This window comes from Barbatula barbatula (genome assembly GCF_947034865.1).
Source record: "Barbatula barbatula genome assembly, chromosome: 10".
NCBI lineage: Eukaryota > Metazoa > Chordata > Actinopteri > Cypriniformes > Nemacheilidae > Barbatula > Barbatula barbatula.
In genome coordinates, this window is record NC_136773.1 from 8,366,908 (window position 1) to 8,438,996 (window position 72,089).

A 72,089-nucleotide genomic window follows, 5' to 3' on the forward strand; every position below is an offset into this window, starting at 1 on the left:
CTGCGGATTGGGCTACGCCCAGTACCTTCACGAGGTTTTACAATCTCCACGTGGAACCAGTTGCAGCACATGCCCTTAAACGCCGCCAACGTTTAGGGTGGGCTCCTGGTTTGGGCGTACGCCTGCGAAAGCGCTTTCTCCCCTCACCAGGTGAGACTAGTGCGCAATTGTAGCCTCCCTACTTTCCCCTCTCGGGTGAAGTATAGGCATTCCATCCATCACTAAGCATTGCACTTGGTAACAGACTGAGCGGAGCCGTCTGTTAGAACCAGGTCCGTTATAGGTAGAGTCATCCCTGCTCAGGCAGACCCCTGTATTAGGACTAGAGCCCCATACGTAGTGACTCCCCTCTGGGTCGTCCCGGGTGTGGAATTCCTCACTTAGGATTTCCCAATTGGTGAATCTGTGACCTCCCCGCCGGTGGTAATCCCACCTGGATTGTCCCCCTATTCGGGCTAACACCTTTCCGCATGTTGTTCTCCCCGCCGGGGAGACCATGTTATGTCTCCACATGTAACCTCCCCCTCCGGGTAGGATGTGGCCTCCGTAACACACTCTTCTAAGAGGAGAGCAGTGTTTCCCCAGTGTTCGGCTCCGGACAGCTCCTCGCTACTAGAGTCGTACGCCACTGTCCGTGAGGCCGTCAGTAAAGGCTTCTCAGTATGACCAATACTATATGACTGGAAGATTATGTCTCGCGGTAGCACTCTTGTGACTCGCTAGCCCAGTCAGGGCCGCTCCGCTAGAGGTCGTGATATCGGTGCAAGCGCTGTGGCGTTTAAGATTGATCCCCAGTCAGTCTCTCACAACGTCTCGGTTACGTCTGTAACCTCGGTTCCCTGATGGAGGGAACGAGACGTTGTGACTTCATGCCACAACGCTGCACCGAATCACTGCAGTGAACGGGAGTGCCCTCTCAGGTTCCTCAGTACAAAGGGTGAGTGAATGACCGCCGCCATCTTCCTTTATACCCGTATGCACGGGGCGGAGACTGGTGTGCGCGTGCCATTCGCCAAGCCCTTTGCCGTTTTATAATTAATTATCTCGGAGAAGGTAGGTTCTCAAGATCAAACCCCAGTCAGTCTCTCACAACGTCTCGTTCCCTCCATCAGGGAACCGAGGTTACAGACGTAACCGAGACGTTAATTATATACTGACTTCACCATGTGCTGCAATATATATTTAGTTTTACATTAATTTACAGAAATCAGCTGCTTGAATGAAAATTGCTGATGTTATTGGATTTTCAGGTGATATTCTCAATTCATTCAGTTAACGGACGCTCTGAGGTAAAGTGTTCAGACTGAAGACTCAGCAACGGTTGTATTTAATTATACAGTACAATCATAACATAGTACTGACATTATCTTAATTCCATGCTGGCCATAAACGGAGAAAGTACGCGATACCTTGAGTTGTCCTAGACGCGGCGCAGTGCGGAGCTTCTCGTCTGGTGTGCGACCCCATGAAGTCGCCACTAGCTGCACTGTACTTATCGTATTATTACCAGTATTATAACAATGAGATATATACAGCTCAGTTTTTGAAATATAGAATTTAAAGACTTTTCTTCTACATTAAATAGGCCATACATGTAACGTATTTTTCAACAATGTGTAAAAAGCATTTCAACCATTTTGACACCTAATTTCATGAATTTATCGTTATTTTAGCTGGGTGGTTAATAACAGTTTGTTCTTTAGTGTGACAAACTCAAAACACATATTTATTTTGACTTTACACGGACTTTAAACTAGTTAGATGTTGTCGCGATATCCGCGGGCGGCTACATGCCATCCAATGTAAGTCATGGTCATTTATTCAGCAAATGATGCTAAACTGGCAACGGGGACATGGACACAGAAAAGTAGAAAAATACTTGCTTACCTTGAATACTCAACGAAGTTGCACCGAAGAAGCCCAGGCTAAAACGAATCAAGCGCGAAGTGACGGTTATTTCAAACGACTGTTGTGAGAAAATTCCAGAACAACAGGGGGGGCGGGAACCCAGAACATGGGTTACTCTTTGAGAAATAACCCGGAAACCTAAACACACCAGGAATTGGGTCAAAATATTAGCCCTATAACCCAGAAAATGGTTACTCTCTGAAAAAATAACCCATCATTTTAACCCAAAACAAATAACCCAGAAAATGGGTTAAAGAAATAACCCAGGAGTTTTTCGAGTGTGTATTTCCCGAAAATTCAATTTACATAATCATGCACAGTATTGCTATCAAGGCAGAATGCATGATGTCTTTAGGTGCTAACTTTAGCCTGCTAGCACTGAAATCATGACCCCCCTCCATGCGAATCACAATTCAAAGCCACGCCTCCTCCAAAACACCAATACATTCTTATCGAAGCATTTTCATACCTGTCCAAAAGTAACCATGGTATCGTCGTTCATATCCTTTTCCTCCCGGAGCTGTGTCCATCGCGTAAAAGCTTCACCAATGTTAATTCAAATGTTTCCTCTTTCATGGTCCAGATGTTTTCGTCACTGATTTTTCAAATAATGTCTTTCGTTTTTTATATTCACTAGTTGAGGGTTCCTCCGGCAAGTCTTGGTTTTGCTGCTTCTCGGCCATTCTCTCTATATTGAAACAGCGGACATGAGCGTGCTGATGACATATGATGTCTGCGTGAACTGGGTGTGCAGTGGGATGCAAATTACGTTGGATGAATGAGTAAACATGACCAGCCTAAACCAATGACTCTTCAAAACGTTCGGCCAGAATGTTTTTATTGGTGGAACATTCTTTGGTTCTACGCATTTCACAGAAGACATATAAATACAAAAAAATATATTTTTACCATAATACTTCTTAATTGCTATCAGGATGCGAAGAAATTTCCACCAGCATGACAAAACAAGTGTCTGAACTGAATCATGCATTCTGCCTTTAAGTGATACTGTACTTATGAGTCGCTATTCGTTTGTCACATGATGAAATGTTACCTTACACAATGACTTTTTATGTTAAGGCCAATTAATTTTACATGATGGGCATTTGGTAGGATAATATTTATGATGATGTTCAATAATGACAGGTTTTATTTTATTTTTTATTATACTTTTTCAGCATGTAATGCTTTTTACCATGTGTAGATACGATTCCAATTGTACAATGTCTTATGTCTGGAAAAAATATTCATAATCCAAAAACTTTCAGATTTTATGTTTTTAATGTCTGTGGGTTTGTTCCTTTAAAGGCCTAACATCCTATGCAATACTAAAGTATGAGTTTTCTTATTAGTGTTTGGCTAATATTGGATGTTTTCAAAAACAAGCATAGAAGCCCTATACTGTAGCCTACATGTTATTACACACATTTGGGTGGCAAGAGGTGCCTGTGGCCATTTTAAATTAAGTTTAAATATTGTTGCACACATAATTGCCTTAGTTAAAATCATTTAGTTTATTAATGTATGTTCAGTCATTGTTTTTTATTGCACTGTATTATTGTTTTTAATGAGATGACTAAAATAAATAGAGAAAAATATATAAAATTATATTAATTTCCCAGTAGTGATTCTTAATTAATTTTAGGTGTAATGCTCTGGTTGTCCTACAGGTGACCTCATAGCTCTGGCTCTTTATGGCGTACTATTGCGATTTACGATTACTCCAGAGCACTTGTAGATCTGCACTGAAAAAATAACCTTGGACCAACTTTACCTTTGGAAAAACTTTTATTGGCGTGGTTCAAATAAAAATGTATACATTTCAACAAAGCACCATTAATGTGATCAGTGTTTGCTTTAGTTGGGTTCTTGACTCCTCTCTTTCTTCTTTAAGTGCTTACTGCAGTACTTCAAAAAGGTTAAAGAGCCGCTATCCCAGAAAATGCACTTTTTCAAATGTTTGTCTACCAGAAATTGAGTAAATAAAACACCCTTTAATTATACAAATCCATCTATTCTTCATTTTGTAATTTCCTTTAAACCACAACAGTGGCACAAACAGTGACCTTTCACAGACTCCGCATTATGACGGTGTAGTTCCACCTTCCGCCAGAGACACGCTGTCAGCCATTTTCAGGCAAGAGCAAATATAGCCAGCGACAAAAATGTTTAAGAAACAACAAAGGTGTGCTGTTGTTGGATGTAAAATGGAACATAGTTTTTTGTCTTTACGTTCCATCAACCCGGGAGCCAGAAAATTCGACGGGTTCAGAGGCCGGTAGCTCTGGACCCCGGGGACGTGGAAGGTCGAGCATGTGCTCAGGGGCTGGAGTTAACAATCGGGCAGGACGATGATGACTTACGGTTCGGGAAGAATTAACTTTTTACGGATCGACAAACCAATATTCACCGGTACGTATGGTGCATCCAGAAAGACTTAGCAAAACGAGGTCCCGGTGCCTAAAGCCTGGGCTCGTTGAAAAGGTATCTGCCTTTCCGTTGGAAACGAAGCCGAATGCTCCCGGTAGCCGGAAAGGTTAAAAAATGTAAGCTCCGGGACCCGGTGGCCCAGCGGCTCGAGCCCCGGCTTGTTCAAAAGGCACAGACGAGACCTTTCCAACGAGGCTCGATGCACTTCAAACAAGGCTTGTTGGCCGGAAGACCAGGCGCCGGCCAGTTGCCTTCCACTGAACATATCTCTGGCTCCCGGGGTCATAGCGAGTCAACGTGGACCAGTATGTTATGTCCTCTGATTAGACAAGCTCTGGTTAGAAGCAATGGAACTACTAGAGTTATTTTAATTCACGCATGTGGTAACTCTGCCAGAACACTTTCTTCCTCGTTAATTCTTCCTTTTTCTTTCAACATGAACACTTAACACTACTGCCCCCTTGTGGTTCAATTGCAAAACACCACATTTCCCCCTTTAAGTGAAGATTCCTTCATAGCAAAGATATGTTGATTCTACTATGTATGTACATACACCCACGATTAAAGTCTTAATTCAGGTAGATGAACATCATAATACAAAAAAGATTCAGAAGAATAAGTCAATCATGAACACAGTTAAAATACAGCTAACAACATATATGTCATGCATGTACCCAGTTCCACCTTTTTACTCCAATTCAAAGTCCTTCAACCACTCAGGTGGTCAACTCACTACTCTTTCTGATATCAAATGTCCCCTGTGACTGTGAGTTATCATGGTGACTGACAGCAGGGCCTGTGAAACGTGTCAGTTTGGAAACAACACTCGACACAAAAGTGTTGTTTCCAATTTGTCTCTCGATTTCCGGGGGTGGCGAGAACTTGGGAACTTATTTTGTCACATGAGTGACATTTTAACTCTCACCTGGTCTTCTGTTTTGAAAGTGTGTCACTAACTCCCCGTTTCCCATCTGTGTACATTTTCCTTTTAACTTGTTTGGTACCACAGCTTTTACCTGAGCACACTTGTCACTCTTGGGGCCCACCGGAAAGACATTCGGCTTTGTATGCATCTTGCGATGGTGCAGGAGCTCAGCAAAAACTCAGTCACTACCTGTTTCCATGGTAGCCATCTTTGTTCAACAGAAAGGATGCATTTTTTCAAAACTCGGTTCCAAGGCCCCACAGCACCGTTCCCTTGGGGGTAGTACAAAGAACTACGCATGTGACTTATACCCCACTCTTTCAAAAAGTCCCCACAGACCGTTGTCGGTCACAACACACTGCGGATTTCCCTCCCTGCTGATGAACTGAATGAAGGAAGGATGTAACTACCTCTTCAATAACATTTGGAGTAAATTCTACTTCTGGCCACTTACTATGGTAATCCACTAGAGAGATGGCAAAACGGCAGTCAGAAGGTCCACACTCAAGAGGTCCCACAATATCAATTCCCAGTTTCTGCCACGGCGCCTATGGAAATCTGACAGACTGAAGAGGTGCAGGAGCTGGTTTAGCTGATTTGTCATTTAGTTGACATGTTAGACTCTATTTGAGCATCCGTTTGATGCCAGAAGAAAAATTCACGCAACCTTTGCTTGGTTCGAACGATCTCTTGGTGCATCTCATGCGACAAATGTACCAGTTTTGTGCGTAATGTAGAAGGAACGATGACACAATGTTCCCGGCCCATAATCAGAGGTGTCTGTTCACACTATAGTGGGAAGGAATGGATCGAACAGCGTGAGCACTGTACTTTCAGAAAGCAGATCTTTCAGTTCTTTAAAACTGAGATCAGCAGACACAGTCCATGTAAATGTAGTTTATGATGCATGCCGCAACAACGCACGCAATAGTTCAGCAGTCGAAGCAAAATTAGGCAGGAATGTAGTCAATGTGTGGCAGAGGATGACTGTCCACAATGAGTGCCTTATTCGGTTTACGCAGATCCACACAAAAACATATTTCCCGTCTTGGTGGTTATGACAATAAGGGAGATTCACAGGGATGAATAAATTTCTTCGATAATGCCTTTGTCTAATAGTAAGTCCAATTCCATAGAAACAGCTTGGCGTACTGAGACTGGAAGCTGACGTAACTTCTGACGTACCGGTGTAGCATTTGGTTTGACTGTAGGTTTATAAACAAAGCCTTTCACACAACCCGCGGAAACATCTGGGGTTGGAGAGGTCACAGCACAACTGAATGTAATTCGTCTGATTAAGGTGCAGCACCGAAAGGGAAAGAGAAGTTCAGAGCTCGAATTAAATCCATACCCATTAGGGCAGAGCCACCTTTGACAACATAGAAGCAAGCAGAAGTTACAGCATCATTCAGTGAAACGTCCGCACATAAACATCCGAGGACCGGAATGGCCTCTTTCAAGTATGTACCAGTATCACTTTAGGATCAGTAAGCGAACAGTCCTTAATGTATCTGTTGTAAAGTATCAGAATTGCCACACACGAAAATGCTGCGTTTTCCATTGCAATGTTCAACATATTGTAATGACTAACATGTGGTGTATTTTTAGCTGAAACTTTACAGACATATTCTGGGGATACCACTGACTATTTTTACATTGCAGAAAACACCTGTATTTAGCGGCCCATTAAGACATGTCTCAAGCTGTATCAAAGATGAGAAATTACAGTAAATAATATTGAAGCTGATCTTTCATGACTGTTTTGAATGTTCTTGTTGACAAATGTAAAAATACTGAAAGAATTACTGACATCAAGACTTATCATACAAACCTTAACTATGATGACAATCAACAAATTATTTCAGATAAACTGATCAACAGCAAGGCATGCTGGGAATCATGAATGAGTTTTGTACTATGGTTTTACCCAGCATGCATTGCAGCTTTCTTTTGTTGATTGTAACCATTGTTGAGTTTCATACTCTGATTCTTGATGTGTATTTGATTCAGCGAATAATTATGATAGCTGTACCACCGCTTTAATCTCACACTGTACAACACATACTCAATACAAAACTTTCCTGTAGCTAAGTGGTGAGAGCATGTTGTTAGCAATACCAAGGTTGTGGGTTTGATCCCAGGGGAGTGCACATACTCAGAAACAAAATGTATAGGATAATGCAATGTAAGATGAAATGTATAAAACAATTACAATTTCAAACAGCAATGATCATTTAAAAAAAATATTAAATGTATTTTATGCTTAGCCTATATCCACATTCAAGTACTGATTTTAACGTTGAGAATACTAAATAAAGTAGAAGCTCTTTCTTTGATATATTAAATGTTTCTGTATTTATAGAATACTTATACAATAACTGGCTGGTAACTTTGGCTGTGGATGGTGGCACTGAGGAACATTGGTTCATTCGTTATTTAGAATTACAGTTACTGAAGCTCTGTCAAAAGTACACATTTAAATAGATTAAGAGGGTAAACAATTTCCAATGTACTATTCCAAGACATTTTTATCCGTCATAAAGTATGAGACTGGAATCCCAAATGTTATATCAAAATTAATGCAGATTGTCTGATGCTTGAAGTGTCCCTTTCTCTCAAATCTCTCCTTTATGTTTGTTATGTTTATGTACTTTTTCCCCAGGGGATATGTTTCTGGTTGGGCTGGATATTCTAATAGTCCAACTGAGAAATTGAGACCTACCAGACTGGTGTGGCTGAAATATATGTTTTGTTTCGGATCATTATGTAAAGGTTTGGCTGCATCAGTCCATAAGCCTCGATGCTGCCTTTAAGCGAGTTACTTAACGCAAAGTGCTACTTTCAGCCGGAAGAGCTTTTGCAACTGTAATGGAAATTTTCTAGTCTAGCTTCTTGATGTGTCTATCTATATGTTTATGAAGTTTTTATCTATGTTTTCTTCTCTATGTTATCATGTTTTTCTCTATACGCGTCATACCACTCTGCCTTTGCCCTCGAGCAGAGGCCAAGATGTTCTGTTTGGAATAACGGGCATCACTTCTCGGAAACCAGCTCGGGATTCTGGCTAGGGGGCAAAGGGAGGGGGTTTTCACGTTTTAATCATATATATACTCTGGGTGCAGAAGGAAAGAGTGCCTTTGCTCTGCACCATGCTCATTGCTTATGATGCAGATTAAACGACAATAAAATACTTTGCAAAGTACCTGATGTCTCTGTATATTGCGTTTGTCAAAATTGACTCACCTTGATTAAGGAATAAGAAAATTCCACCACAATTTGGCGACGAGGTATGGGATCACAAGGCTGACGGAGAACGGACTAGAGTTGACTGATCATCCTGGACATAGCAAATCCAGCTCTAACCCCATACAGGGACGAGAGAACTCTACTCCGGACTCCAAGCTGACGTGATCCCAAAAGAACTCAGTGCAAGGCACAAAAAGGAAAAGTGGTGAGTCAGATAGATTTCTGAACAGTCTGGAACAAAAGGGGAGACTACTTAGCGCTAAACAGTCTGGGGGACTGCTTAAAACAGTCTGGTTAAAGAGGGGATACTACTCAGAATCGAGAGATTCTAAACAGTATGGGGGACTGCTTAAAACAGTCTGGTTAAAGAGGGGAGACTACTCAGAATCGAGAGAGATTCTAAACAGTCTGGGGGACTATTAAGAAATGATATGGATAAACCAACATACAGAGAAATGAGGAAAAGGTGGGGAACGGGAAGTTTACAAGGTGTACCCTATTTAAAAGAAAAAGGTAACTTTCCAGGAAACGGTACATTTAGTACCACAAAATTAGAGAAAATAAGAGAACACATGGGGAAAAAGGACATATTTAAAATGTCCAAAAAAGAAAGAGAAAAATATGACGAAGCGTGTAAATGTTTAGAATTATGGGAAAAGGAAGCAAATAGACGTGACTATGTTTTTAAAGAAATGGCATTTGAAGAACTGCCACCACCGAAAACTCCATTGTACCCTGTTTTGCTTGAATATAATGATTTAACCCCTCTGTCTTCTTTACCCCCATCTATGATTGAGTACAAACACCAACCGGAGGATGATTGTGTCCCTCCTCACCGACATCTGAACCCGATCGAGGCAGCTCCAGTGCCCCCACCAGTGTCTCCACCAGCACAAGTGCCGTCTCCACCACAGCCCGTGGTGCGTCAAAAGCAAGAAAGAGCGCAACCAGCACCGACAGATAAAGAACTTTTGACATTTTGCAAAGAATTCTCACCCTCAATGAAAGAATTAGAGAGACTGTTGAAAGTCAAACTGAAACCATCTGACCTGAGAAAGTTACAGAGTAAATGGCCTGTGGAGGAAGTATTTAAAGAACATTCTGAACTTCAACCTGATGCAGACGGACCAGACATTGGTCCCTTCGAAGGACATTTCAGATCCGCTTTTCTGCGAAACCTAAGGGGAGAGCTGAGACGAGAAGTGGAAAAATCGTGCATCGAGCCAGATCGTGAGATCATCCGTCATGCTGTACACGCCGAAAGACAAACAGGCAAGAAAGAGCTTCAGAAGAAAAACACCCAAGATAAAGAACTCCACATGGCTCTAATGAATATCGGAGGAGAACACGGAAGAATAGGAAGATGGCGAGGGAGAGGAGGTTTTAAACCCTCTAGCACCTATGATCCAGAGAAATGTTTCAATTGTGGAAGAACGGGGCACTGGCGGAACGACTGTCCGAAGCCTCTGAGACCAATGGGGTCAAAGAAAAGGTAGATGGAAGTGAGGAGGTGAGGCATCATTCCGAGGGTGGTGAGTATGATTTCCCTTAGAATATGCAATGAAGAAATGCTTTTTCCTACTGTATGCAATGAAGATCTGCTTAGCTCACATTCCATGATGAATGAAAACGCTTTCTGAACTTTGCTAAAATGCACAATGCTCGTGTGCAACAAACTGCTCGAATTTTTGATAGATTCAGGGGCAACAAATAGCCTACTGTGATTCACAAGAAGTGTTTAAATTTACCAGAGTCTAAACTAGCTGTGTTTTCCCTAAATGCTAGTGGCTCTAATGTAAAATAATTGATGTCAAAAGGGTGCAATGTGAGTTGGGGAGTGTCAAATTTCAACACAGGTTTCTCATGTCTGACTGCTGCCCGATTCATTTGCTGGGCAGAGTCATAATGTGTATGATGACAGATTGAGCATGATACCAACACGACCCGAGTGCAGCGCTCGTACAGCTGTACGATGTAATATTGAATTATGTAAGTATGATGTAGAAAGTATTGCCTCACAGAGCCTCATGACGTTGATTACAATGGTGTGGGGAGCTGTGGGTGTTTTGCTGACAAATATGCGCACGCCATAGAATGGGTTAAAAGGGATGACGTGCAATATTCAAATTTGTTGCACGCCCATCGTGAGAATCATGCCTGTCTGTCAGCAACAAGGGGACTTGAAGTGTTTTCACACACAAAAAAGATTAATGATGAGTATTGACATACCAGAAATTTTGGTAAAGGTGCCCGTACGACTTTGGGTAACAGGAAAATATTTTGTTGGGTTGATTAGGAACTGTGAGCCTGTTGTGATAACGCCCAAGGGTAATTTTCGTCCACGCAAACAGCAATACCCCCTCAAAACAGAAGCCTCAAACCAGAAGCCCTCAATGGCATAAGGCCAATATTTAATCAGTTTAAAAAGATTAAAACATAAAAGGCATAGTTGTGCCATGCCCAAATTTACCGGTGCGCAGGCCTTTGTGTTCTTTTCTCTTATCTTTTAAACTGGAAGCAAAGTAAATGTCTCCAAAGTCCAGCTGGCAAAACGATTTGTTCATTTTTGGGTCACGAAATTACTGACCGTGGCAGACAGCTGTCCGCAAAGCGTGTCTGCAATTACAGACATCGCAAGTCCAAAAGCAAAGAAGCAATTGATATCATTTTTAGGGACCATTTCTCTGCTCAGACAGCAGAGCTCATTGCACTCACACACGCATGCAAATTAGCAAAGAATAAAAATGTAGACATTCACACAGATAGTAGAAATGCATTTGTTGTAACTCATGATTTTGGCACACTGTGTAAACACAGAAACTTTGTAAAAGCTGATGGTAAAAACATTCTTAATCACACACCGGTTGCTGATATGCTATCTGCCATTCTTATCCCATCAGCCATTGTTGTGTGTGACTGCCACACACACTTTTGTATCTGAAACTTTTTTTGCAGGAAGCCGACAAGCTGACCTTGCAGCAAAGCAAGCAACATCAGAGACAGACAGATTGTCTCCAGAAATCACTAACAGAACTCTTTCTCTTGCAGAGATGCAAACATTTTGCAGAACCAGCTGAGCGTGCACTCTGGAAGGAGTGCTCATGTAAATACACAGACAATGTTTGGGGGGGGCCCAAATGTCCTCACCTGTTTGCCAAAACATTTTTTCTCTGCTTTTGCGATTTTGACGCATGGCCTAGACCACGCGTCAAAAGGGGGGATGTTACAAGGCAATGTGTTTTTGTGTTTTTTGTTCTCAAAATGTTTGTGCAGGTCAAAAGAGCAGGAGCAAATGGAGCTGACAAATCATTACACAGCTCCCAGGAAGTCGTAGGAAAGACACACCTCCCACAGCAAAAAGGTGTCCAAGGAGGGGCAACTCCAACCGTATGGCTCTTCGCAATGGTCGTGCAGACAAAGGGAATCAACTGTTCGAAGTCGGGGATGCATCGAACCCCGAGAAATTCGAGATTATAGAATTTTTTTTGTGCAACACTAAATTCCAAGTTTAATAAAATGGTATGGGGAGGGACAGTGTTACCCTAATTCTGCTAGGTACTGGGGAACAAATATGTATTTGTGTAGAGGTACGTGTACCTCAGTTGATGTTCTGGATAAGGCAACAAAATTTGAAAATGTGGGCCATTATGTCCCCTGGGACGGCCAAATAAAAAGGAAAAAGACTAGCTCTTACTCAGAAAAATTTGAGTTATGAGGGAACGGGAGCAACTTCCCAAATAAGAGTGGAAATATGGAAAGTGACGAAGGTTAAGCAGTGTGTGTGTAAAATGCTCAGGGTCAGTTGTTGTTTCTACATTCAGGAAGCCGGATGATATGACTAAACAGCCTGTTGAAGTGGTGGAATTGCTAAAGTTGGGGAGTGGGGCTGAAGCAGGTGGTGTTACCAATTCTAGTGGGATTTTAAGAACTGTTTAGATAGAAGAATGAAACCTGTAAGAGAAAGGGCGTTGCTCATCTTACGGGTCAAAGTATAAAGATTTTGGTTATCATATATGATAAAAGGGGGGAATGTAATGGAAATTTTCTAGTCTAGCTTCTTGATGTGTCTATCTATATGTTTATGAAGTTTTTATCTATGTTTTCTTCTCTATGTTATCATGTTTTTCTCTATACGCGTCATACCACTCTGCCTTTGCCCTCGAGCAGAGGCCAAGATGTTCTGTTTGGAATAACGGGCATCACTTCTCGGAAACCAGCTCGGGATTCTGGCTAGGGGGCAAAGGGAGGGGGTTTTCACGTTTTAATCATATATATACTCTGGGTGCAGAAGGAAAGAGTGCCTTTGCTCTGCACCATGCTCATTGCTTATGATGCAGATTAAACGACAATAAAATACTTTGCAAAGTACCTGATGTCTCTGTATATTGCGTTTGTCAAAATTGACTCACCTTGATTAAGGAATAAGAAAATTCCACAACACAACACACATGAGATACAGTAGGTCTATTCACCTTTAAATATTTTATTCCCATACAAACGTTTTTTCTGACAGTGTATGTACAGTCAATAGTTCAAATATGGTATATTTTCTGATGTTATAGATGTAGTAACTACATTTACTGATTCTAACAAAAGCCCAGGATGTTAGGAAGCTTTTCTTCGATTTCTGTAAAGTTGTGTGCAAAAGTAATTGATGGTATAACCAGTTTCAATAGTATTAATGATGACATATTATGATGTAATCACTTATTAGCTTTGCATAAAGGCTAGGAGTGGTTTGTATTGTGTGTTTTCAAAGCCACCTGCAATAATAGTGTGGAGAGCAGGGCGGGACGAGAGCCGGGGGAACGGTGTGAGGCAGGTGACGTGAGTGATAACAAGCCCTGCTCGCCACAAATAGATTAGCCTCTGATTCATATTTTCACCATCAGATGGCAGTAAACCCCCACCTGACCACATAGAAAATCTTAATAGTTTCAGAAAGCCGCATTTCAATGTCACTTGCATAAGAAAAAAGACCACTAGATACAATAATAAACACTATAGGGTTTATGAGAACTTTTATGATTGTTACTAACCACAACAGTTATCTTCAATGTAACCATCAACTGACGGATCTGTTTAAATGCATGAATAAACACATCTTAATAAAATAAGAGAATACATTCTTCAAAATAATCATAACCCCAATAATATTGATTCAAATGCTGTCAAATTGTGCAACAGTGCACTGCACTTTTTTTAAATAGCATGCAAGCCCTATTACTTAGACTATAAAATAATGACATAAATGAAATAAATAATATATAGTCAAAATGCATTAAACGTGTTTTATATATAGCCTTTATACAAGGAGCATAGGTTTTCAATGGGCCAACTTAATCGACAAAATGTTGATTTATAATTGGGGTTAGTAAACTATGAAAGAATTTACTTTTTTTAATATACTATAAGCTAGCAAGTACGGTACTTCAATGGTATTATACCAAACCTTTCAGCAGACATGTTGGATCTCCTTTTGCTGTTGATTCTAGAGTCAACTACACCATCTTTATCAAACTGATATTTTGCAGACATTGATCTTGGATCTCATATCAGAAACAACTGATTCCACCACTGCACAGAGGCTTTGGCCTCTCATTCTCAAATATGAAATGAATAATAATAACTGTTCAAGTTAAGGTAAAGAAGATTTTATGTTCTACTGTAAATTCACTTAAGCTGTGGTATAATGAGATATTTTCCTTCAATGGATCACTTGAGCTTTTACTGTATTTCTTTTTGGTGTGTATACAATTAGTTTGCTCTGTTGGTCTGCAAATGTCACACTCATGTGCTTATGGTCTATAATCACAAACACAAAAGGAGTGTATTTAATAAGCGTGTGGCACTGTTTGACCCCGCAGTTAAAAGCAGGTAGGCTATTCCCTTTCTGTGGAAGGTGCAAGACCATAAAATGCTCACCCAATTATTGCATTTGGTACGAATGTAATGATAGGATGTCCCGCTTGTCTGTCGAACTAGTTTTTTTTCCTGTCATCATTGTGTGTGTGTATTTGGAGGAGGCTTGGCTTTAGAGAGCACTCTGGTGGGATCTTTTGCTCAATGCTAGCTTTCTATATTGTAAGCCTCTCCAAATGTGCCCTCCTTGGTCCCATTACACTTCTTTAGTTTTGTCAAACTGGAATCCCAGGCTTCGCTTACTGGAGGCAAGGAACGAATCATCCCTTGAAGAAATATGTATTGCATAATGAATCAGGAAGATCAGTAGTTCTGTTTCTAATTTCCATAGTAACAAGGATTTCTCTGAACTGTGGGCACTGTAGTCCTTCTTCGTTAATGCAGCGATCCAATTAAAAAATATATATATCACACTTCATCTGCAAATGTGGTCTTAACAACAACGGAGCTCATTTAATTTCTTTATTGTTTTTGTGTTTTTTCCAGTATAAATTGAAACATTCTAAATATGATTCAATAATTTGAGAGTAGCATAACAAGGCTAAGCCCTTTATTTTGTACCATCTTTATCAGTATTTAGGTACAAAATTACACCAGTGTTCCCTCCCCCAATGTCTGGCAGAATCAGGTTTTAGTTTCCTGGCAACAGAGAAGCTGAACATGTAATGCCTCACACAATAAATATGATAGCTGTGAGTCAAAGCAAGACAAGAAATGTGCCTCCATTACAGCTGTGTCAACAGCAGGGCAAATAACATGTAGACTCTCAAACATTCCTATACAATTTAATACAGATTATTTTTTTTCCATAAAGAGCTACTAGCTTTTTATGAAAGGATATATTTGTAAAGAATAAAATGGTCATTAAATAGTTAACCAATATATGTATTGAACTCATTGATATATTCTCATATACTCATATAGTTGTGACTTGAAGCAATAGCCAACAAAACATTTTATGGGTCCAAAATATTATGCAAAAATCATTAGGATATTAAATAAATATCAGGTTCCATGAAGATATTTTGCAAATTTCTTACTGTAAATATATCAAAACTATTTTTGTGAGTGGACACAGTAAAATCACAAAAGGCACAACTTTTTTCCCTGTCAGCCACACTGTAAAAAGTGACACAGATATTTACTTAAATAATTATGGTAACAATATTACACAAAATGTTTTTTAGTAGTTTAAAGCATATTTACACAACATTCCATGAATAAATCACGGAGCATTGGAGAAACGTCTTGATCTTTTTTCAACTTCAGTATGATGTGCAAGTAAACTGAGAGTTTTAGCAGCATTACTGTTAATTGAGTGAAAAGGACAGCATGATCTCTCCAATGATCTAAGCACAAGCACCACTCTTCTGAACAATGATAACCCTTGAACTCAAAAATACAAACAGAATCTCTTCAAAATCAAAGACAACTGAACAATAAACACTACTAAGTCTTTCATTTTATTATAAACAGTGGCGGTTCTACACGGAGGCCTAGGGAGGCCCGTGCCTCTGTAGACGTGTCCCTGGCCACCCCTGTGGCCTCCCCGTGCTGACCAAAAAAAAAGTAACAATTAATTAGGATTTTACACGCGAGCGCCAAAAGCGGAACTAATACGACTCAACGTTCTACACGGGTAAATTAAAGCGGCGCACCCAAACACTGTGTTCGCCAACGGTGCTGCTCGGCTCAGCAACTACGGAGCTACAATTTCTCCTGGTGCAAGGTAAGAAAAAACGATTTGATCTCATAAGTGACTTGTTGTTCTTGCACATACCCATGTTACTTTTGTTCCGTACATTGATAATAAAATCAAGTTTGTAAATGTCTGGTTTCGATATGTTTAGAAACTATTCATATCTAAGCAAACTTATTGAAGCAGAAGCGAATATCTAAATGTCAGTATCCTTGCTACTAGGTCTACACAATGCCCTCACGGAACAAAAATATATGGGAATGTACTTCAAAATGTAATGCGACATATTACATAATGCATTTCCATATATTGGAAACTAGTGCTTATATTTTTCGATATACTGCAATATATGCATTGACCATGAATGGCTAATACATATACAATATTTATAAATGAAGACAAAAATTGCATTACATGTTATATTCACAAAGTTGTATCCTTTATTGTGTACATATATTGCACACATGTTCCCATAATAGGCAAAGAAATGTAATGCATGTCCCTAAGTTATTTTTCTTCATATAGTTATCATGAAACGTTATCATGTTGTTATCATATAGTTTTCATGAAACGTTATCATATAGTTATCATGTTGGCCTACTGCGTGTCCTTAAAATAGTGCTTTCTGCTGTAAATTCCTTTTTGTGACAATATGACTCTAATGTTTATTTTTTTAAGTAAATACTTGGCTTATAATTTGAAATACATGTCGATATACATGCATAAGTAAATAAATGTGTGTTAACTGTACATCTTTCTACATATATCAGCAAGCCCATCTTGAATATATTCCCAACCACTTTGATGGGGGACAGAAAACGGAGCTCAGGCCAAACTGGTATAATTGATCCAGCATCGTTATGCCAAGTTAAGTGTGGACTCAACTGTCCACAATAGGAAATGGCACATTGTTGTACCCTGGATGCATTTTATATTTTTTATGGCTCTACCTCTTTTGCACATGCACTCACTCTTGCACTGCTGTACAAAATAAATGTTTATATGATTGTAAAGTAAAATAAATTTTGTAATCTTTAAATATCATTTGTTGCAATTTTTTAAATGTGCCCCTCTGGTTAAACACTGGCCCCTCCTTGGCCCCCCTAGTAAATTTTGTCTAGAACCGCCACTGTAAAGCACTTTAACTCTTACCCCAACAGGGGGTTCGGAGTTTCCCGAAGAAGCTATGAAGCGAAACGCAGGAACATTGGTATTTTATTTTGGAGCAGGGAATTTGTTCATCTGTGTTTTAAAAAAAATTTTTAATTGAATAAAGGTCTAAATAATTATAGCTCTGACAAATTATGGCGGGAGATGATGGAAATATAAGACTTGACATCACCACCCCTTAAAGACTTTTTAACAAGACTTGCTTGGAGTATTCTCACCATCGTGGGATTACATTTAACTAACAGATACGACTTTTAAAACGGACTACATTTTAACTAACTGTATTTTTAAATACATACAAGTAACACACCATTTTGAAATAATCTAAATGGCATTAGCTAATGAAAATTTTCCAGGGGGCATGATGAGGCAGGTTGACAAACTCATCCAGTTTATTAAACCAGCATGTCCTCTTGTACAAACCACACAAAACCCAAATACTGGATGTCTATAAATATGCGGATCCTCCAGGACCACTATGAGGTGGTAATTGTAACGGTCACCAGCTGGAGTGCCCTTGAAAACCACCAGAGGGCACTCCACATCAAACTTATCATGCACTCACAAACTACATTTCCCATAACTCACTACCCGGACTCATCAGCACTGATTTCACACACACCTGCATATCATTCACATTCACTCTATATATACCATGTGCACTTATTCACTCACTGCGAAGTCTTGTTTAGCCTGTCTTGCATTTCTGAGCGTTCATATCATCTGTTTACCTGTGTATTACCTGTGTCTACTCCTGTTCCTTTGACTCCTTGCCGCCCGCCTTTTGACCCTCTGCCTTGTTGATGACCTTGATTCTGCCTGTCTATATTATCCTTGTCGCTGTTGTATGACCTCTGCCTGTTTGACCATTCTGAGAATAAAGCTGCATTTGGATCTCACCCTCAAGTCTCAGAGCAGTTCATGACAGAAGACTTCGCCGCCCACGATCCAGCAGCAACACACACCATGGACCCTGTCATCCGTCTCTTCCGCCTCAGCCAAGGTAACCGCCCGATAGAGGATTATGTTATGGAGTTTTGTGAGCTCTGCCATGGGGTGGACGAGAAGGAGGCGGTGTTAAAAGACATGTTCCGTTATGGGCTTGAGGACATGTTGGAGTACCTTATGCCTGATAACACTCCTCAATGGTCTTTATGTCAATATATTGATCTCGCCCTTCGGCTAAGCGGCTCGTCCTTTACTGTGGGCTTCGTGGATGAGGGGTTCCACAATCTCACAGCATCCCCCAGCCCTGCGCCACTGCACGAGATGGCCGCCAGCCCAGAGCCACTGCACGAGATGGCCGCCAGCCCAGAGCCACTGCACGAGATGGCCGCCAGCCCAGCGCAACTGCACGAGAGGGCCGCCAGCCCAGCGCAACTGCACGAGATGGCCGCCAGCCCAGCGCCACTGCACGAGATGGCCACCAGCCCAGAGACACTTCCAGAGTCAACTCCAGTCCGAGTCGATCTGCCAGAGTCAACTCCAGTCCGAGTCGATCTGCCAGAGTCAACTCCAGTCCGAGTCGATCTGCCAGAGTCAACTCCAGTCCGAGTCGATCTGCCAGAGTCAACTCCAGTCCGAGTCGATCTGCCAGAGTCAACTCCAGTCCGAGTCGATCTGCCAGAGTCAACTCCAGTCCGAGTCGATCTGCCAGAGTCAACTCCAGTCCGAGTCGATCTGCCAGAGTCAACTCCAGTCCGAGTCGATCTGCCAGAGTCAACTCCAGTCCGAGTCGATCTGCCAGAGTCAACTCCAGTCCGAGTCGATCTGCCAGAGTCAACTCCAGTCCGAGTCGATCTGCCAGAGTCAACTCCAGTCCGAGTCGATCTGCCAGAGTCAACTCCAGTCCGAGTCGATCTGCCAGAGTCAACTCCAGTCCGGGTCGATCTGCCAGAGTCAACTCCAGTCCGGGTCGATCTGCCAGAGTCAACTCCAGTCCGGGTCGATCTGCCAGGGTCAACTCCAGTCCGAGTCGATCTTCCAGAGTCAACTCCAGTCCGATTCGATCTTCCAGAGTCAACTCCAGTCCGAGTCGATCTTCCAGAGTCAAGTCAAGCCCGAGTCGATCTTCCAGAGTCAAGTCAAGCCCGAGTCGATCTTCCAGAGTCAAGTCAAGCCCGAGTCGATCTTCCAGAGTCAAGTCAAGCCCGAGTCGATCTTCCAGAGTCAAGTCAAGCCCGAGTCGATCTTCCAGAGTCAAGTCAAGCCCGAGTCGATCTTCCAGAGTCAAGTCAAGCCCGAGTCGATCTTCCAGAGTCAAGTCAAGCCCGAGTCGATCTTCCAGAGTCAAGTCAAGCCCGAGTCGATCTTCCAGAGTCAAGTCAAGCCCGAGTCGATCTTCCAGAGTCAAGTCAAGCCCCGTCTGCCCAGCCGGAGCCAGAGACTGTTCACGTCACGTCTGCCATATCTGAGCCTCATCCCAAGATGGCCTCCTCCACGCCTGTGTCTTCGGACAAGACGGCCTCCTCCACGCCTGTGTCTTCGGACAAGACGGCCTCCTCCACGCCTGTGTCTTCGGACAAGACGGCCTCCTCCACGCCTGTGTCTTCGGACCAGACGGCCTCCTCCACGCCTGTGTCTTCGGACAAGACGGCCTCCTCCACGCCTGTGTCTTCGGACAAGACGGCCTCCTCCACGCCTGTGTCTTCGGACAAGACGGCCTCCTCCACGCCTGTGTCTTGGGACAAGACGGCCGAATCCACGCCTGTGTCTTGGGACAAGACGGCCGAATCCACGCCTGTGTCTTGGGACAAGACGGCCGAATCCACGCCTGTGTCTTGGGACAAGACGGCCGAATCCACGCCTGTGTCTTGGGACAAGACGGCCGAATCCACGCCTGTGTCTTGGGACAAGACGGCCGAATCCACGCCTGTGTCTTGGGACAAGACGGCCGAATCCACGCCTGTGTCAGGGGACAAGACGGCCGAATCCACGCCTGTGTCAGGGGACAAGACGGCCGAATCCACGCCTGTGCCGGTTCCTGAACCGTCGGACCCGCGTTATACTCCTGAACCGACAAGTCGGCCTGGTCTCCTTGAAGGGACGTCTCAGCCCCGGCCGCCTGCACAGCCTGCTCCGCCCCGGCCGCCTGCACAGCCTGCTCCGCCCCGGCCGCCTGCTCAGCCTGCTCCGCCCTGGCCGCCTGCTCAGCCTGCTCCGCCCTGGTCGCCTGCTCAGCCTCAGTCTCCGGGTTCTCTTCCGCTCCACGGTCCTGGCCCTCCATCCCGCCCCCGAGGTCCGCCGACGCTCCTCCTCCCTCCTGGACAGTGTTAGGAGCGTCTGGAATCCGCTCCTTAAAGGGGGGGCTATGTAACGGTCACCAGCTGGAGTGCCCTTGAAAACCACCAGAGGGCACTCCACATCAAACTTATCATGCACTCACAAACTACATTTCCCATAACTCACTACCCGGACTCATCAGCACTGATTTCACACACACCTGCATATCATTCACATTCACTCTATATATACCATGTGCACTTATTCACTCACTGCGAAGTCTTGTTTAGCCTGTCTTGCATTTCTGAGCGTTTATATCATCTGTTTACCTGTGTATTACCTGTGTCTACTCCTGTTCCTTTGACTCCTTGCCGCCCGCCTTTTGACCCTCTGCCTTGTTGATGACCTTGATTCTGCCTGTCTATATTATCCTTGTCGCTGTTGTATGACCTCTGCCTGTTTGACCATTCTGAGAATAAAGCTGCATTTGGATCTCACCCTCAAGTCTCAGAGCAGTTCATGACAGTAATGGAGGACCTGCATCCATGCCCTGAAAAGGAAAGAATGGGAAATGGCATGTAAATGGGCCAAGATTTAGACAAAAATTAAAGGAGGGCATAATTCAGAAAGCCAGGACGAACATCCCAGAAGCCCTAGACAGACGTCAACTAACAAACATAGGGGAACAGGATAGGGTGATATGTGAAAACAATGACACCTCACTAATGCCTACTTTTGATTTATTAGAATTCCCTGTGGTCCTTTGTCATACCTACAATTTTAAGAGCACCCGCAGGATGGTCATTCGGGGGCACTGCTGCCAGGGGGAGGCAGCCTCTGCAGAACAAAAACAACACGAGTGCAGGCTCAAATTAACTCTCATATAGATAGCGATTCGCCTGAGACAGAACCAATACCAGCCAGCCCACGTCAAGAGATTTAGGAATGGGTGTGTACAAATGCTAGATGACATTTCTCCTGTTTCTCAGAGTGCGGTAGCCACTGAGGAGCGTCTAAGTGAGGTGAGTGAGTGTGAAATGATGAATGGGTCTCAACAAGGAAATGATTCCATCATTAGAGCCCATACTGAGCCCTCTTTAAACCTCTTCGATTCACTGGTTCCTGGGGCTCTGGAAGCAGGAGTAATGTGGTCAGTGGTCAGTTGTGGCATGGTGGTTAGATTGTGTGACTTGTGATCAGAAGGTTTCCGGTTTGAATCTCAGTGCCAGCAGGTCATGACTGAAGTGCCCTTGGCCAAGGCACCTTACCCCTGATTGCTCTGCAGTAATGTGCCACTGTAAAAAAAACTACCTGTAAGTCGATTTGGATAAAAGTGTCTGCCAAATGAATAAATGTAAATGACAAAACATGATCCAATGGAACCAATTACACCAACAGTTATGGAACGGGGAAAGGGTCGAGACCAAAACTTGTTTAAATATGACTAGGCATTCCAACACCTCTCGGAAGATGTTGACTTGGCAAATGACAGTAATAAAACCCATTATTTTAATTGGAGATTCTAACCTTTCTAGGATTCCATATTTGGTCAACCCACACGTACAGGTGGATAGCTTTCCAGGCGCAAAGTTCCTGCACTCACTAATGTTCTAATGTTCTGCAGAAGCTGACCCCAAACATGCATGTTCAGAAGGTGGTACTATCTGTGGGCATTAACAATAGGGAACAGAATATTTAGAAAACGGCCATTAAACAACTACAAGGAACACGGAGATCAGCTAAAGTAGCCATCCCATATGCCAGTATTTACACACCACTGATAAATTTTGCTGACTCACTGCCCAAGTACCAGCAGGACAACTTAAAGAGTTTGAACACATACATCAAAGATCATACAAATTACCTGAAGCCTCTGAGCTCTTCTAGATTTAAAGTGGACCCTAAGGACCACATTCACTGGACAAAGGAGACCGCATTGGAAATGGTGGAATACTGGTTGAAGTCTTTAAACTGCTAAATGGACTAGGGGACATAACTTTAAAAGATGTCCTGTGGGGACATGACCAGAAAAGCAGGAGACTATGCTTGCATTTCTACAAAAACTTCTTTATTATAAATTGTCATACACCATAGCTGATCCTCCTCACGGAGGGGCCCAGCCAGAACTCCCAAAAACACAGAGACACAGCCTTTTCTACCCAGAGGATCAAACCAATTGAATTAAATGGGTGACAATTGAAATGCATATACATAAACAGTAAAACTTGTTTGTTAATTATGGTTTGGTTAAGTAAATGATTTTACATCAAAGTAAATTATTTTACCTCACAATAAGTGAAACTAATACCCAAAGCAACAACAAGAATAAACCATTTACATAACCCATAACACAAACCCACCCTACAATTTGGATACAATGGATACAATTTTCTACTCAAATAAGATACAGGTAGCTCCCCTCCCTGCTTCTGTTTTAAAACAGCTCCCAATCCTACTCCAGAAGCATCTGTCTGTAACACAAACATCTTCTCAAAATCAGGACTGAACAAAACAGGATTGGTTTATTAATGCATCCCTGAAATCCTGAAAAGCTAGTCTGGACTGTTCAGTCCACTGAACCTGATTTGGACATGACTTCCGTGTCAAGTCTGTTAGTGGCGCTGCCCTGGTGGCAAAATGAGGTATAAACCTACGATACCATCCAGCTAAACCCAGGAAAGATCTAACCTGCTTTTTTTGTACAAGGGAATGGGCAGGTCTGAATAGCCTGTTTCTTTTGGATCTGGGGTTTAATAACACCATTACCTAAGACGTAGCCCAAATACTCAGTTTCACTCTTTGCCAAAGAAGACTTTGCAGGATAAATTGTCAAACCAGCATCCCTAATCCGCTGAAACACTGTTGCAAGATGATTAAGGTGCATTTCCCAACTATCGCTAAATATCACAACATCATCAAGATAAGCTGCTGTGAAGTCACCTAAGTCTTGCAAAACGATGTTCATCAACATCTGAAAGGTTGGAGGGACACCGTGCAGCCCGAAAGGAAGGACTGCATGAGACTGGTGGCAGTACGGAAAGCAGTCAGTTCTCGGGATTCAGGAGCCAAAGGTACCTGTCAGTACCCTTTGCACAAGTCTATTGTACTGATGCATTTAGCTTTTCCCAACTTCTCTATGAGCTCCTCAATACGCGGCATTGGAAAATAATCAAATTTGGAAACGGAGTTCAGATAGCGAAAATCAATACAAAACCGCAAACTTCCGTCTTTTTTTGGTACCAACACTACTGGATTGCACCAATCACTCCGTGACGGTTCTACAATACCCAACTCTTGCATCATCTTAACTTCCTGTACTTGGGCATTCGGTTTCAGCTCAATATGATGTTGAAACCAGTGTGGTACAACCTGGAGTATTTTTAAAAAATTGTGGATCACATAACTGCTGAATTTGTTTTTTTCTGCTCCTTCGACAAACAATCCAGATTGACTGGAGTAATATTCTGAGTAACAGGTAAATACTGTTCCTCTACTTCCTCTTCTTCCTTCACCACCCTGATCAAATTTACCCTGGCCAACTCTGGTTGTGGGTACCATTCCTTCAAGAGATTAATATGCATGACTCTATGAGAACGTGACCCACCCGGAGTAACAATCTCATAAATATTAGGCCCCAATTTCTTTGTAACCTTGAATGTACCTTGCCATCTACCTTACAGTTTGTTCTCTTCGGTGGGAAGCATGACTAAAACCTACTGACCTACATCAAAAGATCGCTGTTTAGTCTTTACATCATACCAGCATTTCTGGCTAAACTGTGACTCTTGCAAGTGTTCTCCAGCCAATTTGGTCATTTCGCTTAATTTCTCCCTCATTTGCAACACATAATCAATAACATTGACTTCACTAGACATCTGTGAACTTTGCTCACAGGTCTCTTTCAGCAGAGCCAAAGGGCCCCGCACATTATGGCCGTACATCAATTGAAAGGGAGAGAACCCTGTGGAAGCCTGTGGGACTTCCCTATAGGCAAATAATAAGCAAGGCAACCACTGGTCCCAATCGGATCATGTGTCTCCCACAAATTCATGTAGCATTTGTACCAGGGTTTGATTCAATCTTTTAACAAGACTGTCAGTTTCTGGGTGGTAAGGTGTGGTCTTTATACCTTTTATACCCAACAATTGATAAATCTGTTGCAACAACTTTGAGGTGAAATTAGTCCCTCGGTCCGTCAATGTTTCTAAATGGAAATCCCACTCTAGCAAAGAACTGAACCAAACAGAAAGCTACAGATTTGGCTTTAATATTCTTTAATTGGAAAGCCTGAGGGTAACGCGTTGCGTAATCACAAATGACCAACATGTATTCAACATGTACTTCTCTCTAGTGGGCCTACAATATCTATGCCTAGATGTTGAAAGGGCACCTCTATTACTGGCAAAGGCATTAAAGGCGCTTTGGGGGGACCCCGAGGAGTGGTTTACTGGCACTCTGGACATGTCCTACAGAAGTCCGCTATATCTTTAGTCATGCCTGGCCAAAAAATGTTTTGCCGATTCTGTGATACATTTTACGACCACCAAGATGACCTGCCCAAGGTATAGTATGTCCCATCGTTAACAGAGTCTGGCGTACACGAAAGGGAAGAACCAGAATACAAAATATTATTATGCAGACAAAAAGAAAGACCTCTAACCGACACGGTCTTCCTCCCATACTGTACTTGTTGTGCCACTCGGGAATGTATCTGAAAAATCTCAAGAGTCGGAGTGTCAAAATTCAGACACGTAAACTGGTAGTTACCACTTAGTGCTCAAGTTATCAATTTCTTCCTTGTCGGTAATTGGTACTACCATTCCTTTAAACTTGTCTAATCTTTTCAGTGCTTTGGACTTTACAGGTTTTACTGGACAAGTTGGCAACTCACAATCATAAAAAGGAAGGTCCAGTCCAATAATTTTCTTTATTCACTTCCAGACCCATCTTAGATTTTGCAGGTGTTAACACCACATTACATGTATTACAAGGGGGTAATAAATCTAGCAAAACAGGACAATCATGGCCAATAATCACAGAATAGGGCAGATTTGAGGCTAACCCCACTCTCATTAAATATGACTGCCCCTTTACTCCTAAATGTACCTCAGCAGTTGGATAAGCTTGTTCTTTACCACAGATATATTTGACCATAACAGGAGAATCATTATTTGTGAAACCTTCAGATACAAGATGTGTAGAGGTTTGTGTAGAGCCTGTATCCACTAAAGCAACTACCTTGTGCCCATTAACTTCCACCGGAATTGTAACAACACCTGGCACCGGAGTCACACTGAGCTCAGGCTTAACCCCAGGAGGAACATAACCAACATTAGCAAACTTTTTACTCAGATTTGGACACATTGGTTTCTTATGGCCTAACTGGTCACAACTATAACACTTCATTGTCCCACCTGTAGTTACATAAGTATTCTCCGTTGGTTTTAGATGTCCATCGCCCATTCTCTTACCCCCTTCTTGCATGGAGGTTGTCTTACGAGGAGGAAACTTATGTCCATCGCCCATTCTCTTACCCCCTTCTTGCATGGAGGTTGTCTTACGAGGAGGAAACTTATCCTTAGCCTTCCACTGGGAGAAAATCCAAAGCTCTGTTCTCCACCTTGCTGCTACTAAGATATCTGCCAATCGAGACGCTTCCTCGGCAGAAGATGGATCATGTTCTCTAATCCACGTTTGCAGTTCACACACAACATTCTCACAAATTGTTCCATGATAACAGTCTCGGCAACCTGTGGTACTGTCTTTTGGTCAGGTTCCACCCATTTGTAGAACAAATCTTTTAAGCAGACATACAGTTCCTTGTGAGTTTCTTCCACTTGCACCTCTAGGGAGCGGAATCTTTGTCGATAAGTCTCACAATTAATGGAATATTTCCTCAATATTGCTTCTTTCACCTGCTTGTAGTCGCTCACTTGTGCTACCTCCATAGCCACATTGGCCGCACAGGCTTTACCAGTGAGAAGTGGGACTAGGCGTATAGCCCATTCTTCTTTAGGTCATTTGCAAACTCCAGCAATTCATTCAAATGTAGTAAAATAAGGTTCTATATCGTCTGACTCACAGAATTTCAATATCTTTTGCTCCTTCAAGAAACTAGCTGCACTTGAAGACCGCACCACATCAGAAGCTCCAATAGATACATCCAGACCAGCTCCCTCCGAGACTCCTGAAGACGGACACCGACCATCCCGTTCTCCAGGCTGTAGATTTTCCGCGTGAGGTACGCTAATTTAATTCTAATTGAAGCAACCGAAACTGATGTTGCAGTGACTTCCATCTGGTTTCTTGGCGCTCCGTCTCTTGTTCTTGATGAGCTAGTCTTTCTTGTTGATTCACCAGTAATTTCTGGAAGATGTCTTTTAACTTAACAATATTTGTGGAAGCCCTCTCCAGAGACATTTGCCCCGTAGCACCAGCATTGGCCCCTTGCAGTTCTTCTCCATCTAGAAGAGGATCAACCTGGGCCAGCATCTCGGCACGTGCTCGTTTTGGGCTCATGATAACTGAAATTTCTCCACCGTCCTCTTACTGGAAAATCCCACCGCTGCCACCATAATGTCGGGACATGACCAGAAAAGCAGGAGACAATGCTTGCATTTCTACAAAAACTTCTTTATTATAAATTGCCATACACCACAGCTGACCCTCCTCACGGAGGTGCCCAGACAGAACTCCCAAAAAACACAGAGAAAAAGCCTTTTCTACCCAGAGGATCAAACCAATTTAACTAAATGGGTGACAATTGAAATTCATATACATAAACAGTAAAACTTGTTTGTTAATTATGGTTAAGTTAAGTAAATGATTTTACCTCACAATAAGTGAAACTAATACACTTAGCAACAACAAGAATAAACCATTTACATAACCCATAACACAAACCCCTCTACAAACATAATAAATGAACCAAGCCTACATTACCTATAATTACTGAGGATCAAATAAAAAGGGAAACTGAAAAGCCACACACCCTCTTAGACAATCCTGGACAATACCGGGGGAGGTTCCACAGGGCAGACCCATCGTGTCCGATTGTGGTAATACCAATTTCTCAATCCACTCTCTCGGATACACTCCACTTACCTGAAAGACCCATATGCCTTTTATAGACTTTACAAATTCCAGTAGACTCCTTGTTTATGGTTGATGTCGAGAGCCTATATACCAACATTACTACAGAACTGGGGTTACAGGCGGTGAGGCGGTGTTTTGAGCGGAATCCTGACCCACTCAGACAAGACGATGACCTATTCAAACTTTTAGAAATAAACCTCACACGGAATGACTTTGAATTCAACTCGCAGGTTTTTCTACAAACACAGAAAATTTGCCCCGGCTTATGCTGACATCTACATGGCCCAGTGGGAGGAAATGTTGTTTTCAAAGTGTCCCGCTTTGCCTCTGGTTTATTACAGGTTCTTGGATGACATCTTTGGGGTCTGGCATCATAAGGAGGAAATGTTCCATCAATTCATTGAGATTGTCAATGCCCATCACTTACATACAAAGTTAAAAAGTGTTATTCATTATAGTAATATACATTTTCTGGCAATGAAGCCTGGGAGAACTCCAGACCAAAATTTTCTTTAAATCTACGGACACATAGAATATTCTCACAGGAAACAACATTTCCAGGAGACCACTCAAACACTATTTTCAGCCTTGAGATCCAGAGAGTATTCCAGAAGATTCCTCCGGCAAAGTAAGTCTGTAACACTGCGGGAACTACGGAAGAAGAGTCGTGAACCAACTGAGCCGGATCCAAAGGATTTCATACCATTTATCACCAAATATTCAGAGAGGAACAAGCTTTTGAACACTAAGGTCAAAAATAATTTTCAGCTTTTACAACAGAAAGTGATCAATTTGCAACCCTTTAAAATAATCCAGTTTTTTTATGGTTTACCATGCCCCATTTCCAGCCGATAAGGTATGTTTAGTCGGGCCATGAAGGCCACCCTTTCAAACAACACGTACTGTATCTCTCAATACCATTAACATAGTTAATACATGATAACTTGTACTCACTGCAATACAAAATATATAGGCGAGACTAAACATAATATATTGACTAGGCTAAAACAAAACTTGTATACGATTAGGACACAAAAAGTAGATACTTACCTGGTCAGGCATTTTGGTGAACATGGGATACAACATCTGAGGGTGAAAAGACTTGAGACTGACCTACAGTGGACGGACAGCCAAAGAAGTAGAAAGGAGTACACTTGGCTTTACAAACATGGGCACCTTTGAGATTTAACCAAAGATAAATCTGGGGGTTAGTTGAGATCTACATTCATCCACTCCTGTATGGAAACCTTAACCTAAAATCTCAAGTTTGTGGCCTGTGTTCACTCTTGTATCTAACCTAACATTATGGCCTATTTTGACTTCTTGCATTGGGCGTTTCCCTCAGGCCGTATTTAGGAGCTTTTGTCACACCCTTGACCTGCCCCTATACCCATATTGGGACTGTTCCCATGTCTGAACCTGATCCTTACCCTAAATTCAGTGGGAACTGGGGCAACATTTAGAACAGGTGTAACACTTGCTGTTGATTCTTGCTGCCTGTGTCTCACACCTAGTGCCTGAAATCCAGGTGTATTGCTGTATACATTCCCAGATAATCACCTCTGCAGCTGAACTTACCCATAAACCTAACTCTAATTGCTTTCATTTTACTTGACTTTAACTCCAAATATTCGTTCTCAAATCTACATCAGATTGGTACAGATACTCCAAATAAACATTTAACGATTGGCCACCTTCTGGTTGAACCCCATCAGGACCAAATCTTATACCCCAGGACCCTTAACCCTTCTCTATAAAATGGTGCCTGGCCTAAAATACATCTTTATGTACTCTGTACAAATGCTTGTATTCTTTCTCTTATGATCTTTTACTTTCTTATGCTAGGGGAATCCCTTTTGACATCACGAGAATATTTTTTGGGGTCTTTTATGCACATTGAGTGATGTGAAATGCACTTACACAAATAAAAGCACTTATATACTTTGACTGGTTGTGATTTGGTGTAATCCCGGGCGGGGCTTTACCATCAGTGGCGAAAGCCTGTCCAGGCTGAAGTGCTACCTTGGGCGTTACGCGAGGTGGGCAGGCCTTCCTGGGCCCTTTGGTGCGGAGAATCCTCTGGCGCCTCTTTAATGAATTAAAGATCCTTTATACAAGTTTACGTGGATTGAACATGATCAAATTAAGTTTAATTCACTCAATAATTTGTACATTTAGAAATCCGAGATTGTTTCTTAAATTTTGGATTAAAAAACAAGAACACAATTGTATTATGTAAAGTTTATTCAATTAATTTCATGAAATCTACTATGACACATGATCATATTTTACAGTGCAGCATGACTTTCAATCTATCGTGTTTGAATACGTAGTATCGTTCATGTATATTAACGCATTCTGATGGAATTTCATACCTACTGCATTTTACAAGGCAATTTCGTGTGAATTCCTATTTCCTACGATCTCATTAGTATGTTTTGTAATTATTTGACTTTGCCCCTGTGATGTTGGGTTTAGGGGCGGGGTTAGGGTAGCCATTAATCGTTGCTTTGCCGCCTTGTGAAACTTGCGTTTTTAGCAATGTTTGTGTTTGGGGTGAGATAAGGTCATGGTTAGCTATAATGAGCATCTTGGGGATAGCCTTTGGACAGTAATTATGTGCTAAACATCATACTGTTAAAATGAAAACATTTTTGTGTTATTAATATGTAAAACATTTCCTGAAAGTCAAAACAATTAGACAATATTGTGCTATTATTAGACATTATTTATCAATGTATAGTTAATAAATTTGGACCTCATAAAACCATTCTGCCATATGAGTCATCACAGTCTGAGTGCATTTGCTAGAATTCAAGAGTAGCTTGACAGTCAATTCATTTAATCTAACCTCTCTCACACACAAACTGTACTTCCTGCTTTTACAGCTTGTTCCTGACTCGGGTTTCCATTAAAAACACTATAATGAGGTTGTAACGACTCTGGTGAGCTCTCCTGTGACCCTTGACTTTTTGAAAAGTGCTGAGGTTGGGTTTGGATCGATGGTCCACACGTGCTGAAAACCAGTAACGCACTAACCTTTGCAGAGAATTAAATAATGCACGCACAGCTTCATCTGATATTTCTGAAGAGTATTTTTAAGACTGACGGATAACAATTATAGTATGAGCACAGCTACAGTCCTACTGTAGTGATTAGAGCATGGCACTAGCAATGCCAATGGGTTTGATCCCAGGGGATTCCACATACTTAGAAACAAATGTATAGGACAATGCAATGTAAGTCGCTTTGGATAAAAGCGTCTGCCAAATTGAAATGTAAATGTACTGTAACGTAGTAGCTTGGTTAATTGTAAATGGCTGCTGTATGTGTCTCACAAGTATGTGTTTGTTAATTTATTCACTGTGAAAAGTAATTCCCTTAAGAAATGAGCTAAAAATACAAACAGTAATTGTTGTGCATGATAATATAATTGCCAGAAAAAAACTGCATACGTTCTAAGGTTCTCATATACCTAAATAGCCTTTGAATTCAGTCTATTACTATGAATGTCTGTCTATATTGCAGAACGATTTATATAGACTTTCTTCCAAAATGGAGCATTTTAGTCTTTGACGAGAAAGTGGAGAGAAACGTCAGAGTCATTGTTTTAGCTAGTCAGTCGTCGTCCATTCCTAAACTGTGGGTGTCATAGACCCAATCTAGAAGAGGGAGATATTCATTCATTCATTCATTCATTTTCTACCGCTTTATCCGGGGCCGGGTCGCGGGGGCAGCAGTCTAAGCAGAGATGCCCAGACATCCCTCACCCTAGACACTTCCTCCAGCTCTTCCGGGGGGACACCGAGGCGTTCCCAGGCCAGCCGGGAGACATAGTCCCACCAGCGTGTCCTAGGTCTTCCCCGGGGTCTCCTCCCGGTCGGACGGGCCCAGAGCACCTTCCGGGGAAGGCGTCCAGTAGGCATCCGTAACAGATGCCCAAGCCACCTCAGCTGACCCCTCTCGATGTGGAGGAGCAGCGGCTCTACTCCGAGCTCCTCCCGGGTGACCGAGCTTCTCACCCTATCTCTAAGGGATCGCCCAGCCACCCTGCGGAGGAAGCTCATTTCAGCCGCCTGTATCCGGGATCTTGTCCTTTCGGTCATGACCCAAAGCTCATGACCATAGGTGAGAGTAGGAACGTAGATTGACAGGTAAATTGAGAGCTTCGCCTTTCGGCTCAGCTCTTTCTTCACCACGACGGACCGGTACATCGACCGCATTACTGCAGAAGCTGCACCGATCCGTCTGTCAATCTCCCGTTCCATCCTTCCCTCACTCGTGAACAAGACCCCGAGATACTTAAACTCCTCCACTTGAGGAAGGAACTCTCCACCAACCTGAAGTGGGCAAGCCACCCTTTTCCGACTGAGGACCATGGCCTCGGATTTGGAGGTACTGATTTTCATTCCAGCCGCTTCACACTCTGCTGTAAACCGTCCCAGTGCATGCTGAAGGTCCTGGTTTGAAGGGGCCAACACGACAACATCATCCGCAAATAGCAGAGACGAGATCGTGTGGTCCCCAAACCTGACACCCTCCGGCCCCCGGCTGCGCCTAGAAATTCTGTCCATAAAAATTACGAACAGAACCGGTGACAAAGGGCAGCCCTGCCGGAGTCCGACATGCACTGGGAACAAGTCCGACTCACTGCCGGCAATGCGAACCAAGCTCCTGCTTCGGCCGTACAGGGACCTGACAGCCCTTAGTAAAGGACCACAGACCCCATACTCCCGAAGCACCCTCCACAGGATGCCACGAGGGACACAGTCGAATGCCTTCTCCAAATCCACAAAACACATGTGGATTGGTTGTGCAAACTCCCATGAACCCTCCAGCACCCTGTAGAGGGTGTAGAGCTGGTCCAGCGTTCCACGGCCTGGACGAAAACCACACTGTTCCTCCTGAATCCGAGGTTCTACTATCGGCCGTATTCTCCTCTCCAGTACCCTGGCATAGACTTTCCCGGGAAGGCTGAGAAGTGTGATCCCCCTGTAGTTGGAACACACCCTCCGGTCCCCCTTCTTAAAAAGAGGGACCACCACCCCGGTCTGCCATCCCAAAGGCACTGTCCCCGACCGCCACGCGATGCTGCAGAGGCGTGTCAGCCAAGACAGCCCCACAACATCCAGAGACTTGAGGTACTCAGGGCGAATCTCATCCACCCCCGGTGCCTTGCCACTGAGGAGTTTCTTGACTACCTCAGTGACTTCGGCTTGGGTGATGGACGAGTCCTCCTCTGAGCCCTCAACCTCTGCTTCCTCAATGGAGGACGTGACGGTGGGATTGAGGAGATCCTCGAAGTACTCCTTCCACCGTCTGACGACATCCCCAGTTGAGGTCAACAGCCTCCCACCTCCACTGTAAACAGCGTTGGTAGGGCACTGTTTCCCTCTCCTGAGGCGCCGGACGGTTTGCCAGAATCTCTTCGAGGCCAGTCGATAGTCCTTCTCCATGGCCTCACCAAACTCCTCCCAGGCCCGAGTTTTTGCCTCCACAACCACCCGGGCAGCAGTCCGCTTGGCCTGCCGGTACCTGTCAGCTGCCTCAGGAGTCCCACAAGCCAACCAGGCCCGATAAGACTCCTTCTTCAGCTTGACGGTCTCCCTTACTTCCGGTGTCCACCACCGGGTTCGGGGATTCCCGCCTCGACAGGCACCGGAGACCTTACGGCCACAGCTCCGAGTGGCCGCTTCGACAATGGAGGCGGAGAACATGGTCCACTCGGACTCAATGTCTCCAGCCTCCCTCGGGATCTGGTTGAAGCTCTGTCGGAGGTGGGAGTTAAAGATCTCTCTGACAGGAGACTCGGCCAGGCGTTCCCAGCAGACCCTTACAGTACGTTTGGGTCTGCCGAGTCTGTCCAGCTTCCTCTCCTGCCATCGGATCCAACTCACCACCAGGTGGTGATCAGTTGACAGCTCCGCCCCTCTCTTAACCCGAGTGTCCAAAACATATGGTCGCAGGTCAGATGAAACGACCACAAAGTCGATCATTGACCTGCGGCCTAGGGTGTCCTGGTGCCACGTGCACTGATGGACACCCTTATGCTTGAACATGGTGTTCGTTATAGACAAACTGTGGCTAGCACAGAAGTCCAATAACTGAACACCGCTCGGGTTCAGATCAGGGGGGCCGTTCCTCCCAATCACGCCCCTCCAGGTGTCACTGTCGTTGCCGACATGGGCGTTGAAGTCCCCCAGTAGGACGACGGAGTCCCCAGTCGGAGTACTTTCCAGCACCCCTCCCAGAGACTCCAAGAAGGTCGGGTACTCTGCACTGCCGTTCGGCCCGTAGGCACAAACAACAGTGAGAGACCTAACCCCGACCCGTAGGCGCAGGGAAACGACCCTCTCGTTCACCGGGGTAAACTCCAACACATGGCGGGAGAGCTGGGGGGCTATAAGCAGACCCACACCAGCCCGCCGCCTCTCCCCATGGGCAACTCCAGAGTGATGAAGTGTCCATCCTCTCTCGAGGAGTGTGGTTCCAGAGCCCAAGCCATGCGTAGAGGTGATCCCGACTATCTCTAGTCGGAACCTATCAACCTCACGCACCATCTCAGGCTCCTTCCCCGCCAGCGAGGTGACGTGGACACGGAAGCTAGAGGGAGATATTTCAGTAAAAACAGATGGTACCCGTGTCATCCCCAGCTGAAATACAATTGTTTTGTAAAGTAATTCAGCAGTGACTATACAAAGGAAGTGACCACAGTGCTCAGAATTAGCATTTCAGAGAGCTAGTTGTAATACATGTATTTAAACCTTTGTTCATTCATTGTCTGGATATTTTGGTATGGTTCATTTTACATGAAAGCCAATGTTGCTCCAGCTACTATAAATGCAGAAAAAGGTTCACAATACTCTGCAAAAAGCACCCCACCCTCATGAAAATCACAAGTCTTTAATGTCTCTTTTTACCGGAAAGCCGTCCGTGTGGTCATATTGAGCACTGCACTATATCCATTCACCTTAAGAACAGCCTAAATTCTTTATGTTATGTATTTAACAAGGTGCTAGAAACATTCTTGACATTACAGCATCACTCAGTTTCTCAGATTTGTCACTGAACATTCCTGCTGTAAATGTCTCATACATACTATATTCTGGCCATTACACCACCCTCTTGATAAGAGCCAGGGCGGAACTATGCACACTGACCATCTACATGTCTTGTAAACACTAAATATTTATAAATACATATATTTTTCCAACCACATAGTTCAGTTAAGGTTTGATATTTAGGTACAATCCTTTTTAAAGCTGACATTATTGGTGTCCTTGTTCTGCCCATCTCTGTTTTCAATGTGTTGTGGGATCCTGTTGCCTTCCTGTCAGCTTGAACCAGTCTGTTCATACTTTTCGATCATTAACCAGGTCTACAGAAATACTAAGTTGAGGTTTTCTGTTTGTTGTGCATTAAAAATGTATGAGATTTCCACCCACTGTGAACCATTCTGTTCAGAAATATGGGTACATATTTCATATGTCTACTTATTTTTGCTGAGGTGCTGGCAGATAATTGACTGAACAAATATTTGCATCAAAGAGCATGTGTACAGGGTGTGCACTCAAAAAATATTCATGGTATGAAAGCCACTACTTAATTTAATGCATTTTTGTTCGTAAAAATTCTAACTTATTGATTGAATTATACATTTTAAGTCTGAAACTCAATTTGATGACTTGTGCTGACTTTGTTAAAATTACATGAACTTAATTTTGTGTTTAATTCTACTATATGTGTTAACAACAATATTAACTGCTTTAACAGTATTTGATTAAATTGCTATTGTCTATTACAGTTGGGGCTGCATGAGGATTTCTATTTCCCAGCATGCTGTGCCCTGGACTGGGCAATGAGTAAATTTTAAAATAAAGTGTTATTCTATGGATATGAGAAGCATGACAAGTAAGGGATAATGTACACGGCTTCTTGTCACATGAGAAGAAAACTGGACATATGTGAATTTGAAATATCTAGTTAGGTCATTTGAACAGAATGCAGACCTTCCGTGAGGAAAAGCTGTTTACTTTCGGTTTTGAGGTAAGAAAGGACATTCAAATGTCACAAACAGGCAATGTGGTTGAATCATTTTTAAATATGATTGTCATGATTCTGCCTTCTCTTGTCTTGATTTTCTAGTCTAGTGGCAGAATCGTGACAGACCCACGTGTTTTATGTGGAGAGGGACGTATTATTGTCAATCAGGACATAATATGCGTTCTCTCCAGTCTCGTCATTGGCCCCGCCCCTTTAGTTCCTAGTATTGCTTTCCAGCTGTGTCTCATTCCCCACACCTGCCCATTGTTATCTCCTTTGTTAGTTTCCCTATGTAATACCCTCTTGTCCGTTGTCTTGTGCTAGATTGTTGTTCAAAGTCACCTTTTATCCTGTATGTATATTCTGAAGTTTCTTATTCGGTTATTTTTGCCCCCCTTGTGGGAAGTGTTTGTTTTCAGTTGTTGTGTTTGGTAAGTGGTTTTCCCCCATCATGGGTGTTTGTTTTTATTAATAATAAAGTCTTTGTTAACTCATTCATCCCCGCTGCCTGCACTTGGGTTCTTCCACCACGTTCACGACAATAATGTCATGTTATTAAAATATATATATTTAATTTGTCATTTCAGCTGTCAAAATAACTTGCTGCATCCAGGTTACTGTGTGTTGTTAGTTTTGAGAGGAGGTTATCTTGGAATAACGAACCTGCAACTGGCCAATCAGAATCAAGCAATCCAACGAATTTTGTATTTATTTTTCATGTTATATATTCAGTTATTTACAAGGGATTGTTGTGATTATGTAAGAGCTTTTAAGAAGTTATCAGTGTCCTAAAGCGTAGAGTACTACATTGAGGTGACAACACCTGGGGTACCCAAATTTGGTCCTTGAGATCTACTGTCCTGCAGTTTAGCTCCACCCTGCCTTAACACACCTGATTGCAGGTTTCTTTTATGCCTACTGAGATCTTGAATAGCTGGTTCAGGTGTATTTGATTAGAGATGGAGCTCAACTCTGCAGCATAGTAGATCTCCAGGACTGAGTTCGAGCATTGGCTTTGGCATTGGACTTGGACTGTCCTAGAGGCAAAATATTTAAAGTTGAGTCAGTGAATTGTAGTTAGTGATCACTGGTTGTATATATGTTAGATTCAGTTTTATCCGAAGCAAATATCAATTTCTAAGAAAACCTTAGGCCTGATGTATAAACAAGATGTATGCATAGAAATGTGTGTACATTGTTTTCAAAGCACGGATCGGGATTTCTAAAAACCATTGCTGAAAATATGCTCCTGGCGCACTCTTTCCTAGAGTGAAAAAAGTAATGACGTAAATAAGGATTTTAAACTCTCATTTTGATATTCACAGTTACATTAAATATTCCACTCCTTAGGTAAACACATTATGCAAAATTAACCAAATTAATATAAATTTAGACATGTTGATAGTAGATGTGCTTGATCACTTCCTGTGGCATGCTAGTGAGAGAAGTGCATGTTATAGGGGCATAATATCTCAGGTTATGAGAAAATATAAATATTATGCATGAACAATGATAAATGATCTGCACTTACTGGACACTGCTGAACTCGGTGGCCAAACGGTCCATTGTTCGTTTTTAAAAGTCGAATGATAATAGTTTTCTGTAAAACTGCAGCTGAGGTTGTTAATGTTGTATGAAGGTATTTCCACAATATTATGACAAATACCACTGTATTTGAAGGATACAACTTACAGAAAACTGTAAGAGTTGCACGTAAGCCTTTTAAAATACGAAGAGTCAGACAATTGTAGGTTACATCACAGTGTATCTGTTTTCACTAAAATAGCTAAGAGATGTTCACCTTATCAGCAAAACTGGATAAACCTAATTTGATTAGAATTTTTCAAACAACATTAAAAAAGCAACTTAATCCCATCTCTTCTGTGAATACTTGACAGACAAATGAAAAAAATACAAAATGTAAATGTATATGCAGATGAGGTTATGCACAGTAAAACTAGGCATTGTAAACTCCATATATGGTACTTTCGGGGAGGAGACAGGGTACGCACAAACTTTCTCCGACTGGGATTTGCAAAGGGATTTTTGCACAGGTTGCACTAGGTTTAATAAATCAGAAAATATTTGTGCATACGCAAAACCCACCATGTGTGCATAAGTACACTTTTAGGATAAACAGTGATTAAAATTTTTGGGTGAACTGTTTCTTTGACATCAGAATGGCAGGATACCCCAACTCATTCTCCTTCACAACCCATTCCTGTTGGAACATTCTTCCTAACGCGGTCCGTTCAACCACATCTCTCACAACTTTCAAAAAACTACTTAAAACCCATCTTTTCTGTGAATATTTGGCAAATGAAAAAAAGTACACTAACTCCCAACAGGTAGTGGTCTAGCTTTTGTTGAAACTAGTAACTTTGTATTAGCACCTATCGTACGATCGCTCTTTTATGACATGTCGCTTATTTCTCCCTGAACTCTTTGTTAGTCACCTTGGATAAAAGCGTCTGCTAAATGACTAAATGTAAATACAAATCAGGAGCTGGCAAGTAGGAATCAAGTAGGAACATCCCTACACACGGTCTTAAAGATACTGTGTTTTGTGATTGTCTGAAGGCATTATGTATCTAGAGGAAACCGGTGTATCAGATGGGTGCAAGCCCCCTGTGTACTCACAGGAACAAATGGAGTGCGATTGACAACAAAGCAAAAAGATCAATGAACGCCAAAATCAATCTCCATCAATATGACCCATCTGACATAACACCACGTTCTCATCACTGCTGTTATAATGAGCATTCTAGTTTAGCATCACATGAGACCAACATCTGCAAGACACAGTGTAATGGGGGAAGGAACTGGCTGTGGGTTTTACCAACTATAGATCAATATATCAGCAATTCCCGCATTGAAAATATCGATATCCATACTCTCTAACAGGACAACTTGTTTGTGATTATATATACAAAGCCGATCATTGTTTATGGTTAGATACCTATGGATATGTATAGTATATTACCATATTGATATCTATTACAAAGCTTTTTACTCGGAAACAAATTCTGCCTCAAAAGCTGTTTGTACAGTATAAAAATTAACATTGTAAGTTATCTTCAAAGCTTTGATCCAGTCATACAAAAATATATCATTTGAATTTACGCTCAACCTTTGATTATTTACGGCTCTCTGGAATACTTGATTTTGATAACGGCTGCTAAAACTGATCACCCATTATAATCATCTTGACTGGCACTTGTATGTTTAATGTATCACTCCACTGTCTCTATTTTCGATTATTTGTTACAAATTATATATAGGTAGTCACTTAATTAACATGCACATTCAGAAAGATAGTATCGCAAAATCAACTCCTTCAAGTCGGATGTTTATAGTTCACTACCCACCGTATACTGTAGAAATATACTGAATATATATTGAAGTCATTGTATTTCAAGAAGCATGGCTTTGTAAGAAATAAATGTTTAATAACATGAAAAGTAACATTTTACTAATTGCCAAGTCTGTAAACGATTCACCACCAAGACTTTTTGACAAAATTCACAGAGCATTTCAAACAGTAACGGAGAACATCTTGAACTGTACCACACCAAAACACACATCCATGCGCTGTGATGGGGAAGCAGGTAAATAAATACAAAAAGGGAAATTCACATTCTGACCTTAAGAGCGTTGAGTGACACATCGACACTCCCTTCAAAAACATACACCAGGACTGATTTAGAAAACATTTAGTTTGGATCGAAACTTTGAGAACAACATAAAATACTCTTTCAACTTTTCCATTTCACCATGAGTAGCACAAAATAACCATACAGTATGTGACCACTCAACATGCATCTGAAACATTCATGGTCCCCATGCAGCGGAAGGGCCTCCAGGTGCACACGTTGAAATCGGCACGCCACTTTCTTCGTTGTGAGAACCAGCCATCTGGAGGTCTCTGTTCCTGGGCTTCTGGATCCCAGAGCAAAACATCTTGTGCATGAATCCTGTTGTAGGTCTGAAGATGAGACCATGGACTTCCATATGGTTATGGAGATGGGGGGGCCTTCAGGGAATTGCAGGAGCCCCCCTGGCTTCCGCCTCCGGTACTGTGATACTGCAAAGAGCGAAGCAGAACAAAGTCCTAGTCACCCTGGTTCTGTCACATTTCCCTCAGGGGCGGTTTATACCTCACAAGCGAAACATACATTTTTTTATTATGTGATAGACTACAAAAAAATTAAGTTCATACAACAAGATAAAAAAATTCAAACAAATTTAATTTTGTTGGACAAATGTAATTCAATTCCGTGTAAAAGTTTTCCTTAATTTAAGTTCGCTCAACATCAATTTTAACCATTTTTAAGTAACTAAAGTGACATGCTTTAATTCACATGCCTTATTTAGTAAATATAATTGTTATAATATTTTAGAGTAAACTGAGAGCCTGACAGGTCTTTTACAAGCAACAATGATATACAAGTAAACCCTGACAGTGCAATACCAATGCATTTTTGGAACACTTGTGAGAATCCTGTGTAAATGCCCATATGAAACCCATGGGATCACATGTACAATATTTGGTCACATGTGATCATATGGGTTTTTACGTGCTGTAGACTACTGTACTGCTTTATCTCTATGGTGAAATCCCTGATGGCATTAAAATATTAATGTTGGAGGGTTTTTAAATAGTAGTTTCACTTGAAATGAGTAAATGCTTGTATTACTTGACAAGCAGATTAGGCTTTCACAGAAGCATTCTTTTTAGTGAACATAATGTCTTGGTAAGCAGGTATTCTGACCTATATTTCTCAGTTTCTTTTGCTTTGCTTGTCAGAGCACTTTGTGCAAATTTCAACTCTGAACAGGGCAACTTGGCATTTGTAAAAAACAATTTTAGAAGTGATGACATCAAAGGCTCAAAATCAGAATCCAACTCTGAATTTTATTGTTTTGTTTTGATCAGAAGGCGTTCTCACATTGAGGACAGCACTGGGTGAACATTTGAAAAGTTGGAAGAAATGTGTACTAACTCAAATGTGGACTTTTCAGTGAAACTTAAAACAGAAAAGCTCAAGAGGCCTAGAAAAACAGCTTCTTCAGATTATGAGACACATTGTTGACTAGCCTGACACAAATATTTTCAACCTTTGCGATTTGCGTTATTCGATCCGCCCGAAATCTAATATATATGAAAATGTGTAACATACTGCACATTTGAAATATTACAAAATACTGCAAATACTTTTCCATATGCTGTTTTCATTTATATAATGGCCTTATGAATAAGGGTACTGTAGTGTTGCCGGTGTTTGTCTGACTCAAACAAGATGCACAATCAAAACAAAAAGCTTGTGGGTTTCATAAGTGTTGAAAAAATCTAATTCGGTCCTACCTCTACCAGAGGGTGCCAATGCGCGATGGGTTTACGTGGGTAAGTAAGCATCTCATTCCAGTGTTCTCTGCCCAAACCCTCAGCATCATTACCGACTCGACACACACCTATGACCTCGTTGTGACCTACACTGTGAAAAAAGGCAAATACTCTCATTACAAATCGTTCGGTAAACAACAGTAAAAGCAGACTGGAAGGAAAAAAGCATTTTAAGGAACATCTTAGACGATGTTGACAGGCAATACACCCAAATCGGTGGACTGTATTTCTGAGAAAATATGAAACATATTGAGAAGTGCTCCACAGTTTTCTGTCCTAGGGGCCTGCTGACGTCTGTTTTTCACACACTGAAACGGTTTATTGAGATAAAATACTTCCTCATTTAGCATCAGCTCCTGGATTTACATTTAAAAGAATGTTCAGTAAATACTATAGACTGACAAGATTTTATGTGATGACATGATTTCACTTTTCGGTGAACAATCATTTTAACGCCTTAACTATAATTAAGTATAGATGTAGGTGAAATTCACAGATGGTGTGTCAAAATATAATGTTTCACAGTGGATTAACATTTAACAGAAAAGGACCAAACATTTTTAATTTATATGTTGAACAGATTTGTTCACAAAAAATATATTTACATATGAGATTGTTTTAAAACAAGCTCCATGCGAACAATTACTACACATTAATATATTTTTATTAAAGAGGAATAACACAAACATCAATGAAAAAGTATCTGCTAAAAACACTTCTGTCCATGATGTAAAGCACATTACTATTATATCAACATCAACAGCTCATTAACCACCCATCAGCGTACAGAGGAAAGAATACAATAATACATATTACAAAAATAATACAAATATTATTCTTAATATTAAATCATAGCTTTTAAACTAAATCTAACATTATTTTCATCTTTCAGGTTATACTTATGAATATTCTGTATGCTAGACATGAAAGACAAACAGATAATTCTCACCGGTCATAGTCCATAACAGCTACTTGAAGGCTGATTTGGTCGATGTTCTCTGGGGGGACATCAAACACTATAGCCTCATTGTACACTGGGTTCAATGTGTTTCTTTTAGTAGACGTTTTCCGCTTCTTCAGTCTACGACCATCACACATCAAAGAAACCTTCACATATGGATCTAGAGTTCAAGTGGAAAGTATTTAGTCTTTTATTTTGAAAATGACAAACTAATGAAGCAAATAAATAATGAATACAGTATATCGAATACGTCTTCAAAGTCAACAATTATATTGCTGTACAAATTAAATGATTAATGCAGACTGCACTTGTGCTTTTATTGTAGTTTTACATAGTTTTTGAGCTTTTCTGTGTCAGTCACCACTTTATTGTATGAAAGTTACATACGTTTAAATCATAGGTATGAGATGTATTATATGTATAAATACTAGTACAAACTAATGATCATTTCAGAAAATTAGGTCAAACTTTAACATTTTAAATAACTCTGTACCATTTTTTAAATGTATAATAATACAAGGTATACATACAATTCTGTAAGCAGAACTAAAGCTGTAGAAACCGCATTAGTGCTTAATCCTTGAGTCAAGTCAAGTCAAGTTATATAGTGCTTTTTTGCAATTTTCATTGTTACAAAGGAGTGCCCACCTGAAGCTCCAGTGATGTCCATGGCCTTCAGATTTCTTGCTTTGATCATGGTGATAGTCAGACGTCCAGCAGTAGGCAGGAAGCAAAGAGAAAACATCAAATCGCCCAGATCAACATTATCCTGCAGACAGAAACAGGCAAAGGTAATTCTCAATATTATATATATATATATATATATATATATAGAGAGAGAGAGAGAGAGAGAGAGAAAGATAGATAGAGAGAGAGAGAGAGAGAGAGAGAGAGAGAGAGAGAATGCATAATTTTTTTTTTCAAATTCATAAAAATTGAAAATCATGTAAGCGCTAAGTAGGAGTTTTGCAGCACGCAAGTCATCAGCGTGGAAAAGTAACAGCCGTTTTATCACTTGCCCTGGAAATAAAGTGAGATAAGCTTTTCAACACCTATTTAACAGACCTTTATCCACTAAGAAGCCACTGCCATAATGTTGAAAACTATCAGCTCTACAATGTGAACGTCAATAACATGGTTTACAGGGATCTAATGATGTTATGTTGCCTGGTGTCTTAAAGGGGTTTAACATGGATATTTTTTATCAAAATGTTACAAATGATTAATTAAAACCAATATAAAATCCCAACTATACTCTATTCATATGCCATAGTACTTATATGGGCTCCAGTGTACTCCAAAATGATCTCTGTAATTATATCTGTAATGTCTATTTTTTTACATTTACATTTACCCATTTGGCAGATGCATTTATCCAATGCATTGCTTTGTACTATACATTAGTTTCTCACTTCATGTAATCCCCTGGGATCAAACCCATGAATTTGGGGCCATGCTCTAACCACTGAGCCACAGGAAAGCTTTTAAAGAATTTAAGCAAGTCTGTGCTTGCCAATCTATGAAGTCTCTTTTCTGACAGCATTTGAAGGTGCAGAAAACCCCAGGTGTGATGGTGAGGATGCATGTCCAACACCTGTTGTATGCCTGAGGCCTTGGGTTAAAGATAACTGGGGGTTTCTGCTTGTCATAATAGGAAAAGGTCATTATAGTTTTGTTATAGGTTTTCTAGAAGATCGGAGAGGCTAGTGTTCCCTAAAGGTATTGTAATATAATAAAGAGGTTTTGTGCACTACCGGTAACAGAGCATTTTAACCAGGAGCATTTCCCCTTGCAAGCATACCTGTAAAAACTCCCTCAACATCAAAAACTTGTGACTTGACTTCAGGGCCGGCCCGAGGCATAAGCGAACTAAGCAGCTGCTTGGGGCCCCCAATCGTTTATTTTAATAATTTATTTTTACAATTAAATAACTTAAACAAGTGATATAAATGAATGAATGAATATGAATGAATAAATGAATAATTCGAGACAAGAAAATTCAGATTTGCCGACAACTGCCCTTCCTTGAACCGCCACCTTAACGTGGTGGAGGGGTTTGAGTACCCGAGTGACCCTAGGAGCTATGTTGTCGGGGGCTATATGCCCCTGGTAGGGTCTCCCAAGGCAAACAGGTCCTAGGCGACGGGTCAGACTAAGAGTGGTTCAAAAACCCCTTGTGATGTTGAATATAACAAGGACCGTGACGTCGCCCGGTATGGCGCAACCGGGGCACCACCCTGGAGCCAGGCCCGGGGTCGGTGCTCGTATGCGAGCGCCTGGTGGTTGGGCCTTTCCACACGGGGTCCGGCCGGGCTCAGCCCGAAGGAGCGACGTGGGGCCGCCTTCCCGTGGGCTCACCACGTGCGGGAGGGACCATAGGGGGTCGTTGCGTAGTGGATCGGGCGGCAGTCGGAGGAGAGTGCCTCGACAGCCCGATCCCTGGACACGGAAGCTAGCTCTAGGGACGTGGAACGTCACCTCGCTGGCGGGGAAGGAGCCTGAGATGGTGCGTGAGGTTGAGAGGTTCCGACTAGAGATAGTCGGGATCACCTCTACGCATGGCTTGGGCTCTGGAACCACACTCCTCGAGAGAGGATGGACACTTCATCACTCTGGAGTTGCCCATGGGGAGAGGCGGCGGGCTGGTGTGGGTCTGCTTATAGCCCCCCAGCTCTCCCGCCATGTGTTGGAGTTTACCCCGGTGAACGAGAGGGTCGTTTCCCTGCGCCTACGGGTCGGGGTCAGGTCTCTCACTGTTGTTTGTGCCTACGGGCCGAACGGCAGTGCAGAGTACCCGACCTTCTTGGAGTCTCTGGGAGGGGTGCTGGAAAGTACTCCGACTGGGGACTCCGTCGTCCTACTGGGGGACTTCAACGCCCATGTCGGCAACAACAGTGACACCTGGAGGGGCGTGATTGGGAGGAACGGCCCCCCTGATCTGAACCCGAGCGGTGTTCAGTTATTGGACTTCTGTGCTAGTCACAGTTTGTCTATAACGAACACCATGTTCAAGCATAAGGGTGTCCATCAGTGCACGTGGCACCAGGACACCCTAGGCCGCAGGTCGATGATCGACTTTGTGGTCGTTTCATCTGACCTGCGACCATATGTTTTGGACACTCGGGTTAAGAGAGGGGCGGAGCTGTCAACTGATCACCACCTGGTGGTGAGTTGGATCCGATGGCAGGAGAGGAAGCTGGACAGACTCTGCAGACCCAAACGTACTGTAAGGGTCTGCTGGGAACGCCTGGCCGAGTCTCCTGTCAGAGAGATCTTTAACTCCCACCTCCGGCAGAGCTTCAACCAGATCCCGAGGGAGGCTGGAGACATTGAGTCCGAGTGGACCATGTTCTCCGCCTCCATTGTCGAAGCAGCCACTCGGAGCTGTGGCCGTAAAGTCTCCGGTGCCTGTCGAGGCGGGAATCCCCGAACCCGGTGGTGGACACCGGAAGTAAGGGAAACCGTCAAGCTGAAGAAGGAGTCTTATCGGGCCTGGTTGGCTTGTGGGACTCCTGAGGCAGCTGACAGGTACCGGCAGGCCAAGCGGACTGCTGCCCGGTGGTTGGGGAGGAGTTTGGTGAGGCCATGGAGAAGGACTATCGACTGGCCTCGAAGAGATTCTGGCAAACCGTCCGGCGCCTCAGGAGAGGGAAACAGTGCCCTACCAACGCTGTTTACAGTGGAGGTGGGAGGCTGTTGACCTCAACTGGGGATGTCGTCGGACGGTGGAAGGAGTACTTCGAGGATCTCCTCAATCCCACCGTCACGTCCTCCATTGAGGAAGCAGAAGCTGAGGGCTCAGAGGTGGACTCGTCCATCACCCAAGCCGAAGTCACTGAGGTAGTCAAGAAACTCCTCAGTGGCAAGGCACCGGGGGTGGATGAGATTCGCCCTGAGTACCTCAAGTCTCTGGATGTTGTGGGGCTGTCTTGGCTGACACGCCTCTGCAGCATCGCGTGGCGGTCGGGGACAGTGCCTCTGGGATGGCAGACCGGGGTGGTGGTCCCTCTTTTTAAGAAGGGGGACCGGAGGGTGTGTTCCAACTACAGGGGGATCACACTTCTCAGCCTTCCCGGGAAAGTCTATGCCAGGGTACTGGAGAGGAGAATACGGCCGATAGTAGAACCTCGGATTCAGGAGGAACAGTGTGGTTTTCGTCCAGGCCGTGGAACGCTGGACCAGCTCTACACCCTCTACAGGGTGCTGGAGGGTTCATGGGAGTTTGCTCAACCAATCCACATGTGTTTTGTGGATTTGGAGAAGGCATTCGACTGTGTCCCTCGTGGCATCCTGTGGAGGGTGCTTCGGGAGTATGGGGTCTGTGGTCCTTTGCTAAGGGCTGTCAGGTCCCTGTACGGCCGAAGCAGGAGCTTGGTTCGCATTGCCGGCAGTAAGTCGGACTTGTTCCCAGTGCATGTCGGACTCCGGCAGGGCTGCCCTTTGTCACCGGTTCTGTTCGTAGTTTTTATGGACAGAATTTCTAGGCGCAGCCAGGGGCCGGAGGGTGTCAGGTTTGGGGACGACACGATCTCATCTCTGCTATTTGCGGATGATGTTGTCGTGTTGGCCCCTTCAAACCAGGACCTTCAGCATGCACTGGGACGGTTTACAGCAGAGTGTGAAGCGGCTGGAATGAAAATCAGTACCTCCAAATCCGAGGCCATGGTCCTCAGTCGGAAAAGGGTGGCTTGCCCACTTCAGGTTGGTGGAGAGTTCCTTCCTCAAGTGGAAGAGTTTAAGTGTCTCGGGGTCTTGTTCACGAGTGAGGGAAGGATGGAACGGGAGATTGACAGACGGATCGGTGCAGCTTCTGCAGTAATGCGGTCGATGTACCGGTCCGTCGTGGTGAAGAAAGAGCTGAGCCGCAAGGCGAAGCTCTCAATTTACCGGTCAATCTACGTTCCTACTCTCACCTATGGTCATGAGCTTTGGGTCATGACCGAAAGGACAAGATCCCGGATACAGGCGGCTGAAATGAGCTTCCTCCGCAGGGTGGCTGGGCGATCCCTTAGAGATAGGGTGAGAAGCTCGGTCACCCAGGAGGAGCTCGTAGTAGAGCCGCTGCTCCTCCACATCGAGAGGGGTCAGCTGAGGTGGCTTGGGCATCTGTTACGGATGCCTACTGGACGCCTTCCCCGGAAGGTGCTCCGGGCCCGTCCGACCGGGAGGAGACCCCGGGGAAGACCTAGGACACGCTGGTGGGACTATGTCTCCCGGCTGGCCTTGGAACGCCTCGGTGTCCCCCCGGAAGAGCTGGAGGAAGTGTCTAGGGTGAGGGATGTCTGCGCATCTCTGCTTAGACTGCTGCCCCCGCGACCCGGCCCCGGATAAGCGGTAGAAAATGGATGGATGGATGGATGCTGCTGTGTCTGCTAGCGTTTGAGTGACCTCGCATGCATTGACAATTAGCGCCGGTGCGCGTCACTGTAATAAATGATAAGCCATGTTTAAAAAAAGGATGTATTCTCTGGCGCCGAAAAGAGAAAGATAAGCAGCAGCAGCAATTTTGCTCACGTCACTTCAGGTAGCAGCTAGTCTCATGATCTTATACAAGCCATCACCAGAGCTAACGTTAATGTCCCCACCATCAACAGTGAAATTACTTGCATTACTAATATACATTTATCTAGGTGTAGTTCACGTATTGATTATAGATATCAGTTTAAGTTGGAGAAAACAGCCGAAGGGGAACAATCTCTGTGAACGGGATGCCAGTTAGCATTGCTCTATGTCTTGAAGTGAACGTTAGAAAATATACCAATACCATGTTGGGTGGGGAGACTTCTGTGATGAAAAGAGACTTTTTAAGCTACCGATCTCCTCCGTAAGATATGCGGGACCGGTACGTGCACAGCTGATTGCAACTATCACTCACGCCACCGGAATAAGAGTGGTTTGACCCGAAGGTGTAAAATTGGCTAATGGGTTTTTCACATGTAAAATTCACGTGGATGTTCTGTAAGAGAATATTTTTGCATTACGATCACTTTGTATGGTAATTTGCTTAGATATGTGAAAAAAGCCTTCATTTTATAGGCAATTATAGCAATGAAGCACTAAATGTTAAATGAAAGCGTAGCATTGAGGTGCCTTGATTTACAAGTAATAGCATGGTTAAAGCATCATATTTTTAGGAAATCAGATGAGCTGATAAACATAATTTCTGCGTCCTCTGGCTCTGAAAAATAAACTGTTAATTCTCTCCCATTTTACAGTTGCACTGATCTTCCGTTCCTTCGGGACAAACCCCTAATTTTCTCAAGCACTCTGAGTTTAGTGTTTGTAGACTGTTATGACACATCACGGTAGATCTGTCTCATTAACTAGAGTTCTTAGATGAGCCTGGCTTAAGAAAACATGGGGCTGTGAACAATAAAACGTCTCTTAGGTTCTGTTCATCTCAGAGATGCGCCTGTGGTTGTATTGAGTAATCCCACTCACAGTCAGTGTATTACTATGCACTGGGAAACCACTCTATTGACTGAAACACACTATCGCGTGTTGTTAACACTGCACAAATGTATAAACAGAATACAAAAAAAGAACATTTAAAAATTAATTTAAATGTTAAACACACATCTTTAAGATTCATGTGACTGAAGTGTTGATATGTAATTTGTATTGGGTTATGGTTTATAGATCTTGCTAAAATAGCTTTGGAGATCCCTTAAACAAATTGTTTGCATTGATGCATAGGCACATAAACAAATCTGTTGGTTTTGATGGAATTTGTGCCTCATAATCTGTGAAAACTGTCACTAAAGTGAACCCTTGTGTTGTTCCAAATACTTTTCCCCTGGGGAACACAAAAATAATAAAAGAAACTGGGGATCTACATAGTAAGAACAAAACAATTTGGAATTTAAAATCTGAAATGAGTAATAACGTTGAAGATCTTGACTTTACCATTCAAAATTTTAACACCACCTTCTCGGAAACACTAGACATAGCTGCTCCTCTGCGCTTAAAGAATGATTAAAAATGTCAGCCCGACACGGTGGAATAATGAACACACTCAGGCTCTAAAGAAAGCGGCACGAAAAATGCAACTTTGGACCGCAACTTTACTAAAACTTAGAGGTATTTCGTACAGCATGGAAGGATAGTATTAGAAAATACAGGAAAGGCCTAAAAACGTCTAGATCCTCCTACCTTTCATCACTAATAGAAGAAAACCAGAATATACCCTAGGTTTTTATTTGATACTGTGGCTAAATTAGCCAAAAAAAAATCGTCAGCGACTTCTGATTCTGTATACCAGCATAGCAGTGATGAATTTATGAACTATTTCACAAATAAAATCCAAGATATTACAGAAAATATTATAACTACGCAACCAGAAGTGAATCCCACTAAACAAACGACTAACTACAGCGCCCCTAAGGAGAATTTGCGATTATTTTCTACTATAGATCACAATCAACTCTCTAAAAATCATTAGATCATCTTGCATGCTAGACCCTTTACCTACAAATCTACTGAAAGAGATGCTCCCAGAAATAATAGATCCTCTAATTGGCATTTTTAAATCATCTCTGACACTAGGACATGTGCCTAAAGCATATAAGGTGGCTATTATAAGGCCCCTCGTCAAAAAAAAACATCTCGACCCTGGAGAAGTAGTTAACTACAGACCTATTTCGAATCTACCTTCCTTATCTAAAGATCTGGAAAAAGTAGTCTGAACTTAAATATGTTCCTTCCTCCAAAGGAATGAGATTAATGATGATTTCCAGTCTGGATTCAGAGCACATCACAGTACAGAGACTGCTTTGATTAGAGTTACAAATGATCTGCTTATGGTGTCTGACCGATGTTGTATCTCCTTATTGGTGCTGCTAGATCTTAGTGCTGTATTCGTCACCATTGACAACAGCACGCTCCTACATAAACTCGAAAATTATGTCGGTATTAAGGAAATAGCTTTGAAAAGGCTTAGATCTTATTTATGCGACCGTTTTCAATATGTAGCAATAAACAATGAGGTATCAGGCAATTCGCAAGTCCAGATTGTGGACCACAGGGCTCCGTCTTAGGGCCTATGCTCTTCGCATTATACATGCTACCTCTAGGAGATATAATAAAGCGACACAGAGTAAGCTTTCAATGTTATGCTGATGATACACAAGTTAATATTTCCTTGAGGCCTCATGAAACACAGCAATTCCATCGAATAGTCGAATGCATAGTCGATATAAAAAAGTGGATGAGTAACAATTTTTATTTTTTATTACTGAACTCGGACCAAACGGAAGTGTTACTTATTGAACCGAAAACCACCATACCTAACAACCAAGAATACTGCTTAACTATTGATGGATGTTCCATAAAACCCTCATCTTCAGCAAAGAAGCTTGGCCTTTTATTCGATAGTACTCTGTCATTTGAGAACCAGGTCGCCAACACCTGTAAAATTGTGTTTTTCCATCTTAAAAATATATCTAAACTACGTCATATGCTGTCACCATCAGATGCAGAGAAGCTAATTCATGCCTTAGTGCATCACAGTAATCTAGTCTTGATGTCATTATTAGGTGGTTGCCCTGCAGGCCTATTACAACTCCAACTGGTCCAAAATGCGGCAGCTCGAGCTCTTACAAGTACAAAAAGTATGAGCATATTAGCTCGGTTCTGTCAACCGTGCACTGGTTACCTATAAAGCATTAACTTTAAAATCTTGCTTATTGCCTATAAAGCCCTGCATGGTTTAGCTCCGACCTACTTGAGTGAACTTTTCACGTATCACAGTCCTTCACGTGCACTATGCTCTCGGGCGTCAGGTCAGTTGGTAAAACCTAGAATTTCTAAATCAACTGCAGGTGGCAGATCCTTTTCCTATTTAGCGCCTTAACTTTGGAATAGTCTTCCCCGCACTGTCCAGGAGGCAGACACACTCTGTCAGTTTAAATCTATGCTAAAGACGCATCTTTTTAATCTTGCATACTGTGATGATAGAGCTGGACAAAGAATGTGGCTACTCTACAAAACTTCAGCCGCTATTAGATTATTAATGATAATCTTAAATCAAATTTTTTTTATTTTGCCTTCTTGTGCAAGCACTGCCGAGCTTGTGCAGAGGCTGCAGTTTTTGCCAGGGTGGAACTGGAATCCCCTGGTTAGGCCTGGTTTCCCTTTGAGGCTTTTTTCTCCTCCAATGGAGTTTTGGGTTCCTCGCCACCGTTTGTATACTGTTTTGCACTGTTTGCCTGGCTAGGGGGGCTGCTAGAAATTTAGGGTTTCATTTAATTAACACTGCATATAGGAATTTATAGTGTATATTTGACCTGTGTTTTGACTTGCATAACCTTTTATGTTTTGCTTATAGTCAATGTTTTCTTATACAGCTGCTTTGTAACAATGAAAATTGTCAAATGCGCTATACAAATAAAGCTGACTTGTCTTGAAATCATACACAATAGCTTTTTTTGGAAGAACAGACCAAACTTTAAATGACTCAGACTGAATAAAGTGCCTTCTACAGTTCTAAAGGTTAATTCAGTATATAAAATTTTGGTCATTAAGATGCAGAAAGACATTTGGCATAATTTAGTGGTGCAACACTAACAGCCCCTGATCACAAAATTCTGACATTCTCTCATTCACCCTCCCTAATAAATCATATATGAGGTATAACAATAACAAATATAATTTTAAATTTTTCATATTTTAGACCACCTTTTTAGCTGAACAATACATTTCTTACAAAAAACACATTAACACAATTATTGTGTGTGATTTAACTTTAAGATCATGTGGCGGAAATGTTCAATGTTTTCAATTTCTACAGTATAGATGGAGGAAACATCCTGATGGCACAAAACCCTTACAGACATTTTTTGTATGTTGAAATAAAGATCTGTGAAGTGGCAACACATCAGAAACAGAGAACCCAAATCCACATTCCCACGGGTCAAACAACAGAGAGTTGCAATCATCTTGTCCAATTCAAAAGCTATTCTCTCTAAACACCCAACACTATATTACATGTGAAGCAATCGCTCATCCTCATGGCATATGTAGACATAATGATGAGGGAAGAAAATGTAGACAGAAAGACAATGAGGAAAAATGGGAAACATTAAAACAAGAAGGAGAGAAAGTATAAGATGAAGATAAGAGTCGATTTGTGTCATCTGTTTGGACAAAAAAACAAATTACTTGCTATGAAAGTTGAGGGAGGTATGTTAGAAAATTACTTGTTTACGTTCTCTTTTCTAGGGACCAAGACAAAAATTCATTTTGAAGAAATATTTGGAGAATATCAATGTGGTGTAACCGTAAAAACTTAATACCACATAATTTATCTTGTTTAAAAAAAGGTGAAATTCTCAATAAAAATAATATTAGATAGCTTGGCATAATCTTACATAGCCCGTTTTAAAAGTAAATAAAAGTAAACCGAACACCATTGTTCTGAATATTATAATTCATTTGGTCAAGTCAAATTCATGAAGTGTCAAGGTGGAGTAACCAAGATTCAATGAATCATTTTCTTAATATTGTGCAAGACGACGAGTTAGGAAATCAAGCATATAGCGTTAGTTCTGGCAGGTCACTTCAGTCAAGCTTGCATCAACTGATCCTCATCTACCTCATCTACCTATAGATATATGAAGCAATAGCTTCCGTTTTTAAATTCATTCAGCTAACAGCTGCTTATCACGTTGCTCAAGAGCAAATTACCCTCCTCCATCCCCAGCTCCACATCACATTTTCAATCGGGACCCGACTTCTGTTATTCCTTTTCACAATCTCAGTTACTTTATTTTGTAAATTTACAAAATGTAATTTGAAATATTCCCATGAAGACTATATATACAGTATATGTTTACATAGGTGTCCATTCATGCCTATCAAATATTATTTTAAATTGAAATTTCTATTTCAAGAAATTTATAACCGTTTGTGGTTATAAATTATATTTCAAACCTTTCTGTTAGGGGTAATTAAGTCAAATATAACTAGTTAAGTATGTAATTTAAACTTAACTACTATTTGGAACTATTTTGTGTTCAATGTTCTATGTTTGGTAAAAAGTGGCGCCTTATCCACAACTTTAGAACTAAAGCTCTGTGCTCTCTTTTTTAACCCTGATCTAACCCCTTAACTGAAGTTTTTCATAAAAGTGAAATAAAAGAGAAGCATCCCATTTAGTATACTGCTGTTCTAATCTGTGGTGAAGAAGGCGGCAACAGAGCCGTGAGGCTGGGCCGGTGGCGTGAGTGATAGTTTGAATCAGCTGTGCTCGCACTGGTCCAGCATTTCTCACGGAGCAGATCGGGAGCTTAAGAGGACGAGCGGCAGGACTGTTGACGAGAGAGGACCGGGATAGGACATATGTTAAATTTGTGTTTATGTTAATAAACATTTCAAAAAGCATTTCATTGGATTTTAGAGATAACCCTAATAAAATATATTTTTGTGTGATATTTTACAAGAAATTATTCATTCCGAGAATGTTTAGATTCCATCTAGATAGATACAATATACTGTATAATATTTCTCATTCTTTGCCAGTGACACCATACAATATTTTCAGGAACCTTCACTCTTAACTTCCATAAGAAATAGTGCAAATGCAATTTTAATGACACAAAATTGTGTCATTAAATTGTGGATTCCAGTTCAGTGTCAGGTTGACGTCATTTCCTGTTTGCTGAGAGTTTACTGAGAGCGCGTGGTTTGAGCGGGAGCTCTTTCAAATCTAATAATTCTTGTTACATCTTGAAGAATTGTGTCTTAAATTGTTATTAAGCGAGAGTGAAACCTATCCTTAAGTATGGCATAAACAAATATCGTTGTTAAACGTACTGATAAATTATTTGTATCGGATCATTCTGTGTAAGCCCTTAGGCTATTAGCATTACCAGCCTGCATACTGCTTAACTCGCTGTTCTCATTATTACATCACTAATGGCTAATGCTAATGCTTCAGACGTGTTTGTACCTTTGAGTGCAGATCAGGAAACGCTTGCGCTTCAGTCGGAATTGGAGGCTGTGGAGAAGCAGATCCAGGATTTACCTGAGAAGCAAACACGGCTGCGAGAACGTATAACGGCGCTGGAAACCCCCCGTGCTGAAGCTCGCAAATCCGCGGTAAGTTTTCATCGCGATTATAATACTTCTTCCTCTTCTACTCCGCGTGTTTCTCTGCACAGAGCCCAGGCTACGAGAACACGACCAGCCCAAATGAACTTCACTCCTGCACCGGCACAACAACGGCGAAAGGCGCAAGCCAGTGCAACGCTGTGATCATCGGAGACTCGATCGTCCGGAACATACGCGCTACATCTACTAAAGGTAAGGTGCGCACTCACTGTTTTCCCGGCGCTCGTGTTCTCCAGCATACACCAGTTTTTCCATTTTCTCTGAGAAGCACAGAAGTGGAGATGCTGGGGAGAGAGATAACGAGAGGGGCTTTATCTCTGGTGTTATCAGAGGCTGTAATACGCTGTCCTGGTTTCCCTGGCTGTTTTCCAGGAAGTCGTCCTTGGGTGCTGAATCTTGGAGCAATTCTAATATGTCACAGTCTGTCTGTGTTGAGCTCGGTGGGCAGGGCTCAGCTGAGATGGTGTCCATGAACTGAGTTATCATTGTGTGACGTGTCAGCCGCATGTCCAACTAGGTGTTGAGGTCATTCATGTGGTCATTCACACTGTGTTCGGGTGTGTGTGTGCCATTCTGGTTGAGTGGATTAGCAGAATGATGACTGAAGGACAACGCTAACGTCGAAGCTGTCGCAACGCATCGCCCACAGTGAGGATTATCGTATCAGTACCGCTGCCTACCTACCGACGAGGGAATGAAAAGTTCAGTAGACTTTTTTCGCTTAATCAATGGTTGATGTCATGGTGTATTGAACAGAAGCTGCTCTTTGTAAATAATTTTGATCTGTTCTGGGAGCAACCTAGGCTCTTCCACCCCGACGGCCTGCACCCCAGCAGCATCGGAGAGGCTCTCCTGTCCGACAACATCTCGAAGGCGCTACGCACCGGTTGACTATGTCTCCCTCAGGTAAGCCTCCCTCAGGTAAGTCAAACCTTTAACCATAGTATGTGCGCCTCAACTGCTACAAATGTTACTGCTTCCAAATATATAGAGACTATATATGTCCCCCGAATAATACTACAAAGTAAAAATTTTGGCAGTCAGAGAAAAAATCTGATCGTGATTAAACCTGAAGACAATGTAATAAACAACCAAAACCAATTTATAAAGTTCGGCCTACTTAATATTAGATCACTAAATTCAAAGGCAGTAATTGTAAATGAAATGATCACGGACAACAGTTTTGATATACTCTGTCTTACCGAGACCTGGCTTAAACCAAATGATTATTTCGGCCTAAATGAGTGTACCCCACCAAGCTACTGTTATATGCATGAGACACGTCCGGTTGGTCGGGGTGGCGGCGTCGCTACAATATTTAGAAACTTTCTTACTGTAACTCAGAGAACAGAGAATAAATTTAAATCATTTGAAGTGCTTGCGTTGAACATAATTATTCTAAACAAAAGTAAAAAAACATTGCTTTCTTTTACATTGGCTACGGTGTATAGACCCCCTGGTCCCTATACTGATTTTCTGAAAGAGTTTGCGGACTTCCCATCGGACCTATTGGTTAACGTTGATAAAATACTAATTGTCGGAGATTTTAATATCCACGTAGATAGCGCTAACGATGCATTAGCACTGCCGTTTACAGAACTACTACAATCTTTTGGGGTAATACAACACATTAAAGGACCCACTCATCGATTGAATCACACACTAGACCTGATTATATCTCACGGAGCCGATCTAACCAATATAGATATTATGCCTCAAAGCGACGATGTCACCGATCACTATCTTATAACGGGTACTTTGCGCACGTCAGGAATCAGCCCTTTAACTCGTTTAACATCGACAGGGTAGAACAATCACCTCCGCTACTAAAGATAGCTTCGCAAAGAGCTTGCCAGATCTGACTCCTTTAATAACCATACCAATAAAAAAGAATCGCTCGATGTCATGACCAGGAAATTGGCTACTATTTACCCAATACATTAGAAGCTGTGGCACCTACGAAGTCAAAAAAGATTCATGAGAAAAATATTGCACCATGGTACAATAGCACCACTCGCGCCCTTAAAAGAGAAACTCGCAAACTAGAGTGCAAATGGATAAAATCTCAATTAGAAGTCTTTAAAATGGCGTGGAAAGAGAGTGCAAATTGTTATAAAAAGGCACTAAAAGCAGCAAAGGCTGAGCACCTTCGTAACCTCATAGAAACCAACAAAAACAATCCAAGGTTTCTATTTAGCACAGTCGCTAAATTAACAAATAAACAGACACCACCTGACCTGGCTATTCCGCCGCACCTCGGTAGCAATGAATTAATGACATTTTTTACAGAGAAAATCGAAAACATTCGTGACAAAATTGTAAAAACTCAACCTCCAAATCTGTCCTATAAATTAGCACCAACCATCGCTCCAAAACAAAGGCTCCAGCGTTTTTCACCTATAAAACAGGAAGATTTAATTCAATTTATCGCAACTTCTAAACCTACAACTTGCTTACTAGACCCCATACCAACTAAATTATTAAAAGAGTTACTACCTGTTGCAATTGAGCCCATTCACAACATTATCAACTCGTCAATTAATCTAGGCCATGTCCCAGGACCCTTTAAGATGGCCGTCATTAAGCCTCTAATCAAGAAACCAAACTTAGATCCAAATGAACTTATATGATAAATGAAACTATAGACCGATTTCAAATCTCCCATACCTGTCTAAAACACTAGAAAAAGTAGTGTGCACTCAGTTGTGCTCTTTCTTACAAAATAACAACATGCACAACAAATTTCAGTCAGGCTTTAGACCGCATCATAGCACTGAAACTGCGCTCGTTAAAATTACAAACGACCTGCTTATAGCATCAGATAAAGGTAACATCTCACTCCTGGTCCTGCTTGACCTTAGTGCTGCGTTGGATACCGTTCGATACGCTTTCCAAATTGGCAGAGTGCCCTGAAGATATACAACATTGGATGACCTGTAATTTCCTTCTTTTAAATTCTAATAAAACAGAAATATTACTTATCGGACCAAAGACACGCAAACCAAATATTTCTGATTATAAACTGCAAATTAAAGGATGTACTGTTACTCCAACAAATACAGTAAAAGATCTAGGCGTTATATTAGACAGCAACCTGTCATTTCGAAATCACATCTCAAAGGTCACAAATACAGCCTTTTTCCACCTAAGAAATGTTGCCAAGTTACGAAATATTCTGTGTGTTGCTGACGCGGAGAAGCTTATTCATGCATTTATGACCTCAAGACTTGACTACTGTAATGCGCTACTTAGTGGTTGTCCTGCATCCTCAATAAACAAACTACAGTTAGTTCAGAACGCAGCTGCCAGAGTTCTAACCAGGTCCAGAAAATACGATCACATAACCCCAATTTTATCAACTCTTCACTGGCTACCCATTAAGTATCGTATTGACTTTAAAGTTCTTTTAATCACTTATAAAGCCTTAAAGGGTTTAGCCCCTACCTACCTAACAGAGCTTCTATCACACTACAACCCATCACGCTCTCTAAGATCTCAAAATGCAGGACTTTTGATAATACCTAGAATATCTAAATCCACCAGAGGGGGTCGAGCTTTCTCATACGTAGCACCTAAACTCTGGAATAGCCTTCCTGATATTATTCGAGGATCAGACACACTTGCCCAATTTAAATCTAGATTAAAAACGCATCTTTTCAGCCAAGCATTCACTTAATGCAAAATATGCTAATTAAACCACCAGGAGATGCTGACATTAGATATTATTTACTCGAATAATTGGATTTATTATATAAAACACCATGTAGTGTGTTTTACCCTTTCTTGGGTTTTTCGTTTTTCCCCTGTAAAGCAGCTTTGGAACAATGCAAATTGTGAAAAGCGCTATATAAATAAAATTGAATTGAATTGAATTGAAAAAAATCTAAATAAATAAACTTAGGACATTTTAAAATAACAATCATCCACAATGATACTGTATTTGTCTACAATATCAGACAACTAAAAAATAATACACATTTGCTACTCACCGAAGACACATACTGAATATCCCTGGAGAGTTTGGTCTCCCTGGGAAAGTCTACTAGGTCCAGAAAGTTGTCAACCACCACCTGGCCGATGATATCATGCCGTGAAAAACGATCAAAATCGTAGACGCTGAAGTGCAGTTTTCTTGTGGGCAGATCGGCATACGCCACAGGGAAGAGGAAGACCTCATCAAACACAGGGTTTAAAGTCTTACGATGCACCTTGGTTTGATGCTTGGTTTTGCGGTCTGGTAGAAGGTAGATTTTCACATATGGGTCAGAGGTCCCAGAGAAGTCCTTGGCGGGCAAGTCTTGGGCTCGGTGGATTTTGACGATCAGCTGCTCCAGGTCACAGTCATATTTTAGGATGAAGTGGAGACGTCCACAGCTTCCCACGTGACTGCTTCGGTTATCATCACCATCCAGGGATCGTTGTTTGTAGAGCTCTGGTTTCAGCTGGCCAAGGCTCATACCAGTCAAAGAGTCCTGCCTCTGAAACTGACTTACTGTGAAGTCAGGGTTTGATTGATTCATCTGACGCCGAATTGAACTTTGCCTGCTGAAAAAAAGCAAAATATGTGATGTTAACATGGAGAGTAAATAAATAAAAAATTGCATGTTAGAAAAGCATAAACACGAAAGATCAATAAGTAACATTTTGTAAAATACAAATGAGTGGTAATATGAACATATGAAAAGAGATACAAAATATAATATAGAAATTATACAAATTTAGCAGATCTGCATGTCACAATGATTTGCTTTCAGGAGCACATTTTCTGAGGGGTATGCAAGATCAGGGTTTTATATTCTCTTTGGAGTCCAGTATTTTAAATCATGTCAATACATAATTGACATAAGAATATACATTTAGTGCACAGAAATGCACAATAAATGAAGCTGCAACAAATTATTATTTTGATAATAGGACGATTGTTTTTTTCAGATAAAGGGCTAAACAACATTTTATTTGATCTTTTGCTTATAATAACTAAATAAAGCCCCAAATAAGGGTATATATAAGTCCCTTATATAATCTTAATTTTTTTATATCCCAAATATAGGTAACAACCGAGCCCATTAGAGATGTGCGGTTGATGAAATGTTCCCAGTGAATAATAAACTTATTTTAATCTTAAAAGTGAGACAAGATTATTTCCTTTCCTTCAACAAAAAGTATTATTAACATTATTCATTCTTATTATCAAAAAGAATAAGAAGTACTGTATAAAGCCTACTCGCCAGTATAGGCTATAACAAAAAGTATTCTTTTCCCACTTTAAAAGGAATGCTAAGTTTGTGATTCATTAATAGCTATTTAATAAAAATACAATAATAAAATAGTAGCCTAGCCTATGTTAAACATACTTTAACTGAAACTTTATAATAAAACTTTTATTGAAAATATACATTATAACACAAATACATAAAATATCTTTAGAATTTTTCCCTAACTTTAAAACATTTCTGGTTTGTGTTTCAAATTTCATGAAAACACTACATTGTTAAAGTAAAACAAAGACAACAGTGCACATGTTCATGAAGTGTACAGGCCATATTATATTACACAAATGCAAAAATATGCATTAGGCAATTTAGGCCAACCTATTACCAGGAAATGCTTCATTTGGTTAAGTCCGTGCTGTAAAAAGGTCGCAATAACAATAAAAAAAAATACTTAAGCAAAATCTGGTCCTGTCAAAGTGTCTTATTAATTTGGTCCCAAATCTTTTGCAATTTTATTGGTAGTCAGCTGTATGAAGAATTTTTAGGTATAATATGTCAGTTTTTGCTATTGTCACTTACATGAATGAACTATGGTGTCCTGCACAAACAAATAAAAACATAAAAAATGATATCTTTGACTGTATACTGATATGTATTCCATTACTGTCAAATAAAAGATTGTTAATACTAGGCATCTATCACCTCTATTTATGAGGTTGTTTTCTACTCTTGCAGAGGTACTTATTCCCTGTCAAGAGACTGAAATTTCACCAGAATTCATTTAATAATAATAAAAAGTCTATTTACCTAACGCAGGTTGTGGAAGGATCTGTGATTTGCCTCTGCATGCGTGTGTTGCCATTGACACCGTTCTCCTGAGTCTTGGACTCTGCCTCCAAAGGAATATCAGGTGAAGTGTGGCTTATCTTTAGGGCTGTCTCAGGCACCGGCACAGCAGGAGGAGATCCCGGGGCAGCTGGAGAGACTGGAGTGGGTGGCACCGTAGTCTCTTTAACCACTGAACCTCGGGGCTTATTCCGGCGGTCGAGGGTGGCATCCACCTCTGTATAGATGGCCTGGGGTTGAAGGGGTGGAGGACGGGGGTGAGGAGGCTGTAGATGTCCCTCCTTGGTGCTGGTTGAAAGGCTTCGCTCTCGCCATGGAATCCAGCACAATTTCCATGAAACAAAGAGAGAGACGCCAAAAAGGGCCAAACCACAGGCAGTCACCACCAAAGACAGCAGGCTCACGGATATTTCTATGAAGGTGCAGCAAATAGATTCATTAGAATAATATGCATTGTTTGCTCTTGAAGTAATTGCCCATATGTATTTTCCATTGAGCCCCTTTAACCACATTTCCTTTAGCTCAGTGGTAAGAGCATAGCACTAGCAATGCCAAGGTTGTGGGTTTGATCCCAGGGGATTGCTCATACTTAGAAACAAATTTACAGGACATGCAATGTAAATCGCTTTGGATAAAAGCGTCTGCCAAATGCATAATTATAAATGTAAATGTAGTCCCAGAGAAAAAAACTAACTACTAGATAAAATGCACTGCAAGACACTTTGGATAAAAGCATCTGACATACGGATCTTAATTGCTCCACACTGTTTACATTTGAAATGCCAGTATTGTCTTAACATATAAAGAACATAAACAGTTCTTATGTCACTGTTATAGTGAATGATATATTAAATTTAGACATTTAGTGGCTTCTAGCAGTGAGGTTACTAATAGCAACCAACTGCTCACTCCACCCTTCCCGTTTGACTAAGATGTTGTCACGTTTTTTTCGCTTCTTTGCTGAGGAACATAACATATTTAAAAAACACGCACATCCTAGGACATAAGAAACTGGGACCCAACTTGGTCTCCAAAACAGACCAACAATTGGTCTCTTGCAATGCCCTGATCAAATATAATAAATGTAACCGGTGCCTGGGAAATTCCATCTAGAACTACAGCTGGATCCTACGGCGGAACTCTAGCCTGAAAAGGAGGGCTCATTCTTACGGTGCCACGCAGGAAATGAACGACCAAGGGTTGACCCATGAGGCAGAGGGTAGTGAAAGGCAGAGATAGCTGCCACATATACCTTGATAGTAGAAGGTGCCAGACCTGTAGAAATACGGTCTTGAAGAAACAGCAGGCAGTTAACTGGGTAACAATTCCTTTCATTACACCATAAGGTGAACAGTCTCCACTTCAAGGCATAAAGTTTCCTGGTGGAGGGAGCTCTAGAATTCAGGATGGTCTCAACAAACTCAGTTCAGAGACCTTGGTTCAACAATGAATTTCCCTGAGTGGCCAAGCCAAGAGACCACTGTCTCACCAGAAGAGCCGTAACCCCAGGTGCTTCATATGGTCAAGGACCACATCCTAATGTTGGACCCCCATCTCTTGAAACTGAGCTAGGACTTACCAGTCGTCTATGTAATTCAGAATGCGAATTCCTTTGAAGTCTCAATTGAGTAAGGGCTGTATCTATGCATTTTGTGAAGATGTGTGGGGGGACAGCTAGGCCAAATGGAAGAACTCGATATTGGTACGCTTTGCCCCAAAAGCGAATCTGAGAAACTTCCGATGTTGAGGAAGTATGGATCTGTGTGACTAAACGGCAACAGTCTTGATGTTGGCATGTTAAAAGGAAATAAATAGCTAATACATCTTTTAAAACCTCTCTCTGGCCTTTTGTTAGGCTGATCATCCATAAAAACATTTCCCAAGCCACAAAATAAACCTGTTATAACAACTGACATGTAATGATATCTTAAATATAACTAAATATATAAAATATTTTTAAACAAGATTTAAAGTTTGGTGCAGTGCCGAAAACAGGTCACATGATTATCTTGAGCCAAATAAATCATCATTGAGATAACTGCAATGGGTTAAAGACGTTATACTTTACTCTTTTTAGACCACAGTTGACAGGGGCACCATGTTTTATGTATTTTTATTAAGCTGCTGTATAGCACAATCAGTCTGGTAATGGCAGGGCCAATGGATTGGTGTGACAGACTATACCTGAGACAATTTAATAAGTATCTTTGTTTGGTCACAGGGTTTGATCAGCTGCTATTTATTCAAAACATCTATTTTCTGTTTCCTGCATTGGTTTTTGTTTCAAAATTGCAGCTTTTCTAACTTTCTTTATTAAAAGATTCCCTGTTTCGCACCTCATTGGTTTCCAAGAAACATTAAGAAACGACCTTTTCACAGCCATAGCTATTTGAAAGAGTGGGTATTGTCGCTGTGATGATGTGCATTAACCACCAGTGACTCTAATAAAATTACTGAACTGTAATTAAAGTCTGGAACCTTAGTTAATGAAGAGTGAACAGTAGAGAGGAAACTCTCTCTCCATTTACTTGAAGCAGGTCACAGCAGTTAATTTGGATGGACACAACTGTCTAATTGTTTGACTGGTTTGCTTCTTTTATTCAATCATAAACTCATTTACTTATTTTCTTTTGTCAGACAGTTAAGCAATTAGTAAAAGCGACCCATTAAAATAACATGTTAACCAACAATCAGTAAACTGCTAAAATAGATCTGGGTAACAAACTGTAACAAGTTCAATAAAAGGACGTAAATAAATAAAAGGAACGTAAAAATACTTTAAATTAATTAATAAAAACTTAAATAGACAGCCGGCGACACACAAACCATAACTACAGGCCAAGACTGGTCCTCTCTCACTGACGGTCCGGTCACTCGTCCTCTTTTGCTCCCGATCTCCTCCGTGATACGAGACCTTGGATCCCGGCTCTCATCCCGCCTACCTCACTACACAAACTCTGCCTATTTATAGATGTGCTTTGTTCATACTAATATGTCCAAAAAGTCAAATATGGTTTTAATTAAAAAACAAGGAGCACAAACAAGGACAATAAGTGATTGGCATGGCTCATTCACTTGTCAGGTGCCATACAGACTGAACAGCTACTTCTTTCTGCCACCCACTGAAGCATCAATTCGCCTACTTACATACTATATAGTAGGCAAAATTAGGTCATAAATAGTATGTCTGAACCTAAGTATGCAAAAAAACAGTAGGCGAAAAATACCCTGATGGTCTACTGCTTCCGTCGAGATGAGTGTGCATGTGACAGACCCTATCACATTATGCCATCCTTGACTCCCTTATGATCTGCTTAAATGAGGTTAAAGCCAAGTATTTTTATTTTATTTTAATGCAAACAAAACTGAACTTGTTTGTTTTGGAGGGCCTGCTATGCATGACTTTCCATAATCTAGGTGAGCTGACCCCTACGTGGTCACAAAGTTGGGGTATTACTGGATAATACATTGAAGCATGGGCGTAGCTACCCCCTTTTTAGGGGTGCTTCAGCACCCCTAAAAAGAAGCTCAGCACCCCTAAAACTTGGAGTAAGAAATGTTGTTATTTAAAAAAAAACTTGTCCTTTACAATGTTAAATAATGTCCAAAACATAGTCCGTAGTTTTTTGTTTAAAATGTATGTGTTAAGGGTGAAAATGAAACATCCCCGCTTAGCAAATGGTGTCATCCTCTTCTCTTCCTCTGTACCTGCATCGCTCAGCGCGACCGTCATCCAGCGCGAAACACACGCGGAGTGAGAACCCTTTATGTAGTGTTGTGAATCAACTAAGTTGCTCCAAAGCTGTCTCACACTTCTTTCCTTTTACATAGAGTTGTTCCGATTGCGAAACCATATCGGTGAGTACTGGAGTCAGTATCCTGAATAACCTTGGTACACCTATTAGTGTTTATTTTCGGACTATTTTAGTCCAGCGGGTCGCCGCCGGTGTGGAGTAGCACAGGACATGGGTGACTCGTCCATAGTCATAAACGGAGAGAAGTAGCGCCGGTTAATATGTTCTTCCGCAAGACGCATTCAGTTCTGTTTATTAACTGCTAGAGCGTGAAACAAAAACAACTAAACTGCGGACCTGTGTCTCTGTTGTTAAAGTTTATCGTTCATTTGATACTCATTTTAACAGTCTGGAGTCATGTAAACATGATGTCACGTGCGTCTTTTCTGGTCAGTCGTCATGGAAACATGATCGCCCCGGCGTTTGGACCAGAGTGTCAGAGGAAGTGATTCTTTCTGAAGCGCAAGAGTGAGACTGGTACAGTTCAGATTCGCCTTCACTGACAGCTGTTATGCGGTCTTTTAGTGCCTTGCGTCGGCCCCATACATGGCTCAGGAGGACCACAGGCCAAAGCAGACTCCAGCACCTAGCTGGGATGTCTATTGAGAAGGAGTTGCTTGAAATAATTGAACCCCAAAAGGTCATTGACAGGTTTGCCAGCCTCAAAGTGCGGCGACATAGATTAACTCTCCCAAAGTAGAGCAAAAATGGGGATTCAGGGGAAGTACTTTAAAAATTTCCCTCTATTTCTTTTTTTATATCTTTACTTTCTAGACCTCTGTAAATTATCTGGACTTTTTGGTTTTACCTTTTTTTATTTTTTGTATTTATTGATGACTTATATTGGTTAATCAAAGTTCAGACTGGCGTGCGACCAGATATGTTAGAGATGGTCATTTGTAAATAATTTACAGAAGATGAATTACATTTTGTTCTCCGAGTACCTGTTACTTTTTTCAATGGCAATAAAGATCTAATCTAACCAATCTGATGACTGTTGATACAGAAGGAGGAAAATGGAGTTAAGGGGAAAAGCTGCGTGAAGAAGGTTTTGTGTTTGTTACAGGGGGCTGTCTGTGTGAACTCTCACAATTAAGCTGGTGTTCTGAAAAGGTCTCAAACCTTGTTTGGATGTGTTAGCGACCACTCATTCAGTATTTTAGATTTAGTTAGTTAAAACGGCCCCGTTCTAACGTTCTTACTTTAAAAGAATTGCCATGCAAGGAGTTCTGTTCTGCAAAAAAAGGTCTCAAAAAAATGGTGTAAAAAAATCTGGATTTTGGAGTTAGTTGAATCAATGTTAAAATGATTAAGTTATTTTTCAATAGACACATTTAGTTTTTTGTGAAAAGAGGGGGGGGGGGGGTGGTGGCAGTGGGGCTCATTGGGTGCTCAGCACCCCTAAAGCTCTGACCCTAAAATCGCCCCTGCTTTGAAGTCTGGCAAACAGATACATTCAGTTGTGAAATCTGCTTTCTTTCATCTAAGACGATTTGGTAAGGTCAAATAATTTCTACCTTTCAAAGATCTGGAGAAGCTGATTCATGCTTTTGTGTTCTCCCGACTCTTGTAATTCTCTGTATGTGGGCGTATGTCAAACAACATTAAATTGCCCACAACTAGATATAAATTTACAAGAACCTGCAAGAATAACCATATTTCCCCTATTTTGGCTTCCTTAGGCAGGTAGCCAGTCTGAGATAGAATTGATTTAAAACTTTTAGTTTATGTTTACAAGGGCTTAAATGGACTAGCCCCTCCCAATCTATTCGAGCTTCTTCAGGTTTACAAGCCACTCAGGTCTTTAAATTCTGATTGAGGGGTTTTATGTGCTTCAGAGACAAAGTACGAGCGAAGGGGTGACAGGCCATTTGCAGTTGCAGCACCTAAGAGAAGGAACAGTCTACCATCCTATATTAGACTTGCTTTAAACTTTAAGTTCTTTCAAGAGTCATCTGAAGGTGCATCTCCTTTGTGTTGCATTTGTGAGTGCATTGATTTAAAGTGAGGATGTGTGTTGTATAATTTAGCTTTCATTTTATTTGTAATGTATGATTATTTAATGGATGTACAGCACTTTGGTACAACCAGTATTGTTTAAATCGCGCTTTATAAATAAACTGAACTGAAGTTTGCACTTTTAATAACTTATTCTGATGACAGGAAATTAGACTCTGATTCACATTTTTAATTTTTATACTGTTGGTTTCATGTGGTAATCTATAAAAAAAATGTAAACTGATGAGCAACACCTGATGTTCGTAGCTGCACTTACAACCAGATTATTTCACGTCGTAAAAAAAGTGTGATTTAAAGGAGTTCACTTTCAAAATACATTTTCATCATAATTTACTCACCCCTGTTGTCATCCAAGCTGTTTATGTATTTGTTTTTTTAGTCGAAAATAAATTAGGGTTTTTGATGAAAACAATCCAGGATTTTTTTGTTTCTAAATCTTCTATGCACAACCATCTGCGATCGAAACACCCAACCACAAAGCCAAATGTTAGTCAGGCGAACACCACAAGCAAACGAGCATGAATTTCCGATTCCAGAGAGGAAAAGACAGTTATTAACAGATTTGCTTGTGGATTTTATACTAAAGCAGTGATTCTCAACTGTTGGGCCGTGGCCCTTTGGCGGACCTCTGAGCTCCATCTGGTGGGCTGTATAGGCAGTGCTAATTAATTAGTATTTATTTTTAAATTGACACATTTTGTTGTTTTGTAATGATTTAATTAGTCTTATGAATTTATTAAATAAGTCTTATGAATGTTAAAGAAACACTAAAGTCAAGTCAATATGCATTAACTAAATGTCAATTTATATTTGAATGTCGCAACACCAAACACATCACAACGTCAGATTGAATGTCCAATCACGTCACGACGTCAGACGTTAACTAACACGTTACGACATTATGTCTCGTTTTCTGGAAAGAAAAGCAGATGTCGGAGACAGTCCTGTGCAAGCAAAAGCTTTGAAGTGTGTGGTGAGAATTAAGGCTGTGACGGTGGCCAAGACAAACGTACCACCGATGTGGTAACGTGCCATGACGGTGGTGAGCTGCCGCCAGTGGTAGTGCACATCACTGTGACAAATATAAGTGTGATAAAAATTATAGTTGCGATCAGGATTGCAATGTGAGAAGGCTTTCAATTGTAGATTGTTTCATTTAAATATTTTACATTTACACAGAAATTATTGGCATTCGTTTCCATTGGTGAGTTTGAGCACGGGCCTACATGTCAAAACCCAGAGGTTACTCTGCGGGTTCTGCAATGGATCTTGTTCTAAATCTTGTGTTGTGACAGCTACATAAAATCAAAACCGGCTATAACCCGCTGGCTTGGTGTCGGAGGTTTTGGTGCGGTTGCTGATAGACATCTGTTCGTTTGTGCTCCTGTGCACATCTTTTGAACATGCATTTATTGCAGCTGTAAACATTTTACAATCTGGACAATGTCAACATGTAAGTTTTCCACCATTGAGTAGGATAAAGTAAAGTTTTTATGGCAATCTGAACAGGAAAGCCAAGGTAGGTTTAAATAGTTTGTTACAAATTGAATTGTCTGTAAGGGTTTATACAGGACTGACAGAAGTTGTCACTGCAACAAGAGCTTTTTTATTTAATATTTACCTTTAATCCTTTAAGTTCTCATTATTTTCTGATGTTTTTTAAAATATTTTATATGCTGTAGTGTGCCGTTTCACTGATGGATTTGCGCATTATATGGACGGATGTTTCATCCTCATTTATTTCAGATTTCAAGTATTTAACTATTTCAAGTATTTAAATAGGGTCCATATTTCTCTTCCACTCGTCATGTTGCTAAACGTTGCTATTATTTATAATTAATATATATTTCCCAAACCACCGCACAACCGCTGTTGATTTGTCCATTACCACCGCGGTGGTAAAAAACTGCCAGTCACAGCCGTCGGCAGAATACATTAAGTTTGGTTTTATAATGGCAGGTACTGAGACTAATCCGAAGGAAGACACAGTGTGTTATATGTGGAGAAATGTTGTTGAACTATGCGCTAAAACCATCAAACTAACAGAGACATTTGAACACAAAACACCCGGGCTGGTCTGACCTGCCCTGTTATTGTTACGGGAATAAATGGTTACGGAACAGACCTGCCAAGTCTTTTCTATGATTATACAACAGTTTTCATCTATATAGCTTACATGACCAGGTCTGCTACTGTGGCATAAAAGATGAACAGCAGAGTATATGTACTCTTTGAATATTCTGTGTTCATACTATCATATTTGGAAAGGTGGTTCTCGGAATTTATTTAAACAGTCCTTGGTGGGCCATGAGTTGCAAAGGTTGAGAACCCCTGCGATATAAGGCCACTGTCTGCAGTTTCAGGAGAGGAATTCAGGGGAATTATCAATTTATATAGGCGAGATGTATCACTTTATCCGTTTAATCAGGATTCAATCTTTGCAGCCCCATGACAACGTTCTTGAGCAGTAAATTTGACCTCACCTGGTCGTTGTTTAGGTACGTAAACCTTGTTAAGCGTTTTAGAAAATAATCCCAACCGAAAATGCAGATTTACAAAGCCTTTTTTATCTCTGTCTCTCAGTCAATACTCGCATTTCCCACTTCATGAACATCTACCTTTGCTACACAATAAAACACCTTTTAAGGTTTGATCGATTTGAACAGTCACAATGACGCAAAACACAGGTATTTTGAGTTTGTTGAAGTGAATTCTTATGGAGAAAATCACTTGCGCCCTCCATCGGCACTTTGCGCAGTTCTGTTACTTCATTTTCTTGTGTACTGTAAGAAATGTAGAAATTTTTAAAACATTACCTTAAAGATATATTATAGATGATTTACTAAATATAATTGCTTAAACCATTTATTTTGTTTGTCACATACGGCTTGCAATAACACTAGTATAACATCAGTCAGATGATTTACCGTATGATTTTTCATGACTTCTTTATTTCTCTTCAGAGTTGAGCAGAGACACTCGCTGCCAAAGTATATTTGCTTTGTGCTGTCTCTTAGCAGACGTCACTCTGAGCAGCCCAACTCGTTTCACTCCACAGTGTGTCAGTTCAAAGTAAAAGCTCCACAGTGGCTCGCATCTACATACTAACCCATAGAAACATTCCAACACACAAAGAGCTTCAATGAGCGAGGTTGCTGAGGTTCCCGCTGCGCTGCAGCTGGCTGTGTGAATGCATTTGTGTTACCGTTGTATGAACACAGAGAGAATACAAAGTAATTACCCATTTTAACTGCAGCAGTTTTTAGTACTTGACTATTCATCATTGGGTATGGAACATATAAAATCTAAATTGCTTAGTTTTTAAGGGAAATCTGAGAGGGTGATAATATATACAGTAGCACCATTCTATAGGCTACAGTATAATTGGCTATTTGCAGTTAATGAACATGTAAAATATCAGAAGGTTTGCAACACAATATGTTGAGCACCCCGGACATGGGTGCTAAAGTGGCACCCTGTCCATTAATAAATGAGACAGAAAGGAGCTGACTGAACATTAATATCTGACGAGTTGGCAGTGACAATGTGCTGACAGTTGATGAAAATGCAAGTATCGAAGGACAAATTCGACATTTTATAGTAAAAAACAATGTGATTTGAAAATTAAAGAATCTCTTAAATGAGACTAAACACGTTTCTCTTTCTTTCTAAACACAGCGCACCTTTGCCTGGATTTAACGTGCTTTATATAAGCATCATTATCTCATCAGTTATACTCAAATAGCATTTTCCTCATGAAGGACTTGCCAGAGAGGAATCTCAATGAGATCCCAGGCAATGTGAAAGAAATGGCTTTTTATTTTCCAGATTTAAAACATGAATTGCTCATGATGTCTTTAGACCTGAAAATGTGTTATTATAATCCCATTTCAAACTACTAGACTAGACTGTGATTCTTAAAAAAGACTGTCCATCCATCCATCCATCCATTTTCTTCCGCTTATCCGGGACCGGGTCGCGGGGGCAGCAGTCTAAGCAGAGATGCCCAGACATCCCTCACCCTAGACACTTCCTCCAGCTCTTCCGGGGGGACACCGAGGCGTTCCCAGGCCAGCCGGGAGACATAGTCCCACCAGCGTGTCCTAGGTCTTCCCCGGGGTCTCCTCCCGGTCGGACGGGCCCGGAACACCTTCCGAGGAAGGCGTCCAGTAGGCATCCGTAACAGATGCCCAAGCCACCTCAGCTGACCCCTCTCGATGTGGAGGAGCAGCGGCTCTACTCCGAGCTCCTCGCGGGTGACCGAGCTTCTCACCCTATCTCTAAGGGATCGCCCAGCCACCCTGCGGAGGAAGCTCATTTCAGCCGCCTGTATCCGGGATCTTGTCCTTTCGGTCATGACCCAAAGCTCATGACCATAGGTGAGAGTAGGAACGTAGATTGACCGGTAAATTGAGAGCTTCGCCTTGCGGCTCAGCTCTTTCTTCACCACGACGGACCGGTACATCGACCGCATTACTGCAGAAGCTGCACCGATCCGTCTGTCAATCTCCCGTTCCCTCCTCCCCTCACTCGTGAACAAGACCCCGAGATACTTAAACTCCTCCACTTGAGGAAGGAACTCTCCACCAACCTGAAGTGGGCAAGCCACCCTTTTCCGACTGAGGACCATGGCCTCGGATTTGGAGGTACTGATTTTCATTCCAGCCGCTTCACACTCTGCTGTAAACCGTCCCAGTGCATGCTGAAGGTCCTGGTTTGAAGGGGCCAACACGACGACATCATCCGCAAATAGCAGGGACGAGATCGTGTGGTCCCCAAACCTGACACCCTCCGGCCCCTGGCTGCGCCTAGAAATTCTGTCCATAAAAATTACGAACAGAACCGGTGACAAAGGGCAGCCCTGCCGGAGTCCGACATGCACTGGGAACAGGTCCGACTTACTGCCGGCAATGCGAACCAAGCTCCTGCTTCGGTCGTACAGGGACCTGACAGCCCTTAGCAAAGGACCACAGACCCCATACTCCCGAAGCACCCTCCACAGGATGCCGCGAGGGACACAGTCGAATGCTTTCTCCAAATCCACAAAACACATGTGGATTGGTTGAGCAAACTCCCATGCACCCTCCAGCACCCTGTAGAGGGTGTAGAGCTGGTCCAGTGTTCCACGGCCTGGACGAAAACCACACTGTTCCTCCTGAATCCGAGGTTCTACTATCGGCCGTATTCTCCTCTCCAGTACCCTGGCATAGACTTTCCCGGGAAGGCTGAGAAGTGTGATCCCCCTGTAGTTGGAACACACCCTCCGGTCCCCCTTCTTAAAAAGAGGGACCACCACCCCGGTCTGCCATCCCAGAGGCACTGTCCCCGACCGCCACGCGATGCTGCAGAGGCGTGTCAGCCAAGACAGCCCCACAACATCCAGAGACTTGAGGTACTCAGGGCGAATCTCATCCACCCCCGGTGCCCTGCCACTGAGGAGTTTCTTGACTACCTCAGTGACTTCGGCTTGGGTGATGGACGAGTCCACCTCTGAGCCCTCAGCCTCTGCTTCCTCAATGGAGGACGTGACGGTGGGATTGAGGAGATCCTCGAAGTACTCCTTCCACCGACCGACGACATCCCCAGTTGAGGTCAACAGCCTCCCACCTCCACTGTAAACAGCGTTGGTAGGGCACTGTTTCCCTCTCCTGAGGCGCCGGACGGTTTGCCAGAATCTCTTCGAGGCCAGTCGATAGTCCTTCTCCATGGCCTCACCAAACTCCTCCCAGGCCCGAGTTTTTGCCTCCACAACCACCCGGGCAGCAGTCCGCTTGGCCTGCCGGTACCTGTCAGCTGCCTCAGGAGTCCCACAAGCCAACCAGGCCCGATAAGACTCCTTCTTCAGCTTGACGGTTTCCCTTACTTCCGGTGTCCACCACCGGGTTCGGGGATTCCCGCCTCGACAGGCACCGGAGACCTTACGGCCACAGCTCCGAGTGGCCGCTTCGACAATGGAGGCGGAAAACATGGTCCACTCGGACTCAATGTCTCCAGCCTCCCTCGGGATCTGGTTGAAGCTCTGCCGGAGGTGGGAGTTAAAGATCTCTCTGACTGGAGACTCCGCCAGGCGTTCCCAGCAGACCC

The 72,089-nt window shown here is 42.0% G+C and overlaps 1 protein-coding gene across 1 annotated transcript; it reads right to left on the minus strand.

Moving 5' to 3' along the window:
• Positions 1–39,091: 39,091 nt before the first annotated feature.
• syt9a (synaptotagmin IXa) lies at positions 39,092–58,672 on the minus strand. The gene is made up of 5 exons (XM_079465926.1): positions 58,123–58,672; positions 42,674–42,794; positions 42,014–42,185; positions 41,026–41,155; positions 39,092–39,744 (listed from the first exon to the last, which is right to left on the minus strand). The coding sequence occupies exons 1-5, from the start codon at positions 58,651–58,653 to the stop codon at positions 39,676–39,678; spliced, it is 1,023 nt and encodes a 340-aa protein (XP_079322052.1). The 5' UTR covers positions 58,654–58,672; the 3' UTR covers positions 39,092–39,675.
• Between the last annotated feature and the right edge of the window lie 13,417 nt (positions 58,673–72,089).

What these genes read in the sequence shown, in the direction of transcription:
- syt9a (XM_079465926.1), bottom strand. Translation starts at nt 58,653, where the DNA reads ATGAATCAATCAAACCCTGACTTCACAGTAAGTCAGTTTCAGAGGCAG. An exon ending in GCTGTTATGGACTATGACCG is followed by an intron (nt 41,156 to 42,013) that starts GTGAGAATTATC and finishes CTTTTTTCACAG; the next exon opens with TGTAGGTCACAACGAGGTCA. An exon ending in ATTGGCACCCTCTGGTAGAG is followed by an intron (nt 39,745 to 41,025) that starts GTAGGACCGAAT and finishes CGCTCTTTGCAG; the next exon opens with TATCACAGTACCGGAGGCGG.